The sequence below is a fragment of the Macaca mulatta genome, chromosome 9 (genome assembly GCF_049350105.2).
Source record: "Macaca mulatta isolate MMU2019108-1 chromosome 9, T2T-MMU8v2.0, whole genome shotgun sequence".
Taxonomy (NCBI): Eukaryota; Metazoa; Chordata; class Mammalia; order Primates; family Cercopithecidae; genus Macaca; species Macaca mulatta.
Window position 1 is genome coordinate 45,323,916 of NC_133414.1, and position 72,089 is coordinate 45,396,004.

The following is a 72,089-nucleotide window of genomic DNA, read 5'->3' on the forward strand; positions in this document are numbered from 1 at the left end:
TGAGAACAGATATTTCGGATCCCATTGATGACTGTAGGGCCAAAGGAAATATCCTGCGATAACAAAGAGAAGTAAGCTTTCTGAGAAACTTCTTTGTGTTCTGTGAAATCATCTCACAGAGTTACAGCTTTCCCCTCAAGAAGCCTTTCGCTAAGAAGGTTCTTGTGGAATTGGCAAAGTGATATTTGGAAGCCCATAGAGGGCTATGGTGAAAAGGAAATATCCTCATATGAAATCTGGAAAGAAGCTTTCTGAGAAACTGCTTAGTGTTCTGTTAATTCATCTCACAGAGTTACATGTGTATTTCGTGGATCTCTGTGCTAGCCTTATTTCTGTGGAATCTGAGAACAGATATTTCGGATCCCTTTGAAGACTATAGGGCCAAAGGAAATATCCTCTGATAACAAAGAGAAAGAAGCTTTCTGAGAAACTTCTTTGTGTTCTGTGAAATCATCTCACAGAGTTACAGCTTTCCCCTCCAGAAGCCTTTCGCTAAGACAGTTCTTGTGAAATTGGCAAAGTAATATTTGGAAGCCCATAGAGGGCTATGGTGAAAAAGGAAATATCCTCAGATGAAATCTGGAAAGAAGCTTTCTGAGAAACTGCTTAGTGTTCTGTTAATTCATCTCAAAGTGTTACATGTGCATTTCGTGGATCTCTTTGCTAGCCTTATTTCTGTGGAATCTGAGAACAGATATTTCGGATCCCTTTGAAGACTATAGGGCCAAAGGAAATATCCTCTGATAACATAGAGAAAGAAGCTTTCTGAGAAACTTCTTTGTGTTCTGTGAAATCATCTCACAGAGTTACAGCTATCCCCTGAAGAAGCCTTTCGCTAAGACCGTTCTTGTGGATTTGGCAAAGTGATATTTGGAAGCCCATAGAGGGCTATGGTGAAAAAGGAAATATCCTCAGATGAAATCTGGAAAAAAGCTTTCTGAGAAACTGCTTAGTGTTCTGTTAATTCATCTCACAGAGTTACATGTGTATTTCGTGGATCTCTTTGCTAGCCTTATTTCTGTGGAATCTGAGAACAGATATTTCGGATCGCTCTGAAGACTATAGGGCCAAAGGAAATATCCTCCCATAACAAACAGAAAGAAGCTTTCTGAGAAACTTCTTCGTGTTCTGTGAAATCATCTCACAGAGTTACAGCTTTCCGCTCAAGAAGCCTTTCGCTAAGACAGTTCTTGAGGAATTGGCAAAGTGATATTTGGAAGCCCATAGAGGGCTGTGGTGAAAAAGGAAATATCCTCAGATGAAATCTGGAAAGAAGCTTTCTGAGAAACTGCTTAGTGTTCTGTTAATTCATCTCACAGAGTTACATGTGTATTTCGTGGATCTCTTTGCTAGCCTTATTTCTGTGGAATCTGAGAACAGATATTACGGATCCCTTTGAAAACTATAGGGCCAAAGGAAATATCCTCCGATAACAAAGAGAAAGAAGCTTTCTGAGAAACTTCTTTGTGTTCTGTGAAATCATCTCACAGAGTTACAGCTTTCCCCTCAAGAAGCCTTTCGCTAAGACAGTTCTTGTGGAATTGGCAAAGTGATATTTGGAAGCCCATAGAGGGCTATGGTGAAAAAGGAAATATCCTCAGATGAAATCTGGAAAGAAGCTTTCTGAGAAACTGCTTAGTGTTCTGTTAATTCATCTCACAGAGTTACATGTGTATTTCGTGGACCTCTTTGCTAGCCTTATTTCTGTGGAATCTGAGAACAGATATTTCGGATCCCTTTGAAAACTATAGGGCCAAAGGAAATATCCTCCCATAACAAAGAGAAAGAAGCTTTCTGAGAAACTTCTTTGTGTTCTGTGAAATCATCTCACAGAGTTACAGCTTTCCGCTCAGGAAGCCTTTCGCTAAGACAGTTCTTGTGGAATTGGCAAAGTGATATTTGGAAGCCCATAGAGGGCTATGGTGAAAAAGGAAATATCCTCACAGGAAATCTGGAAAGAAGCTTTCTGAGAAACTGCTTAGTGTTCTGTTAATTCATCTCACAGAGTTACATGTGTATTTCGTGGATCTCTTTGCTAGCCTTATTTCTGTGGAATCTGAGAACAGATATTTCGGATCCCTTTGAAAACTATAGGGCCAAAGGAAATATCCTCCGATAACAAAGAGAAAGAAGCTTTCTGAGAAACTTCTTTGTGTTCTGTGAAATCATCTCACAGAGTTACAGCTTTCCCCTCAAGAAGCCTTTCGCTAAGACAGTTCTTGTGGAATAGGCAAAGTGATATTTGGAAGCTCATAGAGGGCTATGGTGAAAAAGGAAATATCCTCACAGGAAATCTGGAAAGAAGCTTTCTGAGAAACTGCTTAGTGTTCTGTTAATTCATCTCACAGAGTTACATGTGTATTTCGTGGATCTCTTTGCTAGCCTTATTTCTGTGGAATCTGAGAATAGATATTTCGGATCCCTTTGAAGACTATAGGGCCAAGGGAAATATCCTCCGATAACAAAGAGAAAGAAGCTTTCTGAGAAACTTCTTTGTGTTCTGTGAAATCATCTCAAGGAGTTACAGCTTTCCCCTCCAGAAGCCTTTCGCTAAGACAGTTCTTGTGGAATTGGCAAAGTGATATTTGGAAACCCATAGAGGGCTATGGTGAAAAAGGAAATATCCTCCGATGAAATCTGGAAAGAAGCTTTCTGAGAAACTGCTTAGTGTTCTGTTAATTCACCTCACAGAGTTACATGTGTATTTCGTGTATCTCTTTGCTAGTCTTATTTCTGTGGAATCTGAGAACAGATATTTCGGATCCCATTGATGACTATAGGGCCAAAGGAAATATCCTGCGATAACAAAGAGAAAGAAGCTTTCTGAGAAACTTCTTTGTGTTCTGTGAAATCATCTCACAGAGTTACAGCTTTCCCCTCAAGAAGCCTTTCGCTAAGACAGTTCTTGTGGAATTGGCAAAGTGATATTTGGAAGCCCATAGAGGGCTATGGTGAAAAGGAAATATCCTCAGATGAAATCTGGAAAGAAGCTTTCTGAGAAACTGCTTAGTGTTCTGTTAATTCATCTCACAGAGTTACATGTCTATTTCGTGGATCTCTTTGCTAGCCTTATTTCTGTGGAATCTGAGAACAGATATTTCGGATCCCTTTGAAGACTATAGGGCCAAAGGAAATATCCTCTGATAACAAAGAGAAAGAAGCTTTCTGAGAAACTTCTTTGTGTTCTGTGAAATCATCTCACAGAGTTACAGCTTTCCCCTGAAGAAGCCTTTCGCTAAGACAGTTCTTGTGGAATTGGCATAGTGATATTTGGAGGCCCATAGAGGGCTATGGTGAAAAAGGAAATATCCTCACAGGAAATTTGGAAAGAAGCTTTCTGAGAAACTGCTTAGTGTTCTGTTAATTTATCTCACAGAGTTACATGTGTATTTCCTGGATCTCTTTGCTAGCCTTATTTCTTTGGAATCTGAGAACAGATATTTCGGATCCCATTGATGACTATAGGGCCAAAGGAAATATCCTGCGAAAAAAAAGAGAAAGAAGCTTTCTGAGAAACTTCTCTGTGTTCTGTGAAATCATCTCACAGAGTTACAGCTTTCCCCTCAAGAAGCCTTTCGTTAAGACAGTTCTTGTGGATTTGGCAAAGTGATATTTGGAAGCCCATAGAGGGCTATGGTGATAAAGGAAATATCCTCAGATGAAATCTGGAAAGAAGCTTTCTGCGTAACTGCTTAGTGTTCTGTTAATTCATCTTACAGAGTTATATGTGTATTTCGTGGATCTCTTTGCTAGCCTTATTTCTGTGGAATCTGAGAAGAGATATTTCGGATCCCTTTGAAGACTATAGGGCCAAAGGAAATATCCTCCCATAAGAAAGAGAAAGAAGCTTTCTGAGAAACTTCGTTGTGTTCTGTGAAATCATCTCAAGGAGTTAGAGCTTTCCCCTCCATAAGCCTTTCGCTAAGACAGTTCTGGTGGAATTGGCAAAGTGATATTTGGAAACCCATAGAGGGCTATGGTGAAAAAGGAAATATCCTCCGATGAAATCTGAAAAGAAGCTTTCTGAGAAACTGCTTAGTGTTCTGTTAATTTATCTCACAGAGTTACATGTGTATTTCGTGGATCTCTTTGCTAGCCTTATTTCTGTGGAATCTGAGAACAGATATTTCGAATCCCAATGATGACTATTGGGCCAAAGGAAATATCCTGCGATAACAAAGAGAAAGAAGCTTTCTGAGAAACTTCTTTGTGTTCTGTGAAATCATCTCACAGAGTTACAGCTTTCCCCTCAAGAAGCCTTTCGCTAAGACAGTCCTTGTGGAATTGGCAAAGTGATATTTGGAAGCCCATAGAGGGCTATGGTGAAAAAGGAAATATCCTCAGATGAAATCTGGAAAGAAGCTTTCTGAGAAACTGCTTAGTGTTCTGTTAATTCATCTCACAGAGTTACATGTGTATTTCGTGGATCTCTTTGCTAGCCTTATTTCTGTGGAATCTGAAAAGAGATATTTCGGATCCCTTTGAAGACAATAGGGTCAAAGGAAATATCCTCCCATAAGAAAGAGAAAGAAACTTTCTGAGAAACTTCTTTGTGTACTGTGAAATAATCTCACAGAGTTACAGCTTTCCCCTGAAGAAGCCTTTCGCTAAGACCGTTCTTGTGGATTTGGCAAAGTGATATTTGGAAGCCCATAGAGGGCTATGGTGAAAAAGGAAATATCCTCTCAGGAAATTTGGAAAGAAGCTTTCTGAGAAATTGCTTAGTGTTCTGTTAATTCATCTCACAGAGTTACATGTGTATTTCGTGGATCTCTTTGCTAGCATTATTTCTGTGGAATCTGAGAACAGATATTTCGGATCCCATTGATGACTTCAGGGCCAAAGGAAATATCCTCCCATAAGAAAGAGAAAGAAGCTTTCTGAGAAACTTCTTTGTGTTCTGTGAAATCATCTCACAGAGTTACAGCTTTCCCCTCAAGAAGCCTTTCGCTAAGACAGTTCTTGTGGATTTGGCAAAGTGATATTTGGAAGCCCATAGAGGGCTATGGTGAAAAAGGAAATATCCTCAGATGAAATCTGGAAAGAAGCTTTCTGAGAAACTGCTTAGTGTTCTGTTAATTCATTTCACAGAGTTACATGTGTATTTCGTGGATCTCTTTGCTAGCCTTATTTCTGTGGAATCTGAGAACAGATATTTCGGATCCCTTTGAAGACTATAGGGCCAAAAGAAATATCCTCCGATAACAAAGAGAAAGAAGCTTTCTGAGAAACTTCTTTGTGTTCTGTGAAATCATCTCAAGGAGTTACAGCTTTCCCCTCCAGAAGCCTTTCGCTAAGACAGTTCTTGTGGAATTGGCAAAGTGATATTTGGAAACCCTTAGAGGGCTATGGTGAAAAAGGAAATATCCTCCGATGAAATCTGGAAAGAAGCTTTCTGAGAAACTGCTTAGTGTTCTGTTAATTCATCTCACAGAGTTACATGTGTATTTCGTGTATCTCTTTGCTAGCCTTATTCTGTGGAATCTGAGAACAGATATTTCGGATCCCATTGATGACTATAGGGCCAAAGGAAATATCCTGCGATAACAAAGAGAAAGAAGCTTTCTGAGAAACTTCTTTGTGTTCTGTGAAATCATCTCACAGAGTTACATCTTTCCCCTCCAGAAGCCTTTCGCTAAGACAGTTCTTGTGGAATTGGCAAAGTGATATTTGGAAGCCCATAGAGGGCTATGGTGAAAAGGAAATATCCTCAGATGAAATCTGGAAAGAAGCTTTCTGAGAAACTGCTTAGTGTTCTGTTAATTCATCTCACAGAGTTACATGTGTATTTCGTGGATCTCTTTGCTAGCCTTATTTCTGTGGAATCTCAGAACAGATATTTCGGATCCCTTTGAAGACTATAGGGCCAAAGGAAATATCCTCTGATAACAAAGAGAAAGAAGCTTTCTGAGAAACTTCTTTGTGTTCTGTGAAATCATCTCACAGAGTTACAGCTTTCCCCTGAAGAAGCCTTTCGCTAAAACAGTTCTTGTGGAATTGGCATAGTGATATTTGGAGGCCCATAGAGGGCTATGGTGAAAAAGGAAATATCCTCACAGGAAATTTGGAAATAAGCTTTCTGAGAAACTGCTTAGTGTTTTGTTAATTTATCTCACAGAGTTACATGTGTATTTCGTGGATCTCTTTGCTAGCCTTATATCTTTGGAATCTGAGAACAGATATTTCGGTTCCCATTGATGACTATAGGGCCAAAGGAAATATCCTGCGAAAACAAAGAGAAAGAAGCTATCTGAGAAACTTCTTTGTGTTCTGTGAAATCATCTCACAGAGTTACAGCTTTCCCCTCAAGAAGCCTTTCGCTAAGACAGTTCTTGTGGATTTGGCAAAGTGATATTTGGAAGCCCATAGAGGGCTATGGTGATAAAGGAAATATCCTCAGATGAAATCTGGAAAGAAGCTTTCTGCGAAACTGCTTAGTGTTCTGTTAATTCATCTTACAGAGTTATATGTGTATTTCGTGGATCTCTTTGCTAGCCTTATTTCTGTGGAATCTGAGAACAGATATTTCGGATCCCTTTGAAGACAATAGGGCCAAAGGAAATATCCTCCCATAAGAAAGAGAAAGAAGCTTTCTGAGAAACTTCTTTGTGTTCTGTGAAATCATCTCAAGGAGTTAGAGCTTTCCCCTCCATAAGCCTTTCGCTAAGACAGTTCTTGTGGAATTGGCAAAGTGATATTTGGAAACCCATAGAGGGCTAGGGTGAAAAAGGAAATATCCTCCGATGAAATCTGAAAAGAAGCTTTATGAGAAACTGCTTAGTGTTCTGTTAATTTATCTCACAGAGTTACATGTGTATTTCGTGGATCTCTTTGCTAGCCTTATTTCTGTGGAATCTGAGAACAGATATTTCGGATCCCAATGATGACTATTGGGCCAAAGGAAATATCCTGCGATAACAAAGAGAAAGAAGCTTTCTGAGAAAATTCTTTGTGTTCTGTGAAATCATCTCACAGAGTTACAGCTTTCCCCTCAAGAAGCCTTTCGCTAAGACAGTCCTTGTGGAATTGGCAAAGTGATATTTGGAAGCCCATGGAGGGCTATGGTGAAAAAGGAAATATCCTCAGATGAAATCTGGAAAGAAGCTTTCTGAGAAACTGCTTAGTGTTCTATTAATTCATCTCACAGAGTTACATGTGTATTTCGTGGATCTCTTTGCTAGCCTTATTTCTGTGGAATCTGAAAAGAGATATTTCGGATCCCTTTGAAGACAATAGGGCCAAAGGAAATATCCTCCCATAAGAAAGAGAAAGAAGCTTTCTGAGAAACTTCTTTGTGTTCTGTGAAATCATCTCAAGGAGTTACAGCTTTCCCCTCCAGAAGCCTTTCGCTAAGACAGTTCTTGTGGAATTGGCAAAGTGATATTTGGAAACCCATAGAGGGCTACGGTGAAAAAGGGAATATCCTCCGAGGAAATCTGGAAAGAAGCTTTCTGAGAAACTGCTTAGTGTTCTGTTAATTCATCTCACAGAGTTACATGTGTATTTCGTGGATCTCTTTGCTAGCCTTATTTCTGTGGAATCTGAAAACAGATATTTCGGATCCCTTTGAAGACTATAGGGCCAAAGGAAATATGCTCTGATAACAAAGAGAAAGAAGCTTTCTGAGAAACTTCTTTGTGTTCTGTGAAATCATCTCACAGAGTTACAGCTTTCCCCTGAAGAAGCCTTTCGCTAAGAACGTTCTTGTGGATTTGGCAAAGTGATATTTGGAAGCCCATAGAGGGCTATGGTGAAAAAGGAAATATCCTCAGAAGAAATCTGGAAAGAAGCTTTCTGAGAAACTGCTTAGTGTTCTGTTAATTCATCTCACAGAGTTACATGTGTATTTCGTGGATCTCTTTGCTAGCCTTATTTCTGTGGAATCTGAGAACAGATATTTCGGATCCCTTTGGAGAGTATAGGCCAAAGGAAATATCCTCCGATAACAAAGAGAAAGAAGCTTTCTGAGAAACTTCTTTGTGTTCTGTGAAATCATCTCAAGGAGTTACAGCTTTCCCCTCCAGAAGCCTTTCGCTAAGACAGTTCTTGTGGAATTGGCAAAGTGATATTTGGAAACCCATAGAGGGCTATGGTGAAAAAGGAAATATCCTCTGATGAAATCTGGAAAGAAGCTTACTGAGAAACTGCTTAGTGTTCTGTTAATTCATCTCACAGAGTTACATGTGTATTTCGTGGATCTCTTTGCTAGCCTTATTTCTGTGGAATCTGAGAACAGATATTTCGGATCCCATTGATGACTGTAGGGCCAAAGGAAATATCCTGCGATAACAAAGAGAAGTAAGCTTTCTGAGAAACTTCTTTGTGTTCTGTGAAATCATCTCACAGAGTTACAGCTTTCCCCTCAAGAAGCCTTTCGCTAAGAAGGTTCTTGTGGAATTGGCAAAGTGATATTTGGAAGCCCATAGAGGGCTATGGTGAAAAGGAAATATCCTCAGATGAAATCTGGAAAGAAGCTTTCTGAGAAATTGCTTAGTGTTCTGTTAATTCATCTCACAGAGTTACATGTGTATTTCGTGGATCTCTGTGCTAGCCTTATTTCTGTGGAATCTGAGAACAGATATTTCGGATCCCTTTGAAGACTATAGGGCCAAAGGAAATATCCTCTGATAACAAAGAGAAAGAAGCTTTCTGAGAAACTTCTTTGTGTTCTGTGAAATCATCTCACAGAGTTACAGCTTTCCCCTCCAGAAGCCTTTCGCTAAGACAGTTCTTGTGAAATTGGCAAAGTAATATTTGGAAGCCCATAGAGGGCTATGGTGAAAAAGGAAATATCCTCAGATGAAATCTGGAAAGAAGCTTTCTGAGAAACTGCTTAGTGTTCTGTTAATTCATCTCAAAGTGTTACATGTGCATTTCGTGGATCTCTTTGCTAGCCTTATTTCTGTGGAATCTGAGAACAGATATTTCGGATCCCTTTGAAGACTATAGGGCCAAAGGAAATATCCTCTGATAACATAGAGAAAGAAGCTTTCTGAGAAACTTCTTTGTGTTCTGTGAAATCATCTCACAGAGTTACAGCTATCCCCTGAAGAAGCCTTTCGCTAAGACCGTTCTTGTGGATTTGGCAAAGTGATATTTGGAAGCCCATAGAGGGCTATGGTGAAAAAGGAAATATCCTCTCAGGAAATTTGGAAAGAAGCTTTCTGAGAAATTGCTTAGTGTTCTGTTAATTCATCTCACAGAGTTACATGTGTATTTCGTGGATCTCTTTGCTAGCATTATTTCTGTGGAATCTGAGAACAGATATTTCGGATCAAATTGATGACTACAGGGCCAAAGGAAATATCCTGCGATAACAAAGAGAAAGAAGCTTTCTGAGAAACTTCTTTGTGTTCTGTGAAATCATCTCACAGAGTTACAGCTTTCCCCTCAAGAAGCCTTTCGCTAAGACAGTTCTTGTGGATTTGGCGAAGTGATATTTGGAAGCCCATAGAGGGCTATGGTGAAAAAGGAAATATCCTCAGATGAAATCTGGAAAGAAGCTTTCTGAGAAACTGCTTAGTGTTCTGTTAATTCATCTCACAGAGTTACATGTGTATTTCACGGATCTCTTTGCTAGCCTTATTTCTGTGGAATCTGAGAACAGATATTTCGGATCCCTTTGAAGACAATAGGGCCAAAGGAAATATCCTCCGATAACAAAGAGAAAGAAGCTTTCTGAGAAACTTCTTTGTGTTCTGTGAAATCATCTCAAGGAGTTACAGCTTTCCCCTCCAGAAGCCTTTCGCTAAGACAGTTCTTGTGGAATTGGCAAAGTGATATTTGGAAACCCATAGAGGGCTATGGTGAAAAAGGAAATATCCTCCGATGAAATCTGGAAAGAAGCTTACTGAGAAACTGCTTAGTGTTCTGTTAATTCATCTCACAGAGTTACATGTGTATTTCGTGTATCTCTTTGCTAGCCTTATTTCTGTGGAATCTGAGAACAGATATTTCGGATCCCATTGATGACTCTAGGGCCAAAGGAAATATCCTGCGATAACTAGAGAAGTAAGCTTTCTGAGAAACTTCTTTGTGTTCTGTGAAATCATCTCACAGAGTTACAGCTTTCCCCTCAAGAAGCCTTTCGCTAAGAAGGTTCTTGTGGAATTGGCAAAGTGATATTTGGAAGCCCATAGAGGGCTACGGTGAAAAGGAAATATCCTCAGATGAAATCTGGAAAGAAGCTTTCTGAGAAACTGCTTAGTGTTCTGTTAATTCATCTCACAGAGTTACATGTGTATTTCGTGGATCTCTTTGCTAGCCTTATTTCTGTGGAATCTGAGAACAGATATTTCGGATCCCTTTGAAGACTATAGGGCCAAAGGAAATATCCTCTGATAACAAAGAGAAAGAAGCTTTCTGAGAAACTTCTTTGTGTTCTGTGAAATCATCTCACAGAGTTACAGCTTTCCCCTCCAGAAGCCTTTCGCTAAGACAGTTCTTGTGAAATTGGCAAAGTAATATTTGGAAGCCCATAGAGGGCTATGGTGAAAAAGGAAATATCCTCAGATGAAATCTGGAAAGAAGCTTTCTGAGAAACTGCTTAGTGTTCTGTTAATTCATCTCAAAGAGTTACATGTGCATTTCGTGGATCTCTTTGCTAGCCTTATTTCTGTGGAATCTGAGAACAGATATTTCGGATCCCTTTGAAGACTATAGGGCCAAAGGAAATATCCTCTGATAACAAAGAGAAAGAAGCTTTCTGAGAAACTTCTTTGTGTTCTGTGAAATCATCTCACAGAGTTACAGCTTTCCCCTGAAGAAGCCTTTCGCTAAGACCGTTCTTGTGAATTTGGCAAAGTGATATTTGGAAGCCCATAGAGGGCTATGGTGAAAAAGGAAATATCCTCTCAGGAAATTTGGAAAGAAGCTTTCTGAGAAATTGCTTAGTGTTCTGTTAATTCATCTCACAGAGTTACATGTGTATTTCGTGGATCTCTTTGCTAGCATTATTTCTGTGGAATCTGAGAACAGATATTTCGGATCAAATTGATGACTATAGGGCCAAAGGAAATATCCTGCGATAACAAAGAGAAAGAAGCTTTCTGAGAAACTTCTTTGTGTTCTGTGAAATCATCTCACAGAGTTACAGCTTTCCCCTCAAGAAGCCTTTCGCTAAGACAGTTCTTGTGGAATTGGCAAAGTGATATTTGGAAGCCCATAGAGGGCTATGGTGAAAAAGGAAATATCCTCAGTTGAAATCTGGAAAGAAGCTTTCTGAGAAACTGCTTAGTGTTCTGTTAATTCATCTCACAGAGTTACATGTGTATTTCGTGGATCTCTTTGTTAGCCTTATTTCTGTGGAATCTGAGAACAGATATTTCGGATCCCTTTGAAGACTATAGGGCCAAAGGAAATATCCTCTGATAACAAAGAGAAAGAAGCTTTCTGAGAAACTTCTTTGTGTTCTGTGAAATCATCTCACAGAGTTACAGCTTTCCCCTGAAGAAGCCTTTCGCTAAGACCGTTCTTGTTAATTTGGCAAAGTGATATTTGAAAGCCCATAGAGGGCTATGGTGAAAAAGGAAATATCCTCTCAGGAAATTTGGAAAGAAGCTTTCTGAGAAATTGCTTAGTGTTCTGTTAATTCATCTCACAGAGTTACATGTGTATTTCTTGGATCTCTTTGCTAGCATTATTTCTGTGGAATCTGAGAACAGATATTTCGGATCAAATTGATGACTACAGGGCCAAAGGAAATATCCTGCGATAACAAAGAGAAAGAAGCTTTCTGAGAAACTTCTTTGTGTTCTGTGAAATCATCTCACAGAGTTACAGCTTTCCCCTCAAGAAGCCTTTCGCTAAGACAGTTCTTGTGGATTTGGCGAAGTGATATTTGGAAGCCCATAGAGGGCTATGGTGAAAAAGGAAATATCCTCAGATGAAATCTGGAAAGAAGCTTTCTGAGAAACTGCTTAGTGTTCTGTTAATTCATCTCACAGAGTTACATGTGTATTTCACGGATCTCTTTGCTAGCCTTATTTCTGTGGAATCTGAGAACAGATATTTCGGATCCCTTTGAAGACTATAGGGCCAAAGGAAATATCCTCCGATAACAAAGAGAAAGAAGCTTTCGGAGAAACTTCTTTGTGTTCTGTGAAATCATCTCAAGGAGTTACAGCTTTCCCCTCCAGAAGCCTTTCGCTAAGACAGTTCTTGTGGAATTGGCAAAGTGATATTTGGAAACCCATAGAGGGCTATGGTGAAAAAGGAAATATCCTCCGATGAAACCTGGAAAGAAGCTTTCTGAGAAACTGCTTAGTGTTCTGTTAATTCATCTCACAGAGTTACATGTGTATTTCTTGTATCTCTTTGCTAGCCTTATTTCTGTGGAATCTGAGAACAGATATTTCGGATCCCATTGATGACTATAGGGCCAAAGGAAATATCCTGCGATAACAAAGAGAATGAAGCTTTCTGAGAAACTTCTTTGTGTTCTGTGAAATCATCTCACAGAGTTACAGCTTTCCCCTCCAGAAGCCTTTCGCTAAGACAGTTCTTGTGGAATTGGCAAAGTGATATTTTGAAGCCCATAGAGGGCTATGGTGAAAAAGGAAATATCCTCAGATGAAATCTGGAAAGAAGCTTTCTGAGAAACTGCTTAGTGTTCTGTTAATTCATCTCACAGAGTTACATTTGTATTTCGTGGATCTCTTTGCTAGCCTAATTTTGTGGAATCTCAGAACAGATATTTCGGATCCCTTTGAAGACTATAGGGCCAAAGGAAATATCCTCTGATAACAAAGAGAAATAAGCTTTCTGAGAAACTTCTTTGTGTTCTGTGAAATCATATCACAGAGTTACAGCTTTCCCCTAAAGAAGCCTTTCGCTAAGACAGTTCTTGTGGAATTGGCATAGTGATATTTGGAGGCCCATAGAGGGCTATGGTGAAAAAGGAAATATCCTCACAGGAAATTTGGAAAGAAGCTTTCTGAGAAACTGCTTAGTGTTCTGTTAATTTATCTCACAGAGTTACATGTGTATTTCGTGGATCTCTTTGCTAGCCTTATTTCTGTGGAATCTGAGAACAGATATTTCGGATCCCTTTGAAGACTATAGGGCCAAAGGAAATATCCTCCGATAACAAAGAGAAAGAAGCTTTCTGAGAAACTTCTTTGTGTTCTGTGAAATCATCTCAAGTAGTTACAGCTTTCCCCTCCAGAAGCCTTTCGCTAAGACAGTTCTTGTGGAATTGGCAAAGTGATATTTGGAAACCCATAGAGGGCTATGGTGAAAAAGGAAATATCCTCCGATGAAATCTGGAAAGAAGCTTTCTGAGAAATTGCTTAGTGTTCTGTTAATTCATCTCACAGAGTTACATGTGTATTTCGTGTATCTCTTTGCTAGCCTTATTTCTGTGGAATCTGAGAACAGATATTTCGGATCCCATTGATGACTATAGGGCCAAAGGAAATATCCTGCAATAACAAAGAGAAAGAAGCTTTCTGAGAAACTTCTTTGTGTTCTGTGAAATCATCTCACAGAGTTACAGCTTTCCCCTCAAGAAGCCTTTCGCTAAGACAGTTCTTGTGGAATTGGCAAAGTGATATTTGGAAGCCCATAGAGGGCTATGGTGAAAAAGGAAATATCCTCAGATGAAATCTGGAAAGAAGCTTTCTGAGAAACTGCTTAGTGTTCTGTTAATTCATCTCACAGAGTTACATGTGTATTTCGTGGATCTCTTTGCTAGCCTTATTTCTGTGGAATCTGAGAACAGATATTTCGGATCCCTTTGAAGACTATAGGGCCAAAGGAAATATCCTCTGATAACAAAGAGAAAGAAGCTTTCTGAGAAACTTCTTTGTGTTCTGTGAAATCATCTCACAGAGTTACAGCTTTCCCCTCCAGAAGCCTTTCGCTAAGACAGTTCTTGTGAAATTGGCAAAGTAATATTTGGAAGCCCATAGAGGGCTATGGTGAAAAAGGAAATATCCTCAGATGAAATCTGGAAAGAAGCTTTCTGAGAAACTGCTTAGTGTTCTGTTAATTCATCTCAAAGAGTTACATGTGCATTTCGTGGATCTCTTTGCTAGCCTTATTTCTGTGGAATCTGAGAACAGATATTTCGGATCCCTTTGAAGACTATAGGGCCAAAGGAAATATCCTCTGATAACAAAGAGAAAGAAGCTTTCTGAGAAACTTCTTTGTGTTCTGTGAAATCATCTCACAGAGTTACAGCTTTCCCCTGAAGAAGCCTTTCGCTAAGACCGTTCTTGTGAATTTGGCAAAGTGATATTTGAAAGCCCATAGAGGGCTATGGTGAAAAAGGAAATATCCTCTCAGGAAATTTGGAAAGAAGCTTTCTGAGAAATTGCTTAGTGTTCTGTTAATTCATCTCACAGAGTTACATGTGTATTTCGTGGATCTCTTTGCTAGCATTATTTCTGTGGAATCTGAGAACAGATATTTCGGATCAAATTGATGACTACAGGGCCAAAGGAAATATCCTGCGATCACAAAGAGAAAGAAGCTTTCTGAGAAACTTCTTTGTGTTCTGTGAAATCATCTCACAGAGTTACAGCTTTCCCCTCAAGAAGCCTTTCGCTAAGACAGTTCTTGTGGATTTGGCGAAGTGATATTTGGAAGCCCATAGAGGGCTATGGTGAAAAAGGAAATATCCTCAGATGAAATCTGGAAAGAAGCTTTCTGAGAAACTGCTTAGTGTTCTGTTAATTCATCTCACAGAGTTACATGTGTATTTCACGGATCTCTTTGCTAGCCTTATTTCTGTGGAATCTGAGAACAGATATTTCGGATCCCTTTGAAGACTATAGGGCCAAAGGAAATATCCTCCGATAACAAAGAGAAAGAAGCTTTCGGAGAAACTTCTTTGTGTTCTGTGAAATCATCTCAAGGAGTTACAGCTTTCCCCTCCAGAAGCCTTTCGCTAAGACAGTTCTTGTGGAATTGGCAAAGTGATATTTGGAAACCCATAGAGGGCTATGGTGAAAAAGGAAATATCCTCCGATGAAACCTGGAAAGAAGCTTTCTGAGAAACTGCTTAGTGTTCTGTTAATTCATCTCACAGAGTTACATGTGTATTTCTTGTATCTCTTTGCTAGCCTTATTTCTGTGGAATCTGAGAACAGATATTTCGGATCCCATTGATGACTATAGGGCCAAAGGAAATATCCTGCGATAACAAAGAGAAAGAAGCTTTCTGAGAAACTTCTTTGTGTTCTGTGAAATCATCTCACAGAGTTACAGCTTTCCCCTCCAGAAGCCTTTCGCTAAGACAGTTCTTGTGGAATTGGCAAAGTGATATTTGGAAGCCCATAGAGGGCTATGGTGAAAAAGGAAATATCCTCAGATGAAATCTGGAAAGAAGCTTTCTGAGAAACTGCTTAGTGTTCTGTTAATTCATCTCACAGAGTTACATGTGTATTTCGTGGATCTCTTTGCTAGCCTAATTTTGTGGAATCTGAGAACAGATATTTCGGATCCCTTTGAAGACTATAGGGCCAAAGGAAATATCCTCTGATAACAAAGAGAAATAAGCTTTCTGAGAAACTTCTTTGTGTTCTGTGAAATCATCTCACAGAGTTACAGCTTTCCCCTAAAGAAGCCTTTCGCTAAGACAGTTCTTGTGGAATTGGCATAGTGATATTTGGAGGCCCATAGAGGGCTATGGTGAAAAAGGAAATATCCTCACAGGAAATTTGGAAAGAAGCTTTCTGAGAAATTGCTTAGTGTTCTGTTAATTCATCTCACAGAGTTACATGTGTATTTCGTGTATCTCTTTGCTAGCCTTATTTCTGTGGAATCTGAGAACAGATATTTCGGATCCCATTGATGACTATAGGGCCAAAGGAAATATCCTGCGATAACAAAGAGAAAGAAGCTTTCTGAGAAACTTCTTTGTGTTCTGTGAAATCATCTCACAGAGTTACAGCTTTCCCCTCAAGAAGACTTTCGCTAAGACAGTTCTTGTGGAATTGGCAAAGTGATATTTGGAAGCCCATAGAGGGCTATGGTGAAAAAGAAAATATCCTCAGATGAAATCTGGAAAGAAGCTTTCTGAGAAACTGCTTAGTGTTCTGTTAATTCATCTCACAGAGTTACATGTGTATTTCGTGGATCTCTTTGCTAGCCTTATTTCTGTGGAATCTGAGAACAGATATTTCGGATCCATTTGAAGACAATAGGGTCAAAGGAAATATCCTCCCATAAGAAAGAGAAAGAAGCTTTCTGAGAAACTTCTTTGTGTTCTGTGAAATCATCTCAAGGAGTTACAGCTTTCCCCTCCAGAAGCCTTTCGCTAAGACAGTTCTTGTGGAATTGGCAAAGTGATATTTGGAAACCCATAGAGGGCTACGGTGAAAAAGGAAATATCCTCCGATGAAATCTGGAAAGAAGCTTTCTGAGAAACTGCTTAGTGTTCTGTTAATTCATCTCACAGAGTTACATGTGTATTTCGTGGATCTCTTTGCTAGCATTATTTCTGTGGGATCTGAGAACAGATATTTCGGATCCCTTTGAAGACTATAGGGGCAAAGGAAATATCCTCTGATAACAAAGAGAAAGAAGCTTTCTGAGAAACTTCTTTGTGTTCTGTGAAATCATCTCACAGAGTTACAGCTTTCCCCTGAAGAAGCCTTTCGCTAAGACCGTTCTTGTGGATTTGGCAAAGTGATATTTGGAAGCCCATAGAGGGCTATGGTGAAAAAGGAAATATCCTCTCAGGAAATTTGGAAAGAAGCTTTCTGAGAAATTGCTTAGTGTTCTGTTAATTCATCTCACAGAGTTACATGTGTATTTCGTGGATCTCTTTGCTAGCATTATTTCTGTGGAATCTGAGAACAGATATTTCGGATCAAATTGATGACTACAGGGCCAAAGGAAATATCCTGCGATAACAAAGAGAAAGAAGCTTTCTGAGAAACTTCTTTGTGTTCTGTGAAATCATCTCACAGAGTTACAGCTTTCCCCTCAAGAAGCCTTTCGCTAAGACAGTTCTTGTGGATTTGGCGAAGTAATATTTGGAAGCCCATAGAGGGCTATGGTGAAAAAGGAAATATCCTCAGATGAAATCTGGAAAGAAGCTTTCTGAGAAACTGCTTAGTGTTCTGTTAATTCATCTCACAGAGTTACATGTGTATTTCATGGATCTCTTTGCTAGCCTTATTTCTGTGGAATCTGAGAACAGATATTTCGGATCCCTTTGAAGACTATAGGGCCAAAGGAAATATCCTCCGATAACAAAGAAAAAGAAGCTTTCGGAGAAACTTCTTTGTGTTCTGTGAAATCATCTCAAGGAGTTACAGCTTTCCCCTCCAGAAGCCTTTCGCTAAGACAGTTCTTGTGGAATTGGCAAAGTGATATTTGGAAACCCATGGAGGGCTATGGTGAAAAAGGAAATATCCTCCGATGAAACCTGGAAAGAAGCTTTCTGAGAAACTGCTTAGTGTTCTGTTAATTCATCTCACAGAGTTACATGAGTATTTCGTGTATCTCTTTGCTAGCCTTATTTCTGTGGAATCTGAGAACAGATATTTCGGATCCCATTGATGACTATAGGGCCAAAGGAAATATCCTGCGATAACAAAGAGAAAGAAGCTTTCTGAGAAACGTCTTTGTGTTCTGTGAAATCATCTCACAGAGTTACAGCTTTCCCCTCCAGAAGCCTTTCGCTAAGACAGTTCTTGTGGAATTGGCAAAGTGATATTTGGAAGCCCATAGAGGGCTATGGTGAAAAAGGAAATATCCTCTGATGAAACCTGGAAAGAAGCTTTCTGAGAAACTGCTTAGTGTTCTGTTAATTCATCTCACAGAGTTACATGTGTATTTCGTGGATCTCTTTGCTAGCCTTATTTCTGTGGAATCTGAAAAGAGATATTTCGGATCCCTTTGAAGACAATAGGGCCAAAGGAAATATCCTCCCATAAGAAAGAGAAAGAAGCTTTCTGAGAAACTTCTTTGTGTTCTGTGAAATCATCTCAAGGAGTTACAGCTTTCCCCTCCAGAAGCCTTTCGCTAAGACAGTTATTGTGGAATTGGCAAAGTGATATTTGGAAACCCATAGAGGGCTATGGTGAAAAAGGAAATATCCTCCGATGAAACCTGGAAAGAAGCTTTCTGAGAAACTGCTTAGTGTTCTGTTAATTCATCTCACAGAGTTACATGTGTATTTCTTGTATCTCTTTGCTAGCCTTATTTCTGTGGAATCTGAGAACAGATATTTCGGATCCCATTGATGACTCTAGGGCCAAAGGAAATATCCTGCGATAACAAAGAGAAAGAAGCTTTCTGAGAAACTTCTTTGTGTTCTGTGAAATCATCTCAAGGAGTTACAGCTTTCCCCTGAAGAAGCCTTTCGCTAAGAACGTTCTTGTGGATTTGGCAAAGTGATATTTGGAAGCCCATAGAGGGCTATGGTGAAAAAGGAAATATCCTCAGATGAAATCTGGAAAGAAGCTTTCTGAGAAACTGCTTAGTGTTCTGTTAATTCATCTCACAGAGTTACATGTGTATTTCGTGGATCTCTTTGCTAGCCTTATTTCTGTGGAATCTGAGAACAGATATTTCGGATCCCTTTGGAGACTATAGGCCAAAGGAAATATCCTCCGATAACAAAGAGAAAGAAGCTTTCTGAGAAACTTCTTTGTGTTCTGTGAAATCATCTCAAGGAGTTACAGCTTTCCCCTCCAGAAGCCTTTCGCTAAGACAGTTCTTGTGGAATTGGCAAAGTGATATTTGGAAACCCATAGAGGGCTATGGTGAAAAAGGAAATATCCTCCGATGAAATCTGGAAAGAAGCTTACTGAGAAACTGCTTAGTGTTCTGTTAATTCATCTCACAGAGTTACATGTGTATTTCGTGTATCTCTTTGCTAGCCTTATTTCTGTGGAATCTGAGAACAGATATTTCGGATCCCATTGATGACTGTAGGGCCAAAGGAAATATCCTGCGATAACAAAGAGAAGTAAGCTTTCTGAGAAACTTCTTTGTGTTCTGTGAAATCATCTCACAGAGTTACAGCTTTCCCCTCAAGAAGCCTTTCGCTAAGAAGGTTCTTGTGGAATTGGCAAAGTGATATTTGGAAGCCCATAGAGGGCTATGGTGAAAAGGAAATATCCTCAGATGAAATCTGGAAAGAAGCTTTCTGAGAAACTGCTTAGTGTTCTGTTAATTCATCTCACAGAGTTACATGTGTATTTCGTGGATCTCTTTGCTAGCCTTATTTCTGTGGAATCTGAGAACAGATATTTCGGATCCCTTTGAAGACTATAGGGCCAAAGGAAATATCCTCTGATAACAAAGAGAAAGAAGCTTTCTGAGAAACTTCTTTGTGTTCTGTGAAATCATCTCACAGAGTTACAGCTTTCCCCTCCAGAAGCCTTTCGCTAAGACAGTTCTTGTGAAATTGGCAAAGTAATATTTGGAAGCCCATAGAGGGCTATGGTGAAAAAGGAAATATCCTCAGATGAAATCTGGAAAGAAGCTTTCTGAGAAACTGCTTAGTGTTCTGTTAATTCATCTCAAAGAGTTACATGTGCATTTCGTGGATCTCTTTGCTAGCCTTATTTCTGTGGAATCTGAGAACAGATATTTCGGATCCCTTTGAAGACTATAGGGCCAAAGGAAATATCCTCTGATAACAAAGAGAAAGAAGCTTTCTGAGAAACTTCTTTGTGTTCTGTGAAATCATCTCACAGAGTTACAGCTTTCCCCTGAAGAAGCCTTTCGCTAAGACCGTTCTTGTGAATTTGGCAAAGTGATATTTGGAAGCCCATAGAGGGCTATGGTGAAAAAGGAAATATCCTCTCAGGAAATTTGGAAAGAAGCTTTCTGAGAAATTGCTTAGTGTTCTGTTAATTCATCTCACAGAGTTACATGTGTATTTCGTGGATCTCTTTGTTAGCTTTATTTCTGTGGAATCTGAGAACAGATATTTCGGATCAAATTGATGACTACAGGGCCAAAGGAAATATCCTGCGATAACAAAGAGAAAGAAGCTTTCTGAGAAACTTCTTTGTGTTCTGTGAAATCATCTCACAGAGTTACAGCTTTCCCCTCAAGAAGCCTTTCGCTAAGACAGTTCTTGTGGATTTGGCGAAGTGATATTTGGAAGCCCATAGAGGGCTATGGTGAAAAAGGAAATATCCTCAGATGAAATCTGGAAAGAAGCTTTCTGAGAAACTGCTTAGTGTTCTGTTAATTCATCTCACAGAGTTACATGTGCATTTCACGGATCTCTTTGCTAGCCTTATTTCTGTGGAATCTGAGAACAGATATTTCGGATCCCTTTGAAGACTATAGGGCCAAAGGAAATATCCTCCGATAACAAAGAGAAAGAAGCTTTCGGAGAAACTTCTTTGTGTTCTGTGAAATCATCTCAAGGAGTTACAGCTTTCCCCTCCAGAAGCCTTTCGCTAAGACAGTTCTTGTGGAATTGGCAAAGTGATATTTGGAAACCCATAGAGGGCTATGGTGAAAAAGGAAATATCCTCCGATGAAACCTGGAAAGAAGCTTTCTGAGAAACTGCTTAGTGTTCTGTTAATTCATCTCACAGAGTTACATGTGTATTTCTTGTATCTCTTTGCTAGCCTTATTTCTGTGGAATCTGAGAACAGATATTTCGGATCCCATTGATGACTATAGGGCCAAAGGAAATATCCAGCGATAACAAAGAGAAAGAAGCTTTCTGAGAAACTTCTTTGTGTTCTGTGAAATCATCTCACAGAGTTACAGCTTTCCCCTCCAGAAGCCTTTCGCTAAGACAGTTCTTGTGGAATTGGCAAAGTGATATTTGGAAGCCCATAGAGGGCTATGGTGAAAAAGGAAATATCCTCAGATGAAATCTGGAAAGAAGCTTTCTGAGAAACTGCTTAGTGTTCTGTTAATTCATCTCACAGAGTTACATGTGTATTTCGTGGATCTCTTTGCTAGCCTAATTTTGTGGAATCTGAGAACAGATATTTCGGATCCCTTTGAAGACTATAGGGCCAAAGGAAATATCCTCTGATAACAAAGAGAAATAAGCTTTCTGAGAAACTTCTTTGTGTTCTGTGAAATCATCTCACAGAGTTACAGCTTTCCCCTAAAGAAGCCTTTCGCTAAGACAGTTCTTGTGGAATTGGCATAGTGATATTTGGAGGCCCCTAGAGGGCTATGGTGAAAAAGGAAATATCCTCACAGGAAATTTGGAAAGAAGCTTTCTGAGAAACTGCTTAGTGTTCTGTTAATTTATCTCACAGAGTTACATGTGTATTTCGTGGATCTCTTTGCTAGCCTTATTTCTGTGGAATCTGAGAACAGATATTTCGGATCCCTTTGAAGACTATAGGGCCAAAGGAAATATCCTCCGATAACAAAGAGAAAGAAGCTTTCTGAGAAACTTCTTTGTGTTCTGTGAAATCATCTCAAGGAGTTACAGCTTTCCCCTCCAGAAGCCTTTCGCTAAGACAGTTCTTGTGGAATTGGCAAAGTGATATTTGGAAACCCATAGAGGGCTATGGTGAAAAAGGAAATATCCTCCGATGAAATCTGGAAAGAAGCTTTCTGAGAAATTGCTTAGTGTTCTGTTAATTCATCTCACAGAGTTACATGTGTATTTCGTGTATCTCTTTGCTAGCCTTATTTCTGTGGAATCTGAGAACAGATATTTCGGATCCCATTGATGACTATAGGGCCAAAGGAAATATCCTGCGATAACAAAGAGAAAGAAGCTTTCTGAGAAACTTCTTTGTGTTCTGTGAAATCATCTCACAGAGTTACAGCTTTCCCCTCAAGAAGACTTTCGCTAAGACAGTTCTTGTGGAATTGGCAAAGTGATATTTGGAAGCCCATAGAGGGCTATGGTGAAAAAGGAAATATCCTCAGATGAAATCTGGAAAGAAGCTTTCTGAGAAACTGCTTAGTGTTCTGTTAATTCATCTCACAGAGTTACATGTGTATTTCGTGGATCTCTTTGCTAGCCTTATTTCTGTGGAATCTGAGAACAGATATTTCGGATACATTTGAAGACAATAGGGTCAAAGGAAATATCCTCCCATAAGAAAGAGAAAGAAGCTTTCTGAGAAACTTCTTTGTGTTCTGTGAAATCATCTCAAGGAGTTACAGCTTTCCCCTCCAGAAGCCTTTCGCTAAGACAGTTCTTGTGGAATTGGCAAAGTGATATTTGGAAACCCATAGAGGGCTACGGTGAAAAAGGAAATATCCTCCGATGAAATCTGGAAAGAAGCTTTCTGAGAAACTGCTTAGTGTTCTGTTAATTCATCTCACAGAGTTACATGTGTATTTCGTGGATCTCTTTGCTAGCATTATTTCTGTGGAATCTGAGAACAGATATTTCGGATCCCATTGATGACTTCAGGGCCAAAGGAAATATCCTGCGATTACAAAGAGAAAGAAGCTTTCTGAGAAACTTCTTTGTGTTCTATGAAATCATCTCACAGAGTTACAGCTTTCCCCTCAAGAAGCCTTTCGCTAAGACAGTTCTTGTGGATTTGGCGAAGTGATATTTGGAAGCCCATAGAGGGCTATGGTGAAAAAGGAAATATCCTCAGATGAAATCTGGAAAGAAGCTTTCTGAGAAACTGCTTAGTGTTCTGTTAATTCATCTCAGAGAGTTACATGTGTATTTCGTAGATCTCTTTGCTAGCCTTATTTCTGTGGAATCTGAGAACAGATATTTCGGATCCCTTTGAAGACTATAGGGCAAAAGGAAATATCCTCCCATAAGAAAGAGAAAGAAGCTTTCTGAGAAACTTCTTTGTGTTTTGTGAAATCATCTCACAGAGTTACAGCTTTCCCCTCCAGAAGCCTTTCGCGAAGACAGTTCTTGTGAAATTGGCAAAGTAATATTTGGAAGCCCATAGAGGGCTATGGTGAAAAAGGAAATATCCTCAGATGAAATCTGGAAAGAAGCTTTCTGAGAAACTGCTTAGTGTTCTGTTAATTCATCTCACAAAGTTACATGTGCATTTCGTGGATCTCTTTGCTAGCCTTATTTCTGTGGAATCTGAGAACAGATATTTCGGATCCCTTTGAAGACTATAGGGGCAAAGGAAATATCCTCTGATAACAAAGAGAAAGAAGCTTTCTGAGAAACTTCTTTGTGTTCTGTGAAATCATCTCACAGAGTTACAGCTTTCCCCTGAAGAAGCCTTTCGCTAAGACCGTTCTTGTGGATTTGGCAAAGTGATATTTGGAAGCCCATAGAGGGCTATGGTGAAAAAGGAAATATCCTCTCAGGAAATTTGGAAAGAAGCTTTCTGAGAAATTGCTTAGTGTTCTGTTAATTCATCTCACAGAGTTACATGTGTATTTCGTGGATCTCTTTGCTAGCATTATTTCTGTGGAATCTGAGAACAGATATTTCGGATCAAATTGATGACTACAGGGCCAAAGGAAATATCCTGCGATAACAAAGAGAAAGAAGCTTTCTGAGAAACTTCTTTGTGTTCTGTGAAATCATCTCACAGAGTTACAGCTTTCCCCTCAAGAAGCCTTTCGCTAAGACAGTTCTTGTGGATTTGGCGAAGTAATATTTGGAAGCCCATAGAGGGCTATGGTGAAAAAGGAAATATCCTCAGATGAAATCTGGAAAGAAGCTTTCTGAGAAACTGCTTAGTGTTCTGTTAATTCATCTCACAGAGTTACATGTGTATTTCATGGATCTCTTTGCTAGCCTTATTTCTGTGGAATCTGAGAACAGATATTTCGGATCCCTTTGAAGACTATAGGGCCAAAGGAAATATCCTCCGATAACAAAGAAAAAGAAGCTTTCGGAGAAACTTCTTTGTGTTCTGTGAAATCATCTCAAGGAGTTACAGCTTTCCCCTCCAGAAGCCTTTCGCTAAGACAGTTCTTGTGGAATTGGCAAAGTGATATTTGGAAACCCATGGAGGGCTATGGTGAAAAAGGAAATATCCTCCGATGAAACCTGGAAAGAAGCTTTCTGAGAAACTGCTTAGTGTTCTGTTAATTCATCTCACAGAGTTACATGTGTATTTCGTGGATCTCTTTGCTAGCCTTATTTCTGTGGAATCTGAGAACAGATATTTCGGATCCCATTGATGACTATAGGGCCAAAGGAAATATCCTGCGATAACAAAGAGAAAGAAGCTTTCTGAGAAACGTCTTTGTGTTCTGTGAAATCATCTCACAGAGTTACAGCTTTCCCCTCCAGAAGCCTTTCGCTAAGACAGTTCTTGTGGAATTGGCAAAGTGATATTTGGAAGCCCATAGAGGGCTATGGTGAAAAAGGAAATATCCTCTGATGAAACCTGGAAAAAAGCTTTCTGAGAAACTGCTTAGTGTTCTGTTAATTCATCTCACAGAGTTACATGTGTATTTCGTGGATCTCTTTGCTAGCCTTATTTCTGTGGAATCTGAAAAGAGATATTTCGGATCCCTTTGAAGACAATAGGGCCAAAGGAAATATCCTCCCATAAGAAAGAGAAAGAAGCTTTCTGAGAAACTTCTTTGTGTTCTGTGAAATCATCTCAAGGAGTTACAGCTTTCCCCTCCAGAAGCCTTTCGCTAAGACAGTTCTTGTGAAATTGGCAAAGTAATATTTGGAAGCCCATAGAGGGCTATGGTGAAAAAGGAAATATCCTCAGATGAAATCTGGAAAGAAGCTTTCTGAGAAACTGCTTAGTGTTCTGTTAATTCATCTCAAAGAGTTACATGTGCATTTCGTGGATCTCTTTGCTAGCCTTATTTCTGTGGAATCTGAGAACAGATATTTCGGATCCCTTTGAAGACTATAGGGCCAAAGGAAATATCCTCTGATAACAAAGAGAAAGAAGCTTTCTGAGAAACTTCTTTGTGTTCTGTGAAATCATCTCACAGAGTTACAGCTTTCCCCTGAAGAAGCCTTTCGCTAAGACCGTTCTTGTGAATTTGGCAAAGTGATATTTGGAAGCCCATAGAGGGCTATGGTGAAAAAGGAAATATCCTCTCAGGAAATTTGGAAAGAAGATTTCTGAGAAATTGCTTAGTGTTCTGTTAATTCATCTCACAGAGTTACATGTGTATTTCGTGGATCTCTTTGTTAGCTTTATTTCTGTGGAATCTGAGAACAGATATTTCGGATCAAATTGATGACTACAGGGCCAAAGGAAATATCCTGCGATAACAAAGAGAAAGAAGCTTTCTGAGAAACTTCTTTGTGTTCTGTGAAATCATCTCACAGAGTTACAGCTTTCCCCTCCAGAAGCCTTTCGCTAAGACAGTTCTTGTGGAATTGGCAAAGTGATATTTGGAAGCCCATAGAGGGCTATGGTGAAAAAGGAAATATCCTCAGATGAAATCTGGAAAGAAGCTTTCTGAGAAACTGCTTAGTGTTCTGTTAATTCATCTCACAGAGTTACATGTGTATTTCGTGGATCTCTTTGCTAGCCTAATTTTGTGGAATCTGAGAACAGATATTTCGGATCCCTTTGAAGACTATAGGGCCAAAGGAAATATCCTCTGATAACAAAGAGAAATAAGCTTTCTGAGAAACTTCTTTGTGTTCTGTGAAATCATCTCACAGAGTTACAGCTTTCCCCTAAAGAAGCCTTTCGCTAAGACAGTTCTTGTGGAATTGGCATAGTGATATTTGGAGGCCCCTAGAGGGCTATGGTGAAAAAGGAAATATCCTCACAGGAAATTTGGAAAGAAGCTTTCTGAGAAACTGCTTAGTGTTCTGTTAATTTATCTCACAGAGTTACATGTGTATTTCGTGGATCTCTTTGCTAGCCTTATTTCTGTGGAATCTGAGAACAGATATTTCGGATCCCTTTGAAGACTATAGGGCCAAAGGAAATATCCTCCGATAACAAAGAGAAAGAAGCTTTCTGAGAAACTTCTTTGTGTTCTGTGAAATCATCTCAAGGAGTTACAGCTTTCCCCTCCAGAAGCCTTTCGCTAAGACAGTTCTTGTGGAATTGGCAAAGTGATATTTGGAAACCCATAGAGGGCTATGGTGAAAAAGGAAATATCCTCCGATGAAATCTGGAAAGAAGCTTTCTGAGAAATTGCTTAGTGTTCTGTTAATTCATCTCACAGAGTTACATGTGTATTTCGTGTATCTCTTTGCTAGCCTTATTTCTGTGGAATCTGAGAACAGATATTTCGGATCCCATTGATGACTATAGGGCCAAAGGAAATATCCTGCGATAACAAAGAGAAAGAAGCTTTCTGAGAAACTTCTTTGTGTTCTGTGAAATCATCTCACAGAGTTACAGCTTTCCCCTCAAGAAGACTTTCGCTAAGACAGTTCTTGTGGAATTGGCAAAGTGATATTTGGAAGCCCATAGAGGGCTATGGTGAAAAAGGAAATATCCTCAGATGAAATCTGGAAAGAAGCTTTCTGAGAAACTGCTTAGTGTTCTGTTAATTCATCTCACAGAGTTACATGTGTATTTCGTGGATCTCTTTGCTAGCCTTATTTCTGTGGAATCTGAGAACAGATATTTCGGATACATTTGAAGACAATAGGGTCAAAGGAAATATCCTCCCATAAGAAAGAGAAAGAAGCTTTCTGAGAAACTTCTTTGTGTTCTGTGAAATCATCTCAAGGAGTTACAGCTTTCCCCTCCAGAAGCCTTTCGCTAAGACAGTTCTTGTGGAATTGGCAAAGTGATATTTGGAAACCCATAGAGGGCTACGGTGAAAAAGGAAATATCCTCCGATGAAATCTGGAAAGAAGCTTTCTGAGAAACTGCTTAGTGTTCTGTTAATTCATCTCACAGAGTTACATGTGTATTTCGTGGATCTCTTTGCTAGCATTATTTCTGTGGAATCTGAGAACAGATATTTCGGATCCCATTGATGACTTCAGGGCCAAAGGAAATATCCTGCGATTACAAAGAGAAAGAAGCTTTCTGAGAAACTTCTTTGTGTTCTATGAAATCATCTCACAGAGTTACAGCTTTCCCCTCAAGAAGCCTTTCGCTAAGACAGTTCTTGTGGATTTGGCGAAGTGATATTTGGAAGCCCATAGAGGGCTATGGTGAAAAAGGAAATATCCTCAGATGAAATCTGGAAAGAAGCTTTCTGAGAAACTGCTTAGTGTTCTGTTAATTCATCTCAGAGAGTTACATGTGTATTTCGTAGATCTCTTTGCTAGCCTTATTTCTGTGGAATCTGAGAACAGATATTTCGGATCCCTTTGAAGACTATAGGGCAAAAGGAAATATCCTCCCATAAGAAAGAGAAAGAAGCTTTCTGAGAAACTTCTTTGTGTTTTGTGAAATCATCTCACAGAGTTACAGCTTTCCCCTCCAGAAGCCTTTCGCGAAGACAGTTCTTGTGAAATTGGCAAAGTAATATTTGGAAGCCCATAGAGGGCTATGGTGAAAAAGGAAATATCCTCAGATGAAATCTGGAAAGAAGCTTTCTGAGAAACTGCTTAGTGTTCTGTTAATTCATCTCACAAAGTTACATGTGCATTTCGTGGATCTCTTTGCTAGCCTTATTTCTGTGGAATCTGAGAACAGATATTTCGGATCCCTTTGAAGACTATAGGGGCAAAGGAAATATCCTCTGATAACAAAGAGAAAGAAGCTTTCTGAGAAACTTCTTTGTGTTCTGTGAAATCATCTCACAGAGTTACAGCTTTCCCCTGAAGAAGCCTTTCGCTAAGACCGTTCTTGTGGATTTGGCAAAGTGATATTTGGAAGCCCATAGAGGGCTATGGTGAAAAAGGAAATATCCTCTCAGGAAATTTGGAAAGAAGCTTTCTGAGAAATTGCTTAGTGTTCTGTTAATTCATCTCACAGAGTTACATGTGTATTTCGTGGATCTCTTTGCTAGCATTATTTCTGTGGAATCTGAGAACAGATATTTCGGATCAAATTGATGACTACAGGGCCAAAGGAAATATCCTGCGATAACAAAGAGAAAGAAGCTTTCTGAGAAACTTCTTTGTGTTCTGTGAAATCATCTCACAGAGTTACAGCTTTCCCCTCAAGAAGCCTTTCGCTAAGACAGTTCTTGTGGATTTGGCGAAGTAATATTTGGAAGCCCATAGAGGGCTATGGTGAAAAAGGAAATATCCTCAGATGAAATCTGGAAAGAAGCTTTCTGAGAAACTGCTTAGTGTTCTGTTAATTCATCTCACAGAGTTACATGTGTATTTCATGGATCTCTTTGCTAGCCTTATTTCTGTGGAATCTGAGAACAGATATTTCGGATCCCTTTGAAGACTATAGGGCCAAAGGAAATATCCTCCGATAACAAAGAAAAAGAAGCTTTCGGAGAAACTTCTTTGTGTTCTGTGAAATCATCTCAAGGAGTTACAGCTTTCCCCTCCAGAAGCCTTTCGCTAAGACAGTTCTTGTGGAATTGGCAAAGTGATATTTGGAAACCCATGGAGGGCTATGGTGAAAAAGGAAATATCCTCCGATGAAACCTGGAAAGAAGCTTTCTGAGAAACTGCTTAGTGTTCTGTTAATTCATCTCACAGAGTTACATGTGTATTTCGTGGATCTCTTTGCTAGCCTTATTTCTGTGGAATCTGAGAACAGATATTTCGGATCCCATTGATGACTATAGGGCCAAAGGAAATATCCTGCGATAACAAAGAGAAAGAAGCTTTCTGAGAAACGTCTTTGTGTTCTGTGAAATCATCTCACAGAGTTACAGCTTTCCCCTCCAGAAGCCTTTCGCTAAGACAGTTCTTGTGGAATTGGCAAAGTGATATTTGGAAGCCCATAGAGGGCTATGGTGAAAAAGGAAATATCCTCTGATGAAACCTGGAAAAAAGCTTTCTGAGAAACTGCTTAGTGTTCTGTTAATTCATCTCACAGAGTTACATGTGTATTTCGTGGATCTCTTTGCTAGCCTTATTTCTGTGGAATCTGAAAAGAGATATTTCGGATCCCTTTGAAGACAATAGGGCCAAAGGAAATATCCTCCCATAAGAAAGAGAAAGAAGCTTTCTGAGAAACTTCTTTGTGTTCTGTGAAATCATCTCAAGGAGTTACAGCTTTCCCCTCCAGAAGCCTTTCGCTAAGACAGTTCTTGTGAAATTGGCAAAGTAATATTTGGAAGCCCATAGAGGGCTATGGTGAAAAAGGAAATATCCTCAGATGAAATCTGGAAAGAAGCTTTCTGAGAAACTGCTTAGTGTTCTGTTAATTCATCTCAAAGAGTTACATGTGCATTTCGTGGATCTCTTTGCTAGCCTTATTTCTGTGGAATCTGAGAACAGATATTTCGGATCCCTTTGAAGACTATAGGGCCAAAGGAAATATCCTCTGATAACAAAGAGAAAGAAGCTTTCTGAGAAACTTCTTTGTGTTCTGTGAAATCATCTCACAGAGTTACAGCTTTCCCCTGAAGAAGCCTTTCGCTAAGACCGTTCTTGTGAATTTGGCAAAGTGATATTTGGAAGCCCATAGAGGGCTATGGTGAAAAAGGAAATATCCTCTCAGGAAATTTGGAAAGAAGATTTCTGAGAAATTGCTTAGTGTTCTGTTAATTCATCTCACAGAGTTACATGTGTATTTCGTGGATCTCTTTGTTAGCTTTATTTCTGTGGAATCTGAGAACAGATATTTCGGATCAAATTGATGACTACAGGGCCAAAGGAAATATCCTGCGATAACAAAGAGAAAGAAGCTTTCTGAGAAACTTCTTTGTGTTCTGTGAAATCATCTCACAGAGTTACAGCTTTCCCCTCAAGAAGCCTTTCGCTAAGACAGTTCTTGTGGATTTGGCGAAGTGATATTTGGAAGCCCATAGAGGGCTATGGTGAAAAAGGAAATATCCTCAGATGAAATCTGGAAAGAAGCTTTCTGAGAAACTGCTTAGTGTTCTGTTAATTCATCTCACAGAGTTACATGAGTATTTCACGGATCTCTTTGCTAGCCTTATTTCTGTGGAATCTGAGAACAGATATTTCGGATCCCTTTGAAGACTATAGGGCCAAAGGAAATATCCTCCGATAACAAAGAGAAAGAAGCTTTCGGAGAAACTTCTTTGTGTTCTGTGAAATCATCTCAAGGAGTTACAGCTTTCCCCTCCAGAAGCCTTTCGCTAAGACAGTTCTTGTGGAATTGGCAAAGTGATATTTGGAAACCCATAGAGGGCTATGGTGAAAAAGGAAATATCCTCCGATGAAACCTGGAAAGAAGCTTTCTGAGAAACTGCTTAGTGTTCTGTTAATTCATCTCACAGAGTTACATGTGTATTTCTTGTATCTCTTTGCTAGCCTTATTTCTGTGGAATCTGAGAACAGATATTTCGGATCCCATTGATGACTATAGGGCCAAAGGAAATATCCTGCGATAACAAAGAGAAAGAAGCTTTCTGAGAAACTTCTTTGTGTTCTGTGAAATCATCTCACAGAGTTACAGCTTGCCCCTCCAGAAGCCTTTCGCTAAGACAGTTCTTGTGGAATTGGCAAAGTGATATTTGGAAGCCCATAGAGGGCTATGGTGAAAAAGGAAATATCCTCAGATGAAATCTGGAAAGAAGCTTTCTGAGAAACTGCTTAGTGTTCTGTTAATTCATCTCACAGAGTTACATGTGTATTTCGTGGATCTCTTTGCTAGCCTAATTTTGTGGAATCTGAGAACAGATATTTCGGATCCCTTTGAAGACTATAGGGCCAAAGGAAATATCCTCTGATAACACAGAGAAATAAGCTTTCTGAGAAACTTCTTTGTGTTCTGTGAAATCATCTCACAGAGTTACAGCTTTCCCCTAAAGAAGCCTTTCGCTAAGACAGTTCTTGTGGAATTGGCATAGTGATATTTGGAGGCCCCTAGAGTGCTATGGTGAAAAAGGAAATATCCTCACAGGAAATTTGGAAAGAAGCTTTCTGAGAAACTGCTTAGTGTTCTGTTAATTTATCTCACAGAGTTACATGTGTATTTCGTGGATCTCTTTGCTAGCCTTATTTCTGTGGAATCTGAGAACAGATATTTCGGATCCCTTTGAAGACTATAGGGCCAAAGGAAATATCCTCCGATAACAAAGAGAAAGAAGCTTTCTGAGAAACTTCTTTGTGTTCTGTGAAATCATCTCAAGGAGTTACAGCTTTCCCCTCCAGAAGCCTTTCGCTAAGACAGTTCTTGTGGAATTGGCAAAGTGATATTTGGAAACCCATAGAGGGCTATGGTGAAAAAGGAAATATCCTCCGATGAAATCTGGAAAGAAGCTTTCTGAGAAATTGCTTAGTGTTCTGTTAATTCATCTCACAGAGTTACATGTGTATTTCGTGTATCTCTTTGCTAGCCTTATTTCTGTGGAATCTGAGAACAGATATTTCGGATCCCATTGATGACTATAGGGCCAAAGGAAATATCCTGCGATAACAAAGAGAAAGAAGCTTTCTGAGAAACGTCTTTGTGTTCTGTGAAATCATCTCACAGAGTTACAGCTTTCCCCTCCAGAAGCCTTTCGCTAAGACAGTTCTTGTGGAATTGGCAAAGTGATATTTGGAAGCCCATAGAGGGCTATGGTGAAAAAGGAAATATCCTCTGATGAAACCTGGAAAGAAGCTTTCTGAGAAACTGCTTAGTGTTCTGTTAATTCATCTCACAGAGTTACATGTGTATTTCGTGGATCTCTTTGCTAGCCTTATTTCTGTGGAATCTGAAAAGAGATATTTCGGATCCCTTTGAAGACAATAGGGCCAAAGGAAATATCCTCCCATAAGAAAGAGAAAGAAGCTTTCTGAGAAACTTCTTTGTGTTCTGTGAAATCATCTCAAGGAGTTACAGCTTTCCCCTCCAGAAGCCTTTCGCTAAGACAGTTCTTGTGGAATTGGCAAAGTGATATTTGGAAACCCATAGAGGGCTACGGTGAAAAAGGAAATATCCTCCGATGAAATCTGGAAAGAAGCTTTCTGAGAAACTGCTTAGTGTTCTGTTAATTCATCTCACAGAGTTACATGTGTATTTCGTGGATCTATTTGCTAGCATTATTTCTGTGGAATCTGAGAACAGATATTTCGGATCCCATTGATGACTACAGGGCCAAAGGACATATCCTGCGATAACAAAGAGAAAGAAGCTTTCTGAGAAACTTCTTTGTGTTCTGTGAAATCATCTCACAGAGTTACAGCTTTCCCCTCAAGAAGACTTTCGCTAAGACAGTTCTTGTGGATTTGGCGAAGTGATATTTGGAAGCCCATAAAAGGCTATGGTGAAAAAGGAAATATCCTCAGATGAAATCTGGAAAGAAGCTTTCTGAGAAACTGCTTAGTGTTCTGTTAATTCATCTCACAGAGTTACATGTGTATTTCGTGGATCTCTTTGCTAGCCTTATTTCTGTGGAATCTGAGAACAGATATTTCGGATCCCTTTGAAGACTATAGGGCCAAAGGAAATATCCTCCGATAACAAAGAGAAAGAAGCTTTCTGAGAAACTTCTTTGTGTTCTGTGAAATCATCTCAAGGAGTTACAGCTTTCCCCTCCAGAAGCCTTTCGCTAAGACAGTTCTTGTGGAATTGGCAAAGTGATATTTGGAAACCCATAGAGGGCTATGGTGAAAAAGGAAATATCCTCCGATGAAATCTGGAAAGAAGCTTTCTGAGAAACTGCTTAGTGTTCTGTTAATTCATCTCACAGAGTTACATGTGTATTTCGTGTATCTCTTTGCTAGCCTTATTTCTGTGGAATCTGAGAACAGATACTTCGGATCCCTTTGAAGACTATAGGGCCAAAGGAAATATCCTCTGATAACAAAGAGAAAGAAGCTTTCTGAGAAACTTCTTTGTGTTCTGTGAAATCATCTCACAGAGTTACAGCTTTCCCCTGAAGAAGCCTTTCGCTAAGACAGTTCTTGTGGAATTGGCATAGTGATATTTGGAGGCCCATAGAGGGCTATGGTGAAAAAGGAAATATCCTCACAGGAAATTTGGAAAGAAGCTTTCTGAGAAACTGCTTAGTGTTCTGTTAATTCATCTCACAGAGTTACATGTGTATTTCGTGGATCTCTTTGCTAGCCTTATTTCTTTGGAATCTGAGAACAGATATTTCGGATCCCATTGATGACGATAGGGCCAAAGGAAATATCCTGCGAAAACAAAGAGAAAGAAGCTTTCTGAGAAACTTCTTTGTGTTCTGTGAAATCATCTCACAGAGTTACAGCTTTCCCCTCAAGAAGCCTTTCGCTAAGACAGTTCTTGTGGATTTGGCAAAGTGATATTTGGAAGCCCATAGAGGGCTATGGTGAAAAAGGAAATATCCTCAGATGAAATCTGGAAAGAAGCTTTCTGAGAAACTGCTTAGTGTTCTGTTAATTCATCTCACAGAGTTACATGTGTATTTCGTGGATCTCTTTGCTAGCCTTATTTCTGTGGAATCTGAGAACAGATATTTCGGATCCCTTTGAAGACTATAGGGCCAAAGGAAATATCCTCCCATAACAAAGAGAAAGAAGCTTTCTGAGAAACTTCTTTGTGTTCTGTGAAATCATCTCAAGGAGTTACAGCTTTCCCCTCCAGAAGCCTTTCGCAAAGACAGTTCTTGTGGAATTGGCAAAGTGATATTTGGAAACCCCTAGAGGGCTACGGTGAAAAAGGAAATATCCTCCGATGAAATCTGGAAAGAAGCTTTCTGAGAAACTGCTTAGTGTTCTGTTAATTCATCTCACAGAGTTACATGTGTATTTCGTGGATCTCTTTGCTAGCATTATTTCTGTGGAATCTGAGAACAGATATTTCGGATCCCATTGATGACTGTAGGGCCAAAGGAAATATCCTGCTATAACAAAGAGAAAGAAGCTTTCTGAGAAACTTCTTTGTGTTCTGTGAAATCATCTCACAGAGTTACAGCTTTCCCCTCAAGAAGCCTTTCGCTAAGACAGTTCTTGTGGATTTGGCGAAGTGATATTTGGAAGCCCATAGAGGGCTATGGTGAAAAAGGAAATATCCTCAGATGAAATCTGGAAAGAAGCTTTCTGAGAAACTGCTTAGTGTTCTGTTAATTCATCTCACAGAGTTACATGTGTATTTCGTGGATCTCTTTGCTAGCCTTATTTCTGTGGAATCTGAGAACAGATATTTCGGATCCCTTTGAAGACTATAGGGCCAAAGGAAATATCCTCCGATAACAAAGAGAAAGAAGCTTTCTGAGAAACTTCTTTGTGTTCTGTGAAATCATCTCAAGGAGTTACAGCTTTCCCCTCCAGAAGCCTTTCGCTAAGACAGTTCTTGTGGAATTGGCAAAGTGATATTTGGAAACCCATAGAGGGCTATGGTGAAAAAGGAAATATCCTCCGATGAAATCTGGAAAGAAACTTTCTGAGAAACTGCTTAGTGTTCTGTTAATTCATCTCACAGAGTTACATGTGCATTTCGTGTATCTCTTTGCTAGCCTTATTTCTGTGGAATCTGAGAACAGATATTTCGGATCCCTTTGAAGACTATAGGGCCAAAGGAAATATCCTCAGATAACAAAGAGAAAGAAGCTTTCTGAGAAACTTCTTTGTGTTCTGTGAAATCATCTCACAGAGTTACAGCTTTCCCCTGAAGAAGCCTTTCGCTAAGGCAGTTCTTGTGGAATTGGCATAGTGATATTTGGAGGCCCATAGAGGGCTATGGTGAAAAAGGAAATATCCTCACAGGAAATTTGGAAAGAAGCTTTCTGAGAAACTGCTTAGTGTTCTGTTAATTTATCTCACAGAGTTACATGTGTATTTCGTGGATCTCTTTGCTAGCCTTATTTCTTTGGAATCTGAGAACAGATATTTCGGATCCCATTGTTGACGATAGGGCCAAAGGAAATATCCTGCGAAAACAAAGAGAAAGAAGCTTTCTGAGAAACTTCTTTGTGTTCTGTGAAATCATCTCACAGAGTTACAGCTTTCCCCTCAAGAAGCCTTTCGCTAAGACAGTTCTTGTGGAATTGGCAAAGTGATATTTGGAAGCCCATAGAGGGCTATGGTGAAAAAGGAAATATCCTCAGCTGAAATCTGGAAAGAAGCTTTCTGAGAAACTGCTTAGTGTTCTGTTAATTCATCTCACAGAGTTACATGTGTATTTCGTGGATGTCTTTGCTAGCCTTATTTCTGTGGAACCTGAGAACAGATATTTCGGATCCCTTTGAAGACTATAGGGCCAAAGGAAATATCCTCCGATAACAAAGAGAAAGAAGCTTTCTGAGAAACTTCTTTGTGTTCTGTGAAATCATCTCAAGGAGTTACAGCTTTCCCCTCCAGAAGCCTTTCGCTAAGACAGTTCTTGTGGAATTGGCAAAGTGATATTTGGAAACCCATAGAGGGCTTCGGTGAAAAAGGAAATATCCTCCGATGAAATCTGGAAAGAAGCTTTCTGAGAAACTGCTTAGTGTTCTGTTAATTCATCTCACAGAGTTACATGTGTATTTCGTGGATCTCTTTGCTAGCATTATTTCTGTGGAATCTGAGAACAGATATTTCGGATCCCATTGATGACTACAGGGCCAAAGGAAATATCCTGCGATAACAAAGAGAAAGAAGCTTTCTGAGAAACTTCTTTGTGTTCTGTGAAATCATCTCACAGAGTTACAGCTTTCCCCTCAAGAAGCCTTTCGCTAAGACAGTTCTTGTGGATTTGGCGAAGTGATATTTGGAAGCCCATAGAGGGCTATGGTGAAAAAGGAAATATCCTCAGATGAAATCTGTAAAGAAGCTTTCTGAGAAACTGCTTAGTGTTCTGTTAATTCATCTCACAGAGTTACATGTGTATTTCTTGGATCTCTTTGCTAGCCTTATTTCTGTGGAATCTGAGAACAGATATTTCGGATCCCTTTGAAGACTATAGGGCCAAAGGAAATATACTCCGATAACAAAGAGAAAGAAGCTTTCTGAGAAACTTCTTTGTGTTCTGTGAAATCATCTCAAGGAGTTACAGCTTTCCCCTCCAGAAGCCTTTCGCTAAGACAGTTCTTGTGGAATTGGCAAAGTGATATTTGGAAACCCATAGAGGGCTATGGTGAAAAAGGAAATATCCTCCGATGAAATCTGGAAAGAAGCTTTCTGAGAAACTGCTTAGTGTTCTGTTAATTCATCTCACAGAGTTACATGTGTATTTCGTGTATCTCTTTGCTAGCCTTATTTCTGTGGAATCTGAGAACAGATATTTCGGATCCCATTGATGACTACAGGGCCAAAGGAAATATCCTGCAATAACAAAGAGAAAGAAGCTTTCTGAGAAACTTCTTTGTGTTCTGTGCAATCATCTCACAGAGTTACAGCTTTCCCCTCAAGAAGCCTTTCGCTAAGACAGTTCTTGTGGAATTCGCAAAGTGATATTTGGAAGCCCATAGAGGGCTATGGTGAAAAAGCAAATATCCTCAGATGAAATCTGGAAAGAAGCTTTCTGAGAAACTGCTTAGTGTTCTGTTAATTCATCTCACAGAGTTACATGTGTATTTCGTGGATCTCTTTGCTAGCCTTATTTCTTTGGAATCTGAGAACAGATATTTCGGATCCCATTGATGACTATAGGGCCAAAGGAAATATCCTGCGAAAACAAAGAGAAAGAAGCTTTCTGAGAAACTACTTTGTGTTCTGTGAAATCATCTCACAGAGTTACAGCTTTCCCCTCAAGAAGCCTTTCGCTAAGACAGTTCTTGTGGATTTGACAAAGTGATATTTGGAAGCCCATAGAGGGCTATGGTGAAAAAGGAAATATCCTCAGATGAAATCTGGAAAGAAGCTTTCTGAGAAACTGCTTAGTGTTCTGTTAATTCATCTCACAGAGTTACATGTGTATTTCGTGGATCTCTTTGCTAGCCTTATTTCTGTGGAATCTGAGAACAGATATTTCGGATCCCTTTGAAGACTATAGGGCCAAAGGAAATATCCTCCGATAACAAAGAGAAAGAAGCTTTCTGAGAAACTTCTTTGTGTTCTGTGAAATCATCTCAAGGAGTTACAGCTTTCCCCTCCAGAAGCCTTTCGCTAAGACAGTTCTTGTGCAATTGGCAAAGTGATATTTGGAAGCCCATAGAGGGCTATGGTGAAAAAGGAAATATCCTCAGATGAAATCTGGAAAGAAGCTTTCTGAGAAACTGCTTAGTGTTCTGTTAATTCATCTCACAGAGTTACATGTGTATTTCGTGGATCTCTTTGCTAGCCTTATTTCTGTGGAATCTGAGAAGAGATATTTCGGATCCCTTTGAAGACTATAGGGCCAAAGGAAATATCCTCCCATAAGAAAGAGAAAGAAGCTTTCTGAGAAACTTCTTTGTGGTCTGTGAAATCATCTCAAGGAGTTAGAGCTTTCCCCTCCATAAGCCTTTTGCTAAGACAGTTCTTGTGGAATTGGCAAAGTGATATTTGGAAACCCATAGAGGGCTATGGTGAAAAAGGAAATATCCTCCGATGAAATCTGAAAACAAGCTTTCTGAGAAACTGCTTAGTGTTCTGTTAATTCATCTCACAGAGTTACATGTGTATTTCGTGGATCTCTTTGCTAGCCTTATTTCTGTGGAATCTGAGAACAGATATTTCGGATCCCTTTGAAGACTATAGGGCCAAAGGAAATATCATGCCAAAACAAAGAGAAAGAAGCTTTCTGAGAAACTACTTTGTGTTATGTGAAATCATCTCACAGAGTTACATCTTTCCCCTGCAGAAGCCTTTCGCTAAGACAGTTCTTGTGGAATTGGCAAAGTGACATTTGGAAGCCCATAGAGGGCTATGGTGAAAAAGGAAATATCCTCCGTTGAAATCTGGAAAGAAGCTTTCTGAGAAACTGCTTAGTGTTCTGTTAATTCATCTCACAGAGTTACATGTGTATTTCGTGGATCTCTTTGCTAGCCTTATTTCTGTGGAATCTGAGAACAGATATTTCGGATCCCTTTGAAGACTATAGGGCCAAAGGAAATATCCTCCGATAACAAAGAGAAAGAAGCTTTCTGAGAAACTTCTTTGTGTTCTGTGAAATCATCTCACAGAGTTACAGCTTTCCCCTCAAGAAGCCTTTCGCTAAGACAGTTCTTGTGGAATAGGCAAAGTGATATTTGATAGCCCATAGAGGGCTATGGTGAAAAAGGAAATATCCTCAGATGAAATCTGGAAAGAATCTTTCTGAGAAACTGCTTAGTGTTCTGTTAATTCACCTCACAGGGTTACATGTGTATTTCGTGGATCTCTTTGCTAGCCTTATTTCTGTGGAATCTGAGAACAGATATTTCGGATCCCTTTGAAGACTATAGGGCCAAAGGAAATATCCTCTGATAACAAAGAGAAAGACGCTTTCTGAGAAACTTCTTTGTGTTCTGTGAAATCATCTCACAGAGTTACAGCTTTCCCCTGAAGAAGCCTTTCGCTAAGACAGTTCTTGTGGAAATGGAATAGTGATATTTGGAGGCCCATAGAGGGCTATGGTGAAAAAGGAAATATCCTCACAGGAAATTTGGAAAGAAGCTTTCTGAGAAACTGCTTAGTGTTCTGTTAATTTATCTCACAGAGTTACATGTGTATTTCGTGGATCTCTTTGCTAGCCTTATTTCTGTGGAATCTGAGAAGAGATATTTCGGATCCCTTTGAAGACTATAGGGCCAAAGGAAATATCCTCCCATAAGAAAGAGAAAGAAGCTTTCTGAGAAACTTCTTTGTGTTCTGTGAAATCATCTCCAGGAGTTACAGCTTTCCCCTCCAGAAGCCTTTCGCTAAGACAGTTCTTGTGGAATTGGCAAACTGATATTTGGAAACCCTTAGAGGGCTATGGTGAAAAAGGAAATATCCTCCGATGAAATCTGGAAAGAAGCTTTCTGAGAAACTGCTTAGTGTTCTGTTAATTCATCTCACAGAGTTACATGTGTATTTCGTGGATCTCTTTGCTAGCCTTATTTCTGTGGAATCTGAGAACAGATATTTCGGATCCCATTGATGACGATAGGGCCAAAGGAAATATCCTGCGATAACAAAGAGAAAGAAGCTTTCTGAGAAACTTCTTTGTGTTCTGTGAAATCATCTCACAGAGTTACAGCTTTCCCCTCAAGAAGGCTTTCGCTAAGACAGTTCTTGTGGAATAGGCATGGTGATATTTGGAAGCCCATAGAGGGCTATGGTGAAAAAGGAAATATCCTCAGATGAAATCTGGAAAGAAGCTTTCTGAGAAACTGCTTAGTGTTCTGTTAATTCATCTCACAGAGTTACATGTGTATTTCGTGGATCTCTTTGCTAGCCTTATTTCTGTGGAATCTTAGAACAGATATTTCGGATCCCTTTGAAGACTATAGGGCCAAAGGAAATATCCTCCGATAACAAAGAGAAAGAAGCTTTCTGAGAAACTTCTTTGTGTTCTGTGAAATCATCTCAAGGAGTTACAGCTTTCCCCTCCAGCAGCCTTTCGCTAAGACAGTTCTTGTGGAATTGGCAAAGTGATATTTGGAAACCCATAGAGGGCTATGGTGAAAAAGGAAATATCCTCCGATGAAATCTGGAAAGAAGCTTTCTGAGAAACTGCTTAGTGTTCTGTTAATTCATCTCACAGAGTTACATGTGTATTTCGTGTATCTCTTTGCTAGCCTTATTTCTGTGGAATCTGAGAACAGATATTTCGGATCCCATTGATGACTGTAGGGCCAAAGGAAATATCCTGCGATAACAAAGAGAAATAAGCTTTCTGAGAAACTTCTTTGTGTTCTGTGAAATCATCTCACAGAGTTACAGCTTTCCCCTCCAGAAGCCTTTCGCTAAGACAGTTCTTGTGAAATTGGCAAAGTAATATTTGGAAGCCCATAGAGGGCTATGGTGAAAAAGGAAATATCCTCAGATAAAATCTGGAAAGAAGCTTTCTGAGAAACTGCTTAGTGTTCTGTTAATTCATCTCACAGAGTTACATGTGCATTTCGTGGATCTCTTTGCTAGCCTTATTTCTGTGGAATCTGAGAACAGATATTTCGGATCCCTTTGAAGACTATAGGGCCAAAGGAAATATCCTCCCATAACAAAGAGAAAGAAGCTTTCTGAGAAACTTCTTTGTGTTCTGTGAAATCATCTCACAGAGTTACAGCTTTCCCCTGAAGAAGCCTTTCGCTAAGACCGTTCTTGTGGATTTGGCAAAGTGATATTTGGAAGCACATAGAGGGCTATGGTGAAAAAGGAAATATCCTCTCAGGAAATTTGGAAAGAAGCTTTCTGAGAAATTGCTTAGTGTTCTGTTAATTCATCTCACAGAGTTACATGTGTATTTCGTGGATCTCTTTGCTAGCATTATTTCTGTGGAATCTGAGAACAGATATTTCGGATCAAATTGATGACTACAGGGCCAAAGGAAATATCCTGCGATAACAAAGAGAAAGAAGCTTTCTGAGAAACTTCTTTGTGTTCTGTGAAATCATCTCACAGAGTTACAGCTTTCCCCTCAAGAAGCCTTTCGCTAAGACAGTTCTTGTGGATTTGGCGAAGTGATATTTGGAAGCCCGTAGAGGGCTATGGTGAAAAAGGAAATATCCTCAGATGAAATCTGGAAAGAAGCTTTCTGAGAAACTGCTTAGTGTTCTGTTAATTCATCTCACAGAGTTACATGTGTATTTCATGGATCTCTTTGCTAGCCTTATTTCTGTGGAATCTGAGAACAGATATTTCGGATCCCTTTGAAGACTATAGGGCCAAAGGAAATATCCTCCGATAACAAAGAGAAAGAAGCTTTCGGAGAAACTTCTTTGTGTTCTGTGAAATCATCTCAAGGAGTTACAGGTTTCCCCTCCAGAAGCCTTTCGCTAAGACAGTTCTTTTGGAATTGGCAAAGTGATATTTGGAAACCCATAGAGGGCTATGGTGAAAAAGGAAATATCCTCCGATGAAACCTGGAGAGAAGCTTTCTGAGAAACTGCTTAGTGTTCTGTTAATTCATCTCACAGAGTTACATGTGTATTTCTTGTATCTCTTTGCTAGCCTTATTTCTGTGGAATCTGAGAACAGATATTTCGGATCCCTTTGATGACTATAGGGCCAAAGGAAATATCCTGCGATAACAAATAGAAAGAAGCTTCCTGAGAAACTTCTTTGTGTTCTGTGAAATCATCTCACAGAGTTACAGCTTTCCCCTCCAAAAGCCTTTCGCTAAGACAGTTCTTGTGGAATTGGCAAAGTGATATTTGGAAGCCCATAGAGGGCTATGGTGAAAAAGGAAATATCCTCAGATGAAATCTGGAAAGAAGCTTTCTGAGAAACTGCTTAGTGTTCTGTTAATTCATCTCACAGAGTTACATGTGTATTTCGTGGATCTCTTTGCTAGCCTAATTTTGTGGAATCTGAGAACAGATATTTCGGATCCCTTTGAAGACTATAGGGCCAAAGGAAATATCCTCTGATAACAAAGAGAAAGAAGCTTTCTGAGAAACTTCTTTGTGTTCTGTGAAATCATCTCACAGAGTTACAGCTTTCCCCTGAAGAAGCCTTTCGCTAAGACAGTTCTTGTGGAATTGGCATAGTGATATTTGGAGGCCCATAGAGGGCTATGGTGAAAAAGGAAATATCCTCACAGGAAATTTGGAAAGAAGCTTTCTGAGAAACTGCTTAGTGTTCTGTTAATTTATCTCACAGAGTTACATGTGTATTTCGTGGATCTCTTTGCTAGCCTTATTTCTGTGGAATCTGAGAACAGATATTTCGGATCCCTTTGAAGACTATAGGGCCAAAGGAAATATCCTCCGATAACAAAGAGAAAGAAGCTTTCTGAGAAACTTCTTTGTGTTCTGTGAAATCATCTCAAGGAGTTACAGCTTTCCCCTCCAGAAGCCTTTCGCTAAGACAGTTCTTGTGGAATTGGCAAAGTGATATTTGGAAGCCCATAGAGGGCTATGGTGAAAAAGGAAATATCCTCCGATGAAATCTGGAAAGAAGCTTTCTGAGAAACTGCTTAGTGTTCTGTTAATTCATCTCACAGAGTTACATGTGTATTTCGTGTATCTCTTTGCTAGCCTTATTTCTGTGGAATCTGAGAACAGATATTTTGGATCCCATTGATGACTATAGGGCCAAAGGAAATATAATGCGATAACAAAGAGAAAGAAGCTTTCTGAGAAACTTCTTTGTGTTCTGTGAAATCATCTCACAGAGTTACAGCTTTCCCCTCAAGAAGCCTTTCGCTAAGACAGTTCTTGTGGAATTGGCAAAGTGATATTTGGAAGCCCATAGAGGGCTATGGTGAAAAAGGAAATATCCTCAGATGAAATATGGAAAGAAGCTTTCTGAGAAACTGCTTAGTGTTCTGTTAATTCATCTCACAGAGTTACATGTGTATTTCGTGGATCTCTTTGCTAGCCTTATTTCTGTGGAATCTGAAAAGAGATATTTCGGATCCCTTTGAAGACAATAGGGCCAAAGGAAATATCCTCCCATAAGAAAGAGAAAGAAGCTTTCTGAGAAACTTCTTTGTGTTCTGTGAAATCATCTCAAGGAGTTACAGCTTTCCCCTCCAGAAGCCTTTCGCTAAGACAGTTCTTGTGGAATTGGCAAAGTGATATTTGGAAACCCATAGAGGGCTACGGTGAAAAAGGAAATATCCTCCGATGAAATCTGGAAAGAAGCTTTCTGAGAAACTGCTTAGTGTTCTGTTAATTCATCTCACAGAGTTACATGTGTATTTCGTGGATCTCTTTGCTAGCATTATTTCTGTGGAATATGAGAACAGATATTTCGGATCCCATTGATGACTACAGGGCCAAAGGAAATATCCTGCGATAACAAAGAGAAAGAAGCTTTCTGAGAAACTTCTTTGTGTTCTGTGAAATCATCTCACAGAGTTACAGCTTTCCCCTCAAGAAGACTTTCGCTAAGACAGTTCTTGTGGATTTGGCGAAGTGATATTTGAAAGCCCATAGAGGGCTATGGTGAAAAAGGAAATATCCTCAGATGAAATCTGGAAAGAAGCTTTCTGAGAAACTGCTTAGTGTTCTGTTAATTCATCTCACAGAGTTACATGTGTATTTCGTGGATGTCTTTGCTAGCCTTATTTCTGTGGAATCTGAGAACAGATATTTCGGATCCCTTTGAAGACTATAGGGCCAAAGGAAATATCCTCCGATAACAAAGAGAAAGAAGCTTTCTGAGAAACTTCTTTGTGTTCTGTGAAATCATCTCAAGGAGTTACAGCTTTCCCCTCCAGAAGCCTTTCGCTAAGACAGTTCTTGTGGAATTGGCAAAGTGATATTTGGAAACCCATAGAGGACTATGGTGAAAAAGGAAATATCCTCCGATGAAATCTGGAAAGAAGCTTTCTGAGAAACTGCTTAGTGTTCTGTTAATTCATCTCACAGAGTTACATGTGTATTTCGTGTATCTCTTTGCTAGCCTTATTTCTGTGGAATCTGAGAACAGATATTTCGGATCCCATTGATGACTATAGGGCCAAAGGAAATATCCTGCGATAACAAAGAGAAAGAAGCTTTCTGAGAAACTTCTTTGTGTTCTGTGAAATCATCTCACAGAGTTACAGCTTTCCCCTCCAGAAGCCTTTCGCTAAGACAGTTCTTGTGGAATTGGCAAAGTGATATTTGGAAGCCCATGGAGGGCTATGGTGAAAAAGGAAATATCCTCAGATGAAATCTGGAAAGAAGCTTTTTGAGAAACTGCTTAGTGTTCTGTTAATTCATCTCACAGAGTTACATGTGTATTTCGTGGATCTCTTTGCTAGCCTAATTTTGTGGAATCTGAGAACAGATATTTCGGATCCCTTTGAAGACTATAGGGCCAAAGGAAATATCCTCTGATAACAAAGAGAAAGAAGCTTTCTGAGAAACTTCTTTGTGTTCTGTGAAATCATCTCACAGAGTTACAGCTTTCCCCTGAAAAAGCCTTTCGCTAAGACAGTTCTTGTGGAATTGGCATAGTGATATTTGGAGGCCCATAGAGGGCTATGGTGAAAAAGGAAATATCCACACAGGAAATTTGGAAAGAAGCTTTTTGAGAAACTGCTTAGTGTTCTGTTAATTTATCTCACAGAGTTACATGTGTATTTCGTGGATGTCTTTGCTAGCCTTATTTCTGTGGAATCTGAGAACAGATATTTCGGATCCCTTTGAAGACTATAGGGCCAAAGGAAATATCCTCCGATAACAAAGAGAAAGAAGCATTCTGAGAAACTTCTTTGTGTTCTGTGAAATCATCTCACAGAGTTACAGCTTTCCCCTCCAGAAGCCTTTCGCTAAGACAGTTCTTGTGGAATTGGCAAAGTGATATTTGGAAACCCATAGAGGGCTATGGTGAAAAAGGAAATATCCTCCGACGAAATCTGGAAAGAAGCTTTCTGAGAAACTGCTTAGTGTTCTGTTAATTCATCTCACAGAGTTACATGTGTATTTCGTGTATCTCTTTGCTAGCCTTATTTCTGTGGAATCTGAGAACAGATATTTCGGATCCCATTGATGACGATAGGGCCAAAGGAAATATCCTGCGATAACAAAGAGAAAGAAGCTTTCTGAGAAACTTCTTTGTGTTCTGTGAAATCATCTCAAGGAGTTACAGCTTTCCCCTCCAGAAGCCTTTCGCTAAGACAGTTCTTGTGGAATTGGCAAAGTGATATTTGGAAACCCATAGAGGGCTACGGTGAAAAAGGAAATATCCTCCGATGAAATCTGGAAAGAAGCTTTCTGAGAAACTGCTTAGTGTTCTGTTAATTCATCTCACAGAGTTACATGTGTATTTCGTGGATCTCTTTGCTAGCATTATTTCTGTGGAATATGAGAACAGATATTTCTTATCCCATTGATGACTACAGGGCCAAAGGAAATATCCTGCGATAACAAAGAGAAAGAAGCTTTCTGAGAAACTTCTTTGTGTTCTGTGAAATCATCTCACAGAGTTACAGCTTTCCCCTCAAGAAGACTTTCGCTAAGACAGTTCTTGTGGATTTGGCGAAGTGATATTTGGAAGCCCATAGAGGGCTATGGTGAAAAAGGAAATATCCTCCGATGAAATCTGGAAAGAAGCTTTCTGAGAAACTGCTTAGTGTTCTGTTAATTCATCTCACAGAGTTACATGTGTATTTCGTGGATCTCTTTGCTAGCCTTATTTCTGTGGAATCTGAGAACAGATATTTCGGATCTCTTTGAAGACTATAGGGCCAAAGGAACTATCCTCCGATAACAAAGAGAAAGAAGCTTTCTGAGAAACTTCTTTGTGTTCTGTGAAATCATCTCAAGGAGTTACAGCTTTCCCCTCCAGAAGCCTTTCGCTAAGACAGTTCTTGTGGAATTGGCAAAGTGATATTTGGAAACCCATAGAGGACTATGGTGAAAAAGGAAATATCCTCCGATGAAATCTGGAAAGAAGCTTTCTGAGAAACTGCTTAGTGTTCTGTTAATTCATCTCACAGAGTTACATGTGTATTTCGTGTATCTCTTTGCTAGCCTTATTTCTGTGGAATCTGAGAACAGATATTTCGGATCCCTTTGAAGACTATAGGGCCAAAGGAAATATCCTCTGATAACAAAGAGAAAGAAGCTTTCTGAGAAACTTCTTTGTGTTCTGTGAAATCATCTCACAGAGTTACAGCTTTCCCCTGAAGAAGCCTTTCGCTAAGACAGTTCTTGTGGAATTGGCATAGTGATATTTGGAGGCCCATAGAGGGCTATGGTGAAAAAGGAAATATCCTCACAGGAAATTTGGAAAGAAGCTTTCTGAGAAACTGCTTAGTGTTCTGTTAATTTATCTCACAGAGTTACATGTGTATTTCGTGGATCTCTTTGCTAGCCTTATTTCTTTGGAATCTGAGAACAGATATTTCGGATCCCATTGATGACGATAGGGCCAAAGGAAATATCCTGCGAAAACAAAGAGAAAGAAGCTTTCTGAGAAACTTCTTTGTGTTCTGTGAAATCATCTCACAGAGTTACAGCTTTCCCCTCAAGAAGCCTTTCGCTAAGACAGTTCTTGTGGATTTGGCAAAGTGATATTTGGAAGCCCATAGAGGGCTATGGTGAAAAAGGAAATATCCTCAGATGAAATCTGGAAAGAAGCTTTCTGAGAAACTGCTTAGTGTTCTGTTAATTCATCTCACAGAGTTACATGTGTATTTCGTGGATCTCTTTGCTAGCCTTATTTCTGTGGAATCTGAGAACAGATATTTCGGATCCCTTTGAAGACTATAGGGCCAAAGGAAATATCCTCCGATAACAAAGAGAAAGAAGCTTTCTGAGAAACTTCTTTGTGTTCTGTGAAATCATCTCAAGGAGTTACAGCTTTCCCCTCCAGAAGCCTTTCGCAAAGACAGTTCTTGTGGAATTGGCAAAGTGATATTTGGAAACCCATAGAGGGCTACGGTGAAAAAGGAAATATCCTCCAATGAAATCTGGAAAGAAGCTTTCTGAGAAACTGCTTAGTGTTCTGTTAATTCATCTCACAGAGTTACATGTGTATTTCGTGGATCTCTTTGCTAGCATTATTTCTGTGGAATCTGAGAACAGATATTTCGGATCCCATTGATGACTACAGGGCCAAAGGAAATATCCTGCGATAACAAAGAGAAAGAAGCTTTCTGAGAAACTTCTTTGTGTTCTGTGAAATCATCTCACAGAGTTACAGCTTTCCCCTCAAGAAGCCTTTCGCTAAGACAGTTCTTGTGGATTTGGCGAAGTGATATTTGGAAGCCCATAGAGGGCTATGGTGAAAAAGGAAATATCCTCAGATGAAATCTGGAAAGAAGCTTTCTGAGAAACTGCTTAGTGTTCTGTTAATTCATCTCACAGAGTTACATGTGTATTTCGTGGATGTCTTTGCTAGCCTTATTTCTGTGGAATCTGAGAACAGATATTTCGGATCCCTTTGAAGACTATAGGGCCAAAGGAAATATCCTCCGATAACAAAGAGAAAGAAGCTTTCTGAGAAACTTCTTTGTGTTCTGTGAAATCATCTCAAGGAGTTACAGCTTTCCCCTCCAGAAGCCTTTCGCTAAGACAGTTCTTGTGGAATTGGCAAAGTGATATTTGGAAACCCATAGAGGACTATGGTGAAAAAGGAAATATCCTCCGATGAAATCTGGAAAGAAGCTTTCTGAGAAACTGCTTAGTGTTCTGTTAATTCATCTCACAGAGTTACATGTGTATTTCGTGTATCTCTTTGCTAGCCTTATTTCTGTGGAATCTGAGAACAGATATTTCGGATCCCTTTGAAGACTATAGGGCCAAAGGAAATATCCTCTGATAACAAAGAGAAAGAAGCTTTCTGAGAAACTTCTTTGTGTTCTGTGAAATCATCTCACAGAGTTACAGCTTTCCCCTCAAGAAGCCTTTCGCTAAGACAGTTCTTGTGGAATTGGCATAGTGATATTTGGAGGCCCATAGAGGGCTATGGTGAAAAAGGAAATATCCTCACAGGAAATTTGGAAAGAAGCTTTCTGAGAAACTGCTTAGTGTTCCGTTAATTTATCTCACAGAGTTACATGTGTATTTCGTGGATCTCTTTGCTAGCCTTATTTCTTTGGAATCTGAGAACAGATATTTCGGATCCCATTGATGACGATAGGGCCAAAGGAAATATCCTGCGAAAACAAAGAGAAAGAAGCTTTCTGAGAAAGTTCTTTGTGTTCTGTGAAATCATCTCACAGAGTTACAGCTTTCCCCTCAAGAAGCCTTTCGCTAAGACAGTTCTTGTGGATTTCGCAAAGTGATATTTGGAAGCCCATAGAGGGCTATGGTGAAAAAGGAAATATCCTCAGATGAAATCTGGAAAGAAGCTTTCTGAGAAACTGCTTAGTGTTCTGTTAATTCATCTCACAGAGTTACATGTGTATTTCGTGGATCTCTTTGCTAGCCTTATTTCTGTGGAATCTGAGAACAGATATTTCGGATCCCTTTGAAGACTATAGGGCCAAAGGAAATATCCTCCGATAACAAAGAGAAAGAAGCTTTCTGAGAAACTTCTTTGTGTTCTGTGAAATCATCTCAAGGAGTTACAGCTTTCCCCTCCAGAAGCCTTTCGCAAAGACAGTTCTTGTGGAATTGGCAAAGTGATATTTGGAAACCCATAGAGGGCTACGGTGAAAAAGGAAATATCCTCCGATGATATCTGGAAAGAAGCTTTCTGATAAACTGCTTAGTGTTCTGTTAATTCATCTCACAGAGTTACATGTGTATTTCGTGGATCTCTTTGCTAGCATTATTTCTGTGGAATCTGAGAACAGATATTTCGGATCCCATTGATGACTACAGGGCCAAAGGAAATATCCTGCGATAACAAAGAGAAAGAAGCTTTCTGAGAAACTTCTTTGTGTTCTGTGAAATCATCTCACAGAGTTACAGCTTTCCCCTCAAGAAGCCTTTCGCTAAGACAGTTCTTGTGGATTTGGCGAAGTGATATTTGGAAGCCCATAGAGGGCTATGGTGAAAAAGGAAATATCCTCAGATGAAATCTGGAAAGAAGCTTTCTGAGAAACTGCTTAGTGTTCTGTTAATTCATCTCACAGAGTTACATGTGTATTTCGTGGATGTCTTTGCTAGCCTCATTTCTGTGGAATCTGAGAACAGATATTTCGGATCCCTTTGAAGACTATAGGGCCAAAGGAAATATCCTCCGATAACAAAGAGTAAGAAGCTTTCTGAGAAACTTCTTTGTGTTCTGTGAAATCATCTCAAGGAGTTACAGCTTTCCCCTCCAGAAGCCTTTCGCTAAGACAGTTCTTGTGGAATTGGCAAAGTGATATTTGGAAACCCATAGAGGGCTATGGTGAAAAAGGAAATATCCTCCGATGAAATCTGGAAAGAAGCTTTCTGAGAAACTGCTTAGTGTTCTGTTAATTCATCTCACAGAGTTACATGTGTATTTCGTGTATCTCTTTGCTAGCCTTATTTCTGTGGAATCTGAGAACAGATATTTCGGATCCCATTGATGACGATAGGGCCAAAGGAAATATCCTGCGATAACAAAGAGAAAGAAGCTTTCTGAGAAACTTCCTTGTGTTCTGTGAAATCATCTCACAGAGTTACAGCTTTCCCCTCAAGAAGCCTTTCGCTAAGACAGTTCTTGTGGAATTGGCAAAGTGATATTTGGAAGCCCATAGAGGGCTATGGTGAAAAAGGAAATATCCTCCGATGAAATCTGGAAAGAAGCTTTCTGAGAAACTGCTTAGTGTTCTGTTAATTCATCTCACAGAGTTACATGTTTATTTCGTGGATCTCTTTGCTAGCCTTATTTCTGTGGAATCTGAAAAGAGATATTTCGGATCCCTTTGAAGACAATAGGGCCAAAGGAAATATCCTCCCATAAGAAAGAGAAAGAAGCTTTCTGAGAAACTTCTTTGTGTTCTGTGAAATCATCTCAAGGAGTTACAGCTTTCCCCTCCAGAAGCCTTTCGCTAAGACAGTTCTTGTGGAATTGGCAAAGTGATATTTGGAAACCCATAGAGGGCTACGGTGAAAAAGGAAATATCCTCCGATGAAATCTGGAAAGAAGCTTTCTGAGAAACTTCTTAGTGTTCTGTTAATTCATCTCACAGAGTTACATGTGTATTTCGTGGATCTCTTTGCTAGCATTATTTCTGTGGAATCTGAGAACAGATATTTCGGATCCCATTGATGACTACAGGGCCAAAGGAAATATCCTGCGATAACAAAGAGAAAGAAGCTTTCTGAGAAACTTCTTTGTGTTCTGTGAAATCATCTCACAGAGTTACAGCTTTCCCCTCCAGAAGCCTTTCGCTAAGACAGTTCTTGTGGAATTGGCAAAGTGATATTTGGAAACCCATAGAGGGCTATGGTGAAAAAGGAAATATCCTCCGATGAAATCTGGAAAGAAGCTTTCTGAGAAACTGCTTAGTGTTCTGTTAATTCATCTCACAGAGTTACATGTGTATTTCGTGTATCTCTTTGCTAGCCTTATTTCTGTGGAATCTGAGAACAGATATTTCGGATCCCTTTGAAGACTATAGGGCCAAAGGAAATATCCTCTGATAACAAGGAGAAAGAAGCTTTCTGAGAAACTTCTTTGTGTTCTGTGAAATCATCTCACAGAGTTACAGCTTTCCCCTGAAGAAGCCTTTCGCTAAGACAGTTCTTGTGGAATTGGCATAGTGATATTTGGAGGCCCATAGAGGGCTATGGTGAAAAAGGAAATATCCTCACAGGAAATTTGGAAAGAAGCTTTCTGAGAATCTGCTTAGTGTTCTGTTAATTTATCTCACAGAGTTACATGTGTATTTCGTGGATCTCTTTGCTAGCCTTATTTCTTTGGAATCTGAGAACAGATATTTCGGATCCCATTGATGACGATAGGGCCAAAGGAAATATCCTGCGAAAACAAAGAGAAAGAAGCTTTCTGAGAAACTTCTTTGTGTTCTGTGAAATCATCTCACAGAGTTACAGCTTTCCCCTCAAGAAGCCTTTCGCTAAGACAGTTCTTGTGGATTTGGCGAAGTGATATTTGGAAGCCCATAGAGGGCTATGGTGAAAAAGGAAATATCCTCAGATGAAATCTGGAAAGAAGCTTTCTGAGAAACTGCTTAGTGTTCTGTTAATTCATCTCACAGAGTTACATGTGTATTTCGTGGATCTCTTTGCTAGCCTTATTTCTGTGGAATCTGAGAACAGATATTTCGGATCCCTTTGAAGACTATAGGGCCAAAGGAAATATCCTCCGATAACAAAGAGAAAGAAGCTTTCTGAGAAACTTCTTTGTGTTCTGTGAAATCATCTCAAGGAGTTACAGCTTTCCCCTCCAGAAGCCTTTCGCTAAGACAGTTCTTGTGGAATTGGCAAAGTGATATTTGGAAACCCATAGAGGGCTACGGTGAAAAAGGAAATATCCTCCGAAGAAATCTGGAAAGAAGCTTTCTGAGAAACTACTTAGTGTTCTGTTAATTCATCTCACAGAGTTACATGTGTATTTCGTGTATCTCTTTGCTAGCCTTATTTCTGTGGAATCTGAGAACAGATATTTCGGATCCCATTGATGACTACAGGGCCAAAGGAAATATCCTGCGATAACAAAGAGAAAGAAGCTTTCTGAGAAACTTCTTTGTGTTCTGTGAAATCATCTCACAGAGTTACAGCTTTCCCCTCAAGAAGCCTTTCGCTAAGACAGTTCTTGTGGAATTGGCAAAGTGATATTTGGAAGCCCATAGAGGGCTATGGTGAAAAAGGAAATATCCTCAGATGAAATCTGGAAAGAAGCTTTCTGAGAAACTGCTTAGTGTTCTGTTAATTCATCTCACAGAGTTACATGTGTATTTCGTGGATCTCTTTGCTAGCCTTATTTCTGTGGAATCTGAGAACAGATATTTCGGATCCCTTTGAAGACTATAGGGCCAAAGGAAATATCCTCTGATAACAAAGAGAAAGAAGCTTTCTGAGAAACTTCTTTGTGTTCTGTGAAATCATCTCACAGAGTTACAGCTTTCCCCTGAAGAAGCCTTTCGCTAAGACAGTTCTTGTGGAATTGGCATAGTGATATTTGGAGGCCCATAGAGGGCTGTGGTGAAAAAGGAAATATCCTCACAGGAAATTTGGAAAGAAGCTTTCTGAGAAACTGCTTAGTGTTCTGTTAATTTATCTCACAGAGTTACATGTGTATTTCGTGGATCTCTTTGCTAGCCTTATTTCTGTGGAATCTGAGAACAGATATTTCGGATCCCTTTGATGACTATAGGGCCAAAGGAAATATCCTGCGAAAACAAAGAGAAAGAAGCTTTCTGAGAATCTTCTTTGTGTTCTGTGAAATCATCTCACAGAGTTACAGCTTTCCCCTCAAGAAGCCTTTCGCTAAGACAGTTCTTGTGGATTTGGCAAAGTGATATTTGGAAGCCCATAGAGGGCTATGGTGAAAAAGGAAATATCCTCAGATGAAATCTGGAAAGAAGCTTTCTGAGAAACTGCTTAGTGTTCTGTTAATTCATCTCACAGAGTTACATGTGTATTTCGTGGATCTCTTTGCTAGCCTTATTTCTGTGGAATCTGAGAACAGATATTTCGGATCCCTTTGAAGACTATAGGGCAAAAGGAAATATCCTCCGATAACAAAGAGAAAGAAGCTTTCTGAGAAACTTCTTTGTGTTCTGTGAAATCATCTCAAGGAGTTACAGCTTTCCCCTGCAGAAGCCTTTCGCTAAGACAGTTCTTGTGGAATTGGCAAAGTAATATTTGGAAACCAATAGAGGGCTATGGTGAAAAAGGAAATATCCTCCGATGAAACCTGGAAAGAAGCTTTCTGAGAAACTGCTTAGTGTTCTGTTAATTCATCTCACAGAGTTACATGTGTATTTCGTGTATCTCTTTGCTAGCCTTATTTCTGTGGAATCTGAGAACAGATATTTCGGATCCCATTGATGACTATAGGGCCAAAGGAAATATCCTGCGATAACAAAGAGAAACAAGCTTTCTGAGAAACTTCTTTGTGTTCTGTGAAATCATCTCACAGAGTTACAGCTTTCCCCTCAAGAAGCCTTTCGCTAAGACAGTTCTTGTGGAATTGGCAAAGTGATATTTGGAAGCCCATAGAGGGCTATGGTGAAAAAGGAAATATCCTCAGATGAAATCTGGAAAGAAGCTTTCTGAGAAACTGCTTAGTGTTCTGTTAATTCATCTCACAGAGTTACATGTGTATTTCGTGGATCTCTTTGCTAGCCTTATTTCTGTGGAATCTGAGAACAGATATTTCGGATCCCTTTGAAGACTATAGGGCCAAAGGAAATATCCTCTGATAACAAAGAGAAAGAAGCTTTCTGAGAAACTTCTTTGTGATCTGTGAAATCATCTCACAGAGTTACAGCTTTCCCCTGAAGAAGCCTTTCGCTAAGACAGTTCTTGTGGAATTGGCATAGTGATATTTGGAGGCCCATAGAGGGCTATGGTGAAAAAGGAAATATCCTCACAGGAAATTTGGAAAGAAGCTTTCTGAGAAACTGCTTAGTGTTCTGTTAATTTATCTCACAGAGTTACATGTGTATTTCGTGGATCTCTTTGCTAGCCTTATTTCTTTGGAATCTGAGAACAGATATTTCGGATCCCATTGATGACTATAGGGCCAAAGGAAATATCCTGCGAAAACAAAGAGAAAGAAGCTTTCTGAGAAACTTCTTTGTGTTCTGTGAAATCATCTCAAGGAGTTACAGCTTTCCCCTCCAGAAGCCTTTCGCTAAGACAGTTCTTGTGGAATTGGCAAAGTGATATTTGGAAACCCATAGAGGGCTACGGTGAAAAAGGAAATATCCTCCGATGAAATCTGGAAAGAAGCTTTCTGAGAAACTGCTTAGTGTTCTGTTAATTCATCTCACAGAGTTACATGTGTATTTCGTGGATCTCTTTGCTAGCATTATTTCTGTGGAATCTGAGAACAGATATTTCGGATCCCATTGATGACTACAGGGCCAAAGGAAATATCCTGCGATAACAAAGAGAAAGAAGCTTTCTGAGAAACTTCTTTGTGTTCTGTGAAATCATCTCACAGAGTTACAGCTTTCCCCTCAAGAAGCCTTTCGCTAAGACAGTTCTTGTGGATTTGGCGAAGTGATATTTGGAAGCCCATAGAGGGCTATGGTGAAAAAGGAAATATCCTCAGATGAAATCTGGAAAGAAGCTTTCTGAGAAACTGCTTAGTGTTCTGTTAATTCATCTCACAGAGTTACATGTGTATTTCGTGGATCTCTTTGCTAGCCTTATTTCTGTGGAGTCTGAGAACAGATATTTCGGATCCCTTTGAAGACTATAGGGCCAAAGGAAATATCCTCCGATAACAAAGAGAAAGAAGCTTTCTGAGAAACTTCTTTGTGTTCTGTGAAATCATCTCAAGGAGTTACAGCTTTCCCCTCCAGAAGCCTTTCGCTAAGACAGTTCTTGTGGAATTGGCAAAGTGATATTTGGAAACCCATAGAGGGCTATGGTGAAAAAGGAAATATCCTCCGATGAAATCTGGAAAGAAGCTTTCTGAGAAACTGCTTAGTGTTCTGTTAATTCATCTCACAGAGTTACATGTGTATTTCGTGTATCTCTTTGCTAGCCTTATTTCTGTGGAATCTGAGAACAGATATTTCGGATCCCTTTGAAGACTATAGGGCCAAAGGAAATATCCTCTGATAACAAAGAGAAAGAAGCTTTCTGAGAAACTTCTTTGTGTTCTGTGAAATCATCTCACAGAGTTACAGCTTTCCCCTGAAGAAACCTTTCGCTAAGATAGTTCTTGTGGAATTGGCATAGTGATATTTGGAGGCCCATAGAGGGCTATGGTGAAAAAGGAAATATCCTCACAGGAAATTTGGAAAGAAGCTTTCTGAGAAACTGCTTAGTGTTCTGTTAATTCATCTCACAGAGTTACATGTGTATTTCGTGTATCTCTTTGCTAGCCTTATTTCTGTGGAATCTGAGAACAGATAATTCGGATCCCATTGATGACTACAGGGCCAAAGGAAATATCCTGCGATAACAAAGAGAAAGAAGCTTTCTGAGAAACTTCTTTGTGTTCTGTGAAATCATCTCACAGAGTTACAGCTTTCCCCTCAAGAAGCCTTTCGCTAAGACAGTTCTTGTGGAATTGGCAAAGTGATATTTGGAAGCCCATAGAGGGCTATGGTGAAAAAGGAAATATCCTCAGATGAAATCTGGAAAGAAGCTTTCTGAGAAACTGCTTAGTGTTCTGTTAATTCATCTCACAGAGTTACATGTGTATTTCGTGGATCTCTTTGCTAGCCTTATTTCTGTGAAATCTGAGAACAGATATTTCGGATCCCTTTGAAGACTATAGGGCCAAAGGAAATATCCTCTGATAACAAAGAGAAAGAAGCTTTCTGAGAAACTTCTTTGTGTTCTGTGAAATCATCTCACAGAGTTACAGCTTTCCCCTGTAGAAGCCTTTCGCTAAGACAGTTCTTGTGGAATTGGCAAAGTGATATTTGGAGGCCCATAGAGGGCTATGGTGAAAAAGGAAATATCCTCACAGGAAATTTGGAAAGAAGCTTTCTGAGAAACTGCTTAGGGTTCTGTTAATTTATCTCACAGAGTTACATGTGTATTTCGTGGATCTCTTTGCTAGCCTTATTTCTTTGGAATCTGAGAACAGATATTTCGGATCCCATTGATGACTATAGGGCCAAAGGAAATATCCTGCGAAAACAAAGAGAAAGAAACTTTCTGAGAAACTTCTTTGTGTTCTGTGAAATCATCTCACAGAGTTACAGCTTTCCCCTCAAGAAGCCTTTCGCTAAGACAGTTCTTGTGGATTTGGCAAAGTGATATTTGGAAGCCCATAGAGGGCTATGGTGAAAAAGGAAATATCCTCAGATGAAATCTGGAAAGAAGCTTTCTGAGAAACTGCTTAGTGTTCTGTTAATTCATCTCACAGAGTTACATGTGTATTTCGTGGATCTCTTTGCTAGCCTTATTTCTGTGGAATCTGAGAACAGATATTTCGGATCCCTTTGAAGACTATAGGGCCAAAGGAAATATCCTCCGATAACAAAGAGAAAGAAGCTTTCTGAGAAACTTCTTTGTGTTCTGTGAAATCATCTCAAGGAGTTACAGCTTTCCCCTCCAGAAGCCTTTCGCTAAGACAGTTCTTGTGGAATTGGCAAAGTGATATTTGGAAACCCATAGAGGGCTATGGTGAAAAAGGAAATATCCTCCGATGAAATCTGGAAAGAAGCTTTCTGAGAAACTGCTTAGTGTTCTGTTAATTCATCTCACAGAGTTACATGTTTATTTCGTGTATCTCTTTGCTAGCCTTATTTCTGTGGAATCTGAGAACAGATATTTCGGATCCCTTTGATGACTATAGGGCCAAAGGAAATACCCTGCGATAACAAAGAGAAAGAAGCTTTCTGAGAAACTTCTTTGTGTTCTGTGAAATCATCTCACAGAGTTACAGCTTCCCCCTCAAGAAGCCTTTCGCTAAGACAGTTCTTGTGGAATTGGCAAAGTGATATTTGGAAGCCCATAGAGGGCTATGGTGAAAAAGGAAATATCCTCAGATGAAATCTGGAAAGAAGCTTTCTGAGAAACTGCTTAGTGTTCTGTTAATTCATCTCACAGAGTTACATGTGTATTTCGTGGATCTCTTTGCTAGCCTTATTTCTGTGGAATCTGAGAACAGATATTTCGGATCCCTTTGAAGACTATAGGGCCAAAGGAAATATCCTCTGCTAACAAAGAGAAAGAAGCTTTCTGAGAAACTTCTTTGTGTTCTGTGAAATCATCTCACAGAGTTACAGCTTTCCCCTGAAGAAGCCTTTCGCTACGACAGTTCTTGTGGAATTGGCATAGTGATATTTGGAGGCCCATAGAGGGCTATGGTGAAAAAGGAAATATCCTCACAGGAAATTTGGAAAGAAGCTTTCTGAGAAACTGCTTAGTGTTCTGTTAATTCATCTCACAGAGTTACATGTGTATTTCGTGGATCTCTTTTCTAGCCTTATTACTGTGGAATCTGAGAACAGATATTTCGGATCCCTTTGAAGACTATAGGGCCAAAGGAAATATCATGCCAAAACAAAGAGAAAGAAGCTTTCTGAGAAACTTCTTTGTGTTCTGTGAAATCATCTCACAGAGTTACAGCTTTCCCCTCAAGAAGCCTTTCGCTAAGACAGTTCTTGTGGAATTGGCAAAGTGATATTTGGAAGCCCATAGAGGGCTATGGTGAAAAAGGAAATATCCTCCGATGAAATCTGGAAAGAAGCTTTCTGAGAAACTGCTTAGTGTTCTGTTAATTCATCTCACAGAGTTACATGTGTATTTCGTGGATCTCTTTGCTAGCCTTATTTCTGTGGAATCTGAGAACAGATATTTCGGAACTCTTTGAAGACTATAGGGCCAAGGGAAATATCATGCCAAAACAAAGAGAAAGAAGCTTTCTGAGAAACTTCTTTGTGTTCTGTGAAATCATCTCACAGAGTTACAGCTTTCCCCTCCAGAAGCCTTTCGCTAAGACAGTTCTTGTGAAATTGGCAAAGTGATATTTGGAAGCCCATAGAGGGCTATGGTGAAAAAGGAAATATCCTCAGATGAAATCTGGAAAGAAGCTTTCTGAGAAAGTGCTTAGTGTTCTGGTAATTCATCTCACAGAGTTACATGTGCATTTCGTGGATCTCTTTGCTAGCCTTATTTCTGTGGAATCTGAGAACAGATATTTCGGATCCCTTTGAAGACTATAGGGCCAAAGGAAATATCCTCTGATAACAAAGAGAAAGAAGCTTTCTGAGAAACTTCTTTGTGTTCTGTGAAATCATCTCACAGAGTTACAGCTTTCCCCTGAAGAAGCCTTTCGCTAAGACCGTTCTTGTGGATTTGGCAAAGTGATATTTTTAAGCCCATAGAGGGCTATGGTGAAAAAGGAAATATCCTCTCAGGAAATTTGGAAAGAAGCTTTCTGAGAAATTGCTTAGTGTTCTGTTAATTCATCTCACAGAGTTACATGTGTATTTCGTGGATCTCTCTGCTAGCATTATTTCTGTGGAATCTGAGAACAGATATTTCGGATCCCATTGATGACTATAGGGCCAAAGGAAATATCCTGCGATAACAAAGAGAAAGAAGCTGTCTGAGAAACTTCTTTGTGTTCTGTGAAATCATCTCACAGAGTTACAGCTTTCCCCTCAAGAAGCCTTTCGCTAAGACAGTTCTTTTGGATTTGGCGAAGTGATATTTGGAAGCCCATAGAGGGCTATGGTGAAAAAGGAAATATCCTCAGATGAAATCTGGAAAGAAGCTTTCTGAGAAACTGCTTAGTGTTCTGTTAATTCATCTCACAGAGTTACATGTGTATTTCGTGGATCTCTTTGCTAGCCTTATTTCTGTGGAATCTGAGAACAGATATTTCGGATCCCTTTGAAGAGTATAGGGCCAAAGGAAATATCCTCCCATAACAAAGACAAAGAAACTTTCTGAGAAACTTCTTTGTGTTCTGTGAAATCATCTCACAGAGTTACAGCTTTCCCCTCAAGAAGCCTTTCGCTAAGACAGTTCTTGTGGAATAGGCAAAGTGATATTTGATAGCCCATAGAGGGCTATGTTGAAAAAGCAAATATCTTCAGATGAAATCTGGAAAGAATCTTTCTGAGAAACTGCTTAGTGTTCTGTTAATTCACCTCACAGGGTTACATGTGTATTTCGTGGATCTCTTTGCTAGCCTTATTTCTGTGGATTCTGAGAACAGATATTTCGGATCCCTTTGAAGACTATAGGGCCAAAGGAAATATCCTCTGATAACAAAGAGAAAGACGCTTTCTGAGAAACTTCTTTGTGTTCTGTGAAATCATCTCACAGAGTTACAGCTTTCCCCTGAAGAAGCCTTTCGCTAAGACAGTTCTTGTGGAATTGGAATAGTGATATTTGGAGGCCCATAGAGGGCTATGGTGAAAAAGGAAATATCCTCACAGGAAATTTGGAAAGAAGCTTTCTGAGAAACTGCTTAGTGTTCTGTTAATTCATCTCACAGAGTTACATGTGTATTTCGTGGATCTCTTTGCTAGCCTTATTTCTGTGGAATCTGAAAAGAGATATTTCGGATCTCTTTGAAGACTATAGGGCCAAAGGAAATATCCTCCCATAAGAAAGAGAAAGAAGCTTTCTGAAAAACTTCTTTGTGTTCTGTGAAATCATCTCAAGGAGTTACAGCTTTCCCCTCCAGAAGCCTTTCGCTAAGACAGTTCTTGTGGAATTGGCAAAGTGATATTTGGAAACCCATAGAGGGCTATGGTGAAAAAGGAAATATCCTCCGATGAAATCTGGAAAGAAGCTTTCTGAGAAACTGCTTAGTGTTCTGTTAATTCATCTCACAGAGTTACATGTGTATTTCGTGGATCTCTTTGCTAGCCTTATTTCTGTGGGATCTGAGAACAGATATTTCGGATCCCATTGATGACTATAGGGCCAAAGGAAATATCCTGCGATAACAAAGAGAAAGAAGCTTTCTGAGAAACTTCTTTGTGTTCTGTGAAATCATCTCACAGAGTTACAGCTTTCCCCTCAAGAAGCCTTTCGCTAAGACAGTTCTTGTGGAATAGGTAAAGTGATATTTGGAAGCCCATAGAGGGCTAAGGTGAAAAAGGAAATATCCTCAGATGAAATCTGGAAAGAAGCTTTCTGAGAAACTGCTTAGTGTTCTGTTAATTCATCTCAGAGAGTTACATGTGTATTTCGTGTATCTCTTTGCTAGCCTTATTTCTGTGGAATCTGAGAACAGATATTTCGGATCCCATTGATGACTACAGGGCCAAAGGAAATATCCTGCGATAAGAAAGAGAAAGAAGCTTTCTGAGAAACTTCTTTGTGTTCTGTGAAATCATCTCACAGAGTTACATCTTTCCCCTCCAGAAGCCTTTTGCTAAAACAGTTCATGTGGAATTGGCAAAGTGATATTTGGAAGCCCAGAGAGGGCTATGGTGAAAAAGGAAATATCCTCCGATGAAATCTGGAAAGAAGCTTTCTGAGAAACTGCCTAGTGTTCTGTTAATTCATCTCACAGAGTTACATGTGTATTTCGTGGATCTCTCTGCTAGCATTATTTCTGTGGAATCTGAGAACAGATATTTCGGATCCCATTGATGACTATAGGGCCAAAGGAAATATCCTGCGATAACAAAGAGAAAGAAGCTGTCTGAGAAACTTCTTTGTGTTCTGTGAAATCATCTCACAGAGTTACAGCTTTCCCCTCAAGAAGCCTTTCGCTAAGACAGTTCTTTTGGATTTGGCGAAGTGATATTTGGAAGCCCATAGAGGGCTATGGTGAAAAAGGAAATATCCTCAGATGAAATCTGGAAAGAAGCTTTCTGAGAAACTGCTTAGTGTTCTGTTAATTCATCTCACAGAGTTACATGTGTATTTCGTGGATCTCTTTGCTAGCCTTATTTCTGTGGAATCTGAGAACAGATATTTCGGATCCCTTTGAAGAGTATAGGGCCAAAGGAAATATCCTCCCATAACAAAGACAAAGAAACTTTCTGAGAAACTTCTTTGTGTTCTGTGAAATCATCTCACAGAGTTACAGCTTTCCCCTCAAGAAGCCTTTCGCTAAGACAGATCTTGTGGAATAGGCAAAGTGATATTTGATAGCCCATAGAGGGCTATGTTGAAAAAGCAAATATCTTCAGATGAAATCTGGAAAGAATCTTTCTGAGAAACTGCTTAGTGTTCTGTTAATTCACCTCACAGGGTTACATGTGTATTTCGTGGATCTCTTTGCTAGCCTTATTTCTGTGGATTCTGAGAACAGATATTTCGGATCCCTTTGAAGACTATAGGGCCAAAGGAAATATCCTCTGATAACAAAGAGAAAGACGCTTTCTGAGAAACTTCTTTGTGTTCTGTGAAATCATCTCACAGAGTTACAGCTTTCCCCTGAAGAAGCCTTTCGCTAAGACAGTTCTTGTGGAATTGGAATAGTGATATTTGGAGGCCCATAGAGGGCTATGGTGAAAAAGGAAATATCCTCACAGGAAATTTGGAAAGAAGCTTTCTGAGAAACTGCTTAGTGTTCTGTTAATTCATCTCACAGAGTTACATGTGTATTTCGTGGATCTCTTTGCTAGCCTTATTTCTGTGGAATCTGAAAAGAGATATTTCGGATCTCTTTGAAGACTATAGGGCCAAAGGAAATATCCTCCCATAAGAAAGAGAAAGAAGCTTTCTGAAAAACTTCTTTGTGTTCTGTGAAATCATCTCAAGGAGTTACAGCTTTCCCCTCCAGAAGCCTTTCGCTAAGACAGTTCTTGTGGAATTGGCAAAGTGATATTTGGAAACCCATAGAGGGCTATGGTGAAAAAGGAAATATCCTCCGATGAAATCTGGAAAGAAGCTTTCTGAGAAACTGCTTAGTGTTCTGTTAATTCATCTCACAGAGTTACATGTGTATTTCGTGGATCTCTTTGCTAGCCTTATTTCTGTGGGATCTGAGAACAGATATTTCGGATCCCATTGATGACTATAGGGCCAAAGGAAATATCCTGCGATAACAAAGAGAAAGAAGCTTTCTGAGAAACTTCTTTGTGTTCTGTGAAATCATCTCACAGAGTTACAGCTTTCCCCTCAAGAAGCCTTTCGCTAAGACAGTTCTTGTGGAATAGGTAAAGTGATATTTGGAAGCCCATAGAGGGCTAAGGTGAAAAAGGAAATATCCTCAGATGAAATCTGGAAAGAAGCTTTCTGAGAAACTGCTTAGTGTTCTGTTAATTCATCTCAGAGAGTTACATGTGTATTTCGTGTATCTCTTTGCTAGCCTTATTTCTGTGGAATCTGAGAACAGATATTTCGGATCCCATTGATGACTACAGGGCCAAAGGAAATATCCTGCGATAAGAAAGAGAAAGAAGCTTTCTGAGAAACTTCTTTGTGTTCTGTGAAATCATCTCACAGAGTTACATCTTTCCCCTCCAGAAGCCTTTTGCTAAAACAGTTCATGTGGAATTGGCAAAGTGATATTTGGAAGCCCAGAGAGGGCTATGGTGAAAAAGGAAATATCCTCCGATGAAATCTGGAAAGAAGCTTTCTGAGAAACTGCCTAGTGTTCTGTTAATTCATCTCACAGAGTTACAGCTTTCCCCTCAAGAAGGCTTTCGCTAAGACAGTTCTTGTGGAATAGGCAAGGTGATATTTGGAAGCCCATAGAGGGCTATGGTGAAAAAGGAAATATCCTCAGATGAAATCTGGAAAGAAGCTTTCTGAGAAACTGCTTAGTGTTCTGTTAATGCATCTCACAGAGTTACATGTGTATTTCGTGGATCTCTTTGCTAGCCTTATTTCTGTGGAATCTGAGAACAGATATTTCGGATCCCTTTGAAGACTATAGGGCCAAAGGAAATATCCTCTGATAACAAAGAGAAAGAAGCTTTCTTAGAAACTTCTTTGTGTTCTGTGAAATCATCTCACAGAGTTACAGCTTTCCACTCAAGAAGCCTTTCGCTAAGACAGTTCTTCTGGAATTGGCAAAGTGATATTTGGAGGCCCATAGAGGGCTATGGTGAAAAAGGAAATATCCTGAGATGAAATCTGGAAAGAAGCTTTCTGAGAAACTGCTTAGTGTTCTGTTAATTCATCTCACAGAGTTACATGTGTATTTCGTGGATCTCTTTGCTAGCCTTATTTCTGTGGAATCTGAGAACAGATATTTCGGATCCCAATGATGACTATAGGGCCAAAGGAAATATCCTGCGATAACAAAGAGAAAGAAGCTATCTGAGAAACTTCTTTGTGTTCTGTGAAATCATCTCACAGAGTTACAGCTTTCCCCTCAAGAAGCCTTTCGCTAAGACAGTTCTTGTGGAATTGGCAAAGTGATATTTGGAAGCCCATAGAGGGCTATGTTGAAAAAGGAAATATCCTCAGATGAAATCTGTAAAGAAGTTTTCTGAGAAACTGCTTAGTGTTCTGCTAATTCATCTCACAGAGTTACATGTGTATTTCGTGGATCTCTTTGCTAGCCTTATTTCTGTGGAATCTGAGAAGAGATATTTCGGATCCCTTTGAAGACTATAGGGCCAAAGGAAATATCCTCCCATAAGAAAGAGAAAGAAGCTTTCTGAGAAACTTCTTTGTGTTCTGTGAAATCATCTCAAGGAGTTACAGCTTTCCCTTCAAGAAGCCTTTCGCTAAGACAGTTCTTGTGGAATTGGCAAAGTGATATTTGGAAACCCATGGAGGGGTATGGTGAAAAAGGAAATATCCTCCGATGAAATCTGGAAAGAAGCTTTCTGAGAAACTGCTTAGTGTTCTGTTAATTCATCTCACAGAGTTACATGTGTATTTCGTGGATCTCTTTGCTAGCCTTATTTCTGTGGAATCTGAGAACAGATATTTCGGATCCCATTGATGACTATAGGGCCAAAGGAAATATCCTCTGATAACAAAGAGAAAGAAGCTTTCTGAGAAACTTCTTTGTGTTCTGTGAAATCATCTCACAGAGTTACAGCTTTCCCCTCAAGAAGCCTTTCGCAAAGACAGTTCTTGTGGAATAGGTAAAGTGATATTTGGAAGCCCATAGAGGGCTATGGTGAAAAAGGAAATATCCTCAGATGAAATCTGGAAAGAAGCTTTCTGAGAAACTGCTTAGTGTTCTGTTAATGCATCTCACAGAGTTACATGTGTATTTCGTGGATCTCTTTGCTAGCCTTATTTCTGTGGAATCTGAGAACAGATATTTCGGAACTCTTTGAAGACTATAGAGCCAAAGGAAATATCATGCCAAAACAAAGAGAAAGAAGCTTTCTGAGAAACTTCTTTGTGTTCTGTGAAATCATCTCACTGAGTTACAGCTTTCCCCTCCAGAAGCCTTTCGCTAAGACAGTTCTTGTGAAATTGGCAAAGTGATATTTGGAAGGCCATAGAGGGTTATGGTGAAAAAGGAAATATCTTCAGATGAAATCTGGAAAGAAGCTTTCTGAGAAACTGCGTAGTGTTCTGTTAATTCATCTCACAGAGTTACATGTGCATTTCGTGGATCTCTTTGCTAGCCTTATTTCTGTGGAATCTGAGAACAGATATTTCGGATCCCTTTGAAGACTATAGGGCCAAAGGAAATATCCTCTGATAACAAAGAGAAAGAATCTTTCTGAGAAACCTCTTTGTGTTCTGTGAAATCATCTCACAGAGTTACAGCTTTCCCCTGAAGAAGCCTTTCGCTAAGACAGTTCTTGTGGAATTGGCAAAGTGATATTTGGCAGCACATAGAGGGCTATGGTGAAAAAGGAAATATCCTCACAGGAAATTTGGAAAGAAGCTTTCTGAGAAACTGCTTAGTGTTCTGTTAATTCATCTCACAGAGTTACATGTGTATTTCGTGGATCTCTTTGCTAGCCTTATTTCTGTGGAATCTGAGAACAGATATTTCGGATCCCTTTGAAAACTACAGGGCCAAAGGAAATATCCTCTGATAACAAAGAGAAAGAAGCTTTCTTAGAAACTTCTTTGTGTTCTGTGAAATCATCTCACAGAGTTACAGCTTTCCCCTCAAGAAGCCTTTCGCTAAGACAGTTCTTGTGGAATTGGCAAAGTGATATTTGGAGGCCCATAGAGGGCTATGGTGAAAAAGGAAATATCCTCAGATGAATTCTGGAAAGAAGCTTTCTGAGAAACTGCTTAGTGTTCCGTTAATTCATCTCACAGAGTTACATGTGTATTTCGTGGATCTCTTTGTTAGCCTTATTTCTGTGGAATCTGAGAACAGATATTTCGGATCCAAATGATGACTATAGGGACAAAGGAAATATCCTGCGATAACAAAGAGAAAGAAGCTTTCTGTGAAACTTCTCTGTGTTCTGTGAAATCATCTCACAGAGTTACAGCTTTCCCCTCAAGAAGCCTTTCGCTAAGACAGTTCTTGTGGAATTGGGAAAGTGATATTTGGAAGCCCATAGAGGGCTATGATGAAAAAGGAAATATCCTCAGATGAAATCTGGAAAGAAGCTTTCTGAGAAACTGCTTAGTGTTCTGTTAATTCATCTCACAGAGTTACATGTGTATTTCGTGGATCTCTTTGCTAGCCTTATTTCTGTGGAATCTGAAAAGAGATATTTCGGATCCCTTTGAAGACTATAGGGCCAAAGGAAATATCCACCCATAAGAAAGAGAAAGAAGCTTTCTGAGAAACTTCTTTGTGTTCTGTGAAATCATCTCAAGGAGTTACAGCTTTCCCCTCTAGAAGCCTTTCGCTAAGACAGTTCTTGTGAAATTGGCAAATTGATATTTGGAAACCCATAGAGGGCTACGGTGAAAAAGGAAATATCCTCCGATGAAATCTGGAAAGAAGCTTTCTGAGAAACTGCTTAGTGTTTTGTTAATTCATCTCACAGAGTTACATGAGTATTTCGTGTATCTCTTTGCTAGCCTTATTTCTGTGGAATCTGAGAACAGATATTTCGGAACCCTTTGAAGACTATAGGGCCAAAGGAAATATTATGCCAAAACAAAGAGAAAGAAGCTTTCTGAGAAACTCCTTTTTGTTCTGTGAAATCATCTCTCAGAGTTACATCTTTCCCCTCCAGAAGTCTTTCGCTAAGACAGTTCTTGTGGAATTGGCAAAGTGATATTTGGAAGCCCATAGAAAGCTATGGTGAAAAAGGAAATATCCTCCGATGAAATCTGGAAAGAAGCTTTCTGAGAAACTGCTTAGTGTTCTGTTAATTCACTTCACAGAGTTACATGTTTATTTCGTATATCTAATTGCTAGCCTTATTTCTGTGGAATCTGAGAACCGATATTTCGGAACTCTTTGAAGACTATAGGGCCAAAGGAAATATCATGCCAAAACAAAGAGAAAGAAGCTTTCTGAGAAACTTCTTTGTGTTCTGTGAAATCATCTCACAGAGTTACAGCTTTCCCCTCCAGAAGCCTTTCGCTAAGACAGTTCTTGTGAAATTGGCAAAGTGATATTTGGAAGGCCATAGAGGGTTATGGTGAAAAAGGAAATATCTTCAGATGAAATCTGGAAAGAAGCTTTCTGAGAAACTGCTTAGTGTTCTGTTAATTCATCTCACAGAGTTACATGTGCATTTCTTGGATCTCTTTGCTAGCCTTATTTCTGTGGAATCTGAGAACAGATATTACGGATCCCTTTGAAGACTATAGGGTCAAAGGAAATATCCTCTGATAACAAAGAGAAAGAATCTTTCTGAGAAACCTCTTTGTGTTCTGTGAAATCATCTCACAGAGTTACAGCTTTCCCCTGAAGAAGCCTTTCGCTAAGACAGTTATTGTGGAATTGGCAAAGTGATATTTGGAAGCCCATAGAGGGCTATGGTGAAAAAGGAAATATCCTCACAGGAAATTTGGAAAGAAGCTTTCTGAGAAACTGCTTAGTGTTCTGTTAATTCATATCACAGAGTTACATGTGCATTTCGTGGATCTCTTTGCTAGCCTTATTTCTGTGGAATCTGAGAACAGATATTTCGGATCCCTTTGAAGACTATAGGGCCAAAGGATATATCCTCTGATAACAAAGAGAAAGAATCTTTCTGAGAAACCTCTTTGTGTTCTGTGAAATCATCTCACAGAGTTACAGCTATCCCCTGAAGAGGCCTTTCGCTAACACAGTTCTTGTGGAATTGGCAAAGTGATATTTGGAAGCCCATAGAGGGCTATGGTGAAAAAGGAAATATCCTCACAGGAAATTTGGAAAGAAGCTTTCTGAGAAACTGCTTAGTGTTCTGTTAATTCATCTCACAGAGTTACACGTGTATTTCGTGGATCTCTTTGCTAGCCTTATTTCTGTGGAATCTGAGAACAGATATTTCGGATCCCTTTGAAGACTATAGGGCCAAAGGAAATATCCTCCGATAACAAAGAGAAAGAAGCTTTCTGAGAAACTTCTTTGTGTTCTGTGAAATCATCTCACAGAGTTACAGCTTTCCCCTCAAGAAGCCTTTCGCTAAGACAGTTCTTGTGGAATTGGCAAAGTGATATTTGAAAGCCCATAGAGGGCTATGGTGAAAAAGGAAATATCCTCAGATGAAATCTGGAAAGAAGCTTTCTGAGAAACTGCTTAGTGTTCTGTTAATTCACCTCACAGGGTTACATGTGTTTTTCGTGGATCTCTTTGCTAGCCTTATTACTGTGGAATCTGAGAACAGATATTTCGGATCCCTTTGAAGACTATAGGGCCAAAGGAAATATCATGCCAAAACAAAGAGAAAGAAGCTTTCTGAGAAACTTCTTTGTGTTCTGTGAAATCATCTCACAGAGTTACAGCTTTCCCGTCAAGAAGCCTTTCGCTAAGACAGTTCTTGTGGAATTGGCAAAGTGATATTTGGAAGCCCATAGAGGGCTATGGTGAAAAAGGAAATATCCTCCGATGAAATCTGGAAAGAAGCTTTCTGAGAAACTGCTTAGTGTTCTGTTAATTCGTCTCACAGAGTTACATGTGTATTTCGTGGATCTCTTTGCTAGCCTTATTTCTGTGGAATCTGAGAACAGATATTTCGGAACTCTTTGAAGACTATAGGGCCAAGGGAAATATCATGCCAAAACAAAGAGAAAGAAGCTGTCTGAGAAACTTCTTTGTGTTCTGTGAAATCATCTCACAGAGTTACAGCTTTCCCCTCAAGAAGCCTTTCGCTAAGACAGTTCTTGTGGATTTGGCGAAGTGATATTTGGAAGCCCATAGAGGGCTATGGTGAAAAAGGAAATATCCTCAGATGAAATCTGGAAAGAAGCTTTCTGAGAAACTGCTTAGTGTTCTGTTAATTCATCTCACAGAGTTACATGTGTATTTCGTGGATCTCTTTGCTAGCCTTATTTCTGTGGAATCTGAGAACAGATATTTCGGATCCCTTTGAAGACTATAGGGCCAAAGGAAATATCCTCCGATAACAAAGAGAAAGAAGGTTTCTGAGAAACTTCTTTGTGTTCTGTGAAATCATCTCACAGAGTTACAGCTTTCCCCTCAAGAAGCCTTTCGCTAAGACAGTTCTTGTGGTATAGGCAAAGTGATATTTGATAGCCCATAGAGGGCTATGTTGAAAAAGCAAATATCTTCAGATGAAATCTGGAAAGAATCTTTCTGAGAAACTGCTTAGTGTTCTGTTAATTCACCTCACAGGGTTACATGTGTATTTCGTGGATCTCTTTGCTAGCCTTATTTCTGTGGATTCTGAGAACAGATATTTCGGATCCCTTTGAAGACTATAGGGCCAAAGGAAATATCCTCTGATAACAAAGAGAAAGACGCTTTCTGAGAAACTTCTTTGTGTTCTGTGAAATCATCTCACAGAGTTACAGCTTTCCCCTCAAGAAGCCTTTCGCTAAGACAGTTCTTGTGGTATAGGCAAAGTGATATTTGATAGCCCATAGAGGGCTATGTTGAAAAAGGAAATATCCTCAGATGAAATCTGTAAAGAAGTTTTCTAAGAAACTGCTTAGTGTTCTGCTAATTCATCTCACAGAGTTACATGTGTATTTCGTGGATCTCTTTGCTAGCCTTATTTCTGTGGAATCTGAGAAGAGATATTTCGGATCCCTTTGAAGACTATAGGGCCAAAGGAAATATCCTCCCATAAGAAAGAGAAAGAAGCTTTCTGAGAAACTTCTTTGTGTTCTGTGAAATCATCTCAAGGAGTTACAGCTTTCCCTTCAAGAAGCCTTTCGCTAAGACAGTTCTTGTGGAATTGGCAAAGTGATATTTGGAAACCCATGGAGGGCTATGGTGAAAAAGGAAATATCCTCCGATGAAATCTGGAAAGAAGCTTTCTGAGAAACTGCTTAGTGTTCTGTTAATTCATCTCACAGAGTTACATGTGTATTTCGTGGATCTCTTTGCTAGCCTTATTTCTGTGGAATCTGAGAACAGATATTTCGGATCCCATTGATGACTAGAGGGCCAAAGGAAATATCCTGCGATAACAAAGAGAAAGAAGCTTTCTGAGAAACTTCTTTGTGTTCTGTGAAATCATCTCACAGAGTTACAGCTTTCCCCTCAAGAAGCCTTTCGCTAAGACAGTTCTTGTGGAATAGGTAAAGTGATATTTGGAAGCCCATAGAGGGCTATGGTGAAAAAGGAAATATCCTCAGATGAAATCTGGAAAGAAGCTTTCTGAGAAACTGCTTAGTGTTCTGTTAATTCATCTCACAGAGTTACATGTGTATTTCGTGGATCTCTTTGCTAGCCTTATTTCTGTGGAATCTGAGAACAGATATTTCTGATCCCTTTGAAGTCTATAGGGCCAAAGGAAATATCCTCTGATAACAAAGAGAAAGAAGGTTTCTTAGAAACTTCTTTGTGTTCTGTGAAATCATCTCACAGAGTTACATCTTTCCCCTCCAGAAGCCTTTTGCTAAAACAGTTCTTGTGGAATTGGCAAAGTGATATTTGGAAGCCCAGAGAGGGCTATGGTGAAAAAGGAAATATCCTCCGATGAAATCTGGAAAGAAGCTTTCTGAGAAACTGCTTAGTGTTCTGTTAATTCATCTCACAGAGTTACAGGTGTGTTTCGTGGATCTCTTTGCTAGCCTTATTTCTGTGAGATCTGAGAAGAGATATTTCGGATCCCTTTGAAGTCTATAGGGCCAAAGGAAATATCCTCCCATAAGAAAGAGAAAGAAGCTTTCTGAGAAACTTCTTTGTGCTCTGTGAAATCATCACATGGAGTTACAGCTTTCCCCTCAAGAAGCCTTTCGCTAAGACAGTTCTTGTGGAATAGGCAAAGTGATATTTGGAAGCCCATAGAGGGCTATGGTGAAAAAGGAAATATCCTCAGATGAAATCTGGAAAGAAGCTTTCTGAGAAACTGCTTAGTGTTCTGTTAATTCATCTCACAGAGTTACATGTGTATTTCGTGGATCTCTTTGCTAGCCTTATTTCTGTGGAATCTGAGAACAGATATTTCGGATCCCTTTGAAGACTACAGGGCCAAAGGAAATATCCTCTGATAACAAAGAGAAAGAAGCTTTCTTAGAAACTTCTTTGTGTTCTGTGAAATCATCTCACAGAGTTACAGCTTTCCCCTCAAGAAGCCTTTCGCTAAGACAGTTCTTGTGGAATTGGCAAAGTGATATTTGGAGGCCCATAGAGGGCTATGGTGAAAAAGGAAATATCCTCAGATGAATTCTGGAAAGAAGCTTTCTGAGAAACTGCTTAGTGTTCCGTTAATTCATCTCACAGAGTTACATGTGTATTTCGTGGATCTCTTTGCTAGCCTTATTTCTGTGGAATCTGAGAACAGATATTTCGGATCCAAATGATGACTATAGGGACAAAGGAAATATCCTGCGATAACAAAGAGAAAGAAGCTTTCTGAGAAACTTCTCTGTGTTCTGTGAAATCATCTCACAGAGTTACAGCTTTCCCCTCAAGAAGCCTTTCGCTAAGACAGTTCTTGTGGAATTGGCAAAGTGATATTTGGAAGCCCATAGAGGGCTATGATGAAAAAGGAAATATCCTCAGATGAAATCTGGAAAGAAGCTTTCTGAGAAACTGCTTAGTGTTCTGTTAATTCAACTCACAGAGTTACATGTGTATTTCGTGGATCTCTTTGCTAGCCTTATTTCTGTGGAATCTGAAAAGAGATATTTCGGATCCCTTTGAAGACTATAGGGCCAAAGGAAATATCCACCCATAAGAAAGAGAAAGAAGCTTTCTGAGAAACTTCTTTGTGTTCTGTGAAATCATCTCAAGGAGTTACAGCTTTCCCCTCTAGAAGCCTTTCGCTAAGACAGTTCTTGTGAAATTGGCAAATTGATATTTGGAAACCCATAGAGGGCTACGGTGAAAAAGGAAATATCCTCCGATGAAATCTGGAAAGAAGCTTTCTGAGAAACTGCTTAGTGTTTTGTTAATTCATCTCACAGAGTTACATGTGTATTTCGTGTATCTCTTTGCTAGCCTTATTTCTTGGAATCTGAGAACAGATATTTCGGAACCCTTTGAAGACTATAGGGCCAAAGGAAATATTATGCCAAAACAAAGAGAAAGAAGCTTTCTGAGAAACTCCTTTTTGTTCTGTGAAATCATCTCTCAGAGTTACATCTTTCCCCTCCAGAAGTCTTTCGCTAAGACAGTTCTTGTGGAATTGGCAAAGTGATATTTGGAAGCCCATAGAGGGCTATGGTGAAAAAGGAAATATCCTCCGATGAAATCTGGAAAGAAGCTTTCTGAGAAACTGCTTAGTGTTCTGTTAATTCACTTCACAGAGTTACATGTGTATTTCGTGTATCTAATTGCTAGCCTTATTTCTGTGGAATCTGAGAACCGATATTTCGGAACTCTTTGAAGACTATAGAGCCAAAGGAAATATCATGCCAAAACAAAGAGAAAGAAGCTTTCTGAGAAACTTCTTTGTGTTCTGTGAAATCATCTCACTGAGTTACAGCTTTCCCCTCCAGAAGCCTTTCGCTAAGACAGTTCTTGTGAAATTGGCAAAGTGATATTTGGAAGGCCATAGAGGGTTATGGTGAAAAAGGAAATATCTTCAGATGAAATCTGGAAAGAAGCTTTCTGAGAAACTGCGTAGTGTTCTGTTAATTCATCTCACAGAGTTACATGTGCATTTCGTGGATCTCTTTGCTAGCCTTATTTCTGTGGAATCTGAGAACAGATATTTCGGATCCCTTTGAAGACTATAGGGCCAAAGGAAATATCCTCTGATAACAAAGAGAAAGAATCTTTCTGAGAAACCTCTTTGTGTTCTGTGAAATCATCTCACAGAGTTACAGCTTTCCCCTGAAGAAGCCTTTCGCTAAGACAGTTCTTGTGGAATTGGCAAAGTGATATTTGGCAGCCCATAGAGGGCTATGGTGAAAAAGGAAATATCCTCACAGGAAATTTGGAAAGAAGCTTTCTGAGAAACTGCTTAGTGTTCTGTTAATTCATCTCACAGAGTTACATGTGTATTTCGTGGATCTCTTTGCTAGCCTTATTTCTGTGGAATCTGAGAACAGATATTTCGGATCCCTTTGAAGACTACAGGGCCAAAGGAAATATCCTCTGATAACAAAGAGAAAGAAGCTTTCTTAGAAACTTCTTTGTGTTCTGTGAAATCATCTCACAGAGTTACAGCTTTCCCCTCAAGAAGCCTTTCGCTAAGACAGTTCTTGTGGAATTGGCAAAGTGATATTTGGAGGCCCATAGAGGGCTATGGTGAAAAAGGAAATATCCTCAGATGAATTCTGGAAAGAAGCTTTCTGAGAAACTGCTTAGTGTTCCGTTAATTCATCTCACAGAGTTACATGTGTATTTCGTGGATCTCTTTGCTAGCCTTATTTCTGTGGAATCTGAGAACAGATATTTCGGATCCAAATGATGACTATAGGGACAAAGGAAATATCCTGCGATAACAAAGAGAAAGAAGCTTTCTGAGAAACTTCTCTGTGTCCTGTGAAATCATCTCACAGAGTTACAGCTTTCCCCTCAAGAAGCCTTTCGCTAAGACAGTTCTTGTGGAATTGGCAAAGTGATATTTGGAAGCCCATAGAGGGCTATGATGAAAAAGGAAATATCCTCAGATGAAATCTGGAAAGAAGCTTTCTGAGAAACTGCTTAGTGTTCTGTTAATTCAACTCACAGAGTTACATGTGTATTTCGTGGATCTCTTTGCTAGCCTTATTTCTGTGGAATCTGAAAAGAGATATTTCGGATCCCTTTGAAGACTATAGGGCCAAAGGATATATCCACCCATAAGAAAGAGAAAGAAGCTTTCTGAGAAACTTCTTTGTGTTCTGTGAAATCATCTCAAGGAGTTACAGCTTTCCCCTCTAGAAGCCTTTCGCTAAGACAGTTCTTGTGAAATTGGCAAATTGATATTTGGAAACCCATAGAGGGCTACGGTGAAAAAGGAAATATCCTCCGATGAAATCTGGAAAGAAG